This window comes from Cervus canadensis, chromosome 17 (genome assembly GCF_019320065.1).
Source record: "Cervus canadensis isolate Bull #8, Minnesota chromosome 17, ASM1932006v1, whole genome shotgun sequence".
Taxonomy (NCBI): domain Eukaryota; kingdom Metazoa; phylum Chordata; class Mammalia; order Artiodactyla; family Cervidae; genus Cervus; species Cervus canadensis.
In genome coordinates this window covers 43,349,918-43,422,006 of record NC_057402.1, presented here as the reverse complement: position 1 = coordinate 43,422,006, position 72,089 = coordinate 43,349,918, and the positions used below count along the sequence as shown (strand labels likewise).

The 72,089-nt window shown below is 44.3% G+C and overlaps 1 protein-coding gene across 3 annotated transcripts; it reads left to right on the top strand.

Moving 5' to 3' along the window:
• The first annotated feature begins 20,019 nt into the window (after positions 1-20,019).
• BNC1 (basonuclin 1) lies at positions 20,020-49,946 on the top strand. 3 transcript variants are annotated; one of them, XM_043434553.1, is made up of 5 exons: positions 20,020-20,124; positions 37,774-37,873; positions 38,922-39,157; positions 41,530-43,394; positions 47,819-49,946. In XM_043434553.1, the coding sequence occupies exons 1-5, from the start codon at positions 20,116-20,118 to the stop codon at positions 48,498-48,500; spliced, it is 2,892 nt and encodes a 963-aa protein (XP_043290488.1). In that variant the 5' UTR covers positions 20,020-20,115; the 3' UTR covers positions 48,501-49,946. The 3 variants fall into 3 exon arrangements, with proteins under 3 accessions (XP_043290488.1, XP_043290487.1, XP_043290489.1); XM_043434552.1 differs by lacking the exon at positions 20,020-20,124 and adding an exon at positions 21,149-21,357; XM_043434554.1 differs by lacking the exons at positions 20,020-20,124; positions 37,774-37,873 and adding an exon at positions 37,887-38,126.
• The last annotated feature ends 22,143 nt before the right edge of the window (positions 49,947-72,089 follow it).

Here is a 72,089-nt window from a genome sequence, read left to right as displayed (position 1 = left end):
GACGCAGCACAAGCAAACATAAAATTATTTTTTAAAATAATTTAAAAAGTACCCCCATGGGAAATGGGGAACCAAAGCCAGGATCACTGCAGAACCACACAGATCCAAACACTGAGCAGTGACATGGCTTTTCTCAGGTCCTGGATGCTACGTAGAGTTTCTCTCATCTCCTTAAGAATGTGGCTACTTCACTGTTTATAATAGCCAGGACATGGAAGCAACCTAGATGCCCATCAGCAGATAAATGGATAAGGAAGCTGTGGTACATATACACCATGGAATATTACTCAGCCGTTAAAAAGAATTCATTTGAATCAGTCCTAATGAGATGGATGAAACTGGAGCCCATTATACAGAGTGAAGTAAGCCAGAAAGATAAAGAACATTATAGCATACTAATACATATATATGGAATTTAGAAAGATGGTAATGATAACCCTATATGCAAAACAGAAAAAGAGACACAGAAATACAGAACAGACTTTTGAACTCTGTGGGAGAAGGTGAGGGTGGGATGTTTCAAAAGAACAGCATGTATACTATCTATGGTGAAACAGATCACCAGCCCAGGTGGGATGCATGAGACAAGTGCTCGGGCCTAGTGCACTGGGAAGACCCAGAGGAATCGGGTGGAGAGGGAGGTGGGAGGGGGGATCGGGATGGGGAATACGTGTAAATCTATGGCTGATTCATATCAATGTATGACAAAACCCACTGAAATGTTGTGAAGTAATTAGCCTCCAACTAATAAAAAAAAAAAAAAAAAGAATGTGGCTACTTTAAGAACCACAGGTCCAGGTGATAGCCTTAGTTTGTTTTTTACAGGCTTCGTTAATGAGTGAGGGAGTCCCACCTTAATCTCAATTTTACACCGTGATACTATATCTGGTCCCCACTCTTAAATCAACAATGAGGGGTTGCTTTAGTTGTGTCCAACTCTTTGCGACCCCATGGACTGTAGCCCACCAGGCTCCTCTCTCCATGGGATTCTCCAGGCAAGAATACTGGAGTGGGTTGCCATCCCCTTCTCCAGGTGATTTTTCAGACCCAGGGATCAAACCTGCGTTTCTTATGTCTCCTGCCTTAGCAGGTGGGTTCTTTACCACCAGCACCACCTGGGAAGCCTAAATAAACAAGGATTAGATGAATTCAATCCAGATGAAATGACAATAAAAAAGCTACCTGAAAATGATTTTAAGATGACTGTTTCAGGATCTTCAAAGAGGTAAATGAATGAGTAACATGCATAAAAGAAGAAAAAAATAAAGAATAAAAAATTATGAAATAAAATAAGTAGAAATGAAACAAGAACAGGGGAATATGAAAACATACTAAATCTTAAAATTGAAAAATGTATTTATTAATATAAAATATATTCTTCTATATTGAACACAAAAAGAAAAGTAGAATATTGAGAGATAATACAGGAAATTTACTCAAAGTGAGCATAGAGAGATAAATAACAAAGATCGGGGGCTTCCCAGTGGCCCAGTGGCTAAGACCCCACACTCCTAATGCCAGGAACCTGGGTTCAATCCCTGGTCAGGGAACCAGATCCCACATGCCACAACTAAAGATCCTGCACACCACAATGAAGATCAAAGATCCTGTGTGCTGCAACTATGACCTGGCACAGCCAAATAAATGAATAAATAATAGATGAACTATGGATGGAGGTTCGTTACATTGTGCAGGAGACAAGGGATCAAGACCATCCCCAAGAAAAAGAAATGCGAAAAAGCAAAATGGCTGTCTGAGGAGGCCTTACAAATAGCTGTGAAAAGAAGAGAAGCAAAAAGCAAAGGAGAAAAGGAAAGATACACCCATTTGAATGCAGAGTTCCAAAGAATAGCAAGGAGAGATAAAAAGCCTTCCTCAGCGATCAATGCAAAGAAATAGAGGAAAACAACAGAATGGGAAAGACTAGAGATCTCTTCAAGAAAATTAGAGATACCAAGGGATGACTTCATGCAAAGATGGGCACAATAAAAGACAGAAATGGTATGGACCTAACAAAACCAGAAGATATTAAGAAGGGCTGGTAAGAATATGCAGAAGAACTATACAAAAAAGATCTTCATGACTCATATAACCACAGGGGTATGATCACTCACCTAGAGCCAGACATCCTGGAATGTGAAGTCAAGTGGCCTTTGGAAGCATCACTATGAACAAAGCTAGTGGAGGTGATGGAATTCCAGTTGAGCTATTTCAAACCTTAAAAGATGATGCTGTGAAAGTGCTGCACTCAATATGCCAGCAAATTTGGAAAACTCACCAGTGGCCACAGAACTGGAAAAGGTCAGTTTTCATCCCAGTCCCAAAGAAAGGCAATGCCAAAAAATGCTCAAACTACCGCACAATTGCACTCATCTCACACGCTAGTAAAGTAATGCCCAAAATTCTCCAAGCCTGGCTTCAGCAATACATGAACCACAAACTTTCAGATGTTCAAGCTGGATTTAGAAAAGGCAGAGGAACCAGAGATCAAATTGCCAACATCCACTGGATCATCGAAAAAGCAAGAGAGTTCCAGAAAAACATCTATTTCTGCTTTATTGACTATGCCAAAGCCTTTGACTGTGTGGATCACAATAAACTGTGGAAAATTCTGAAATAGACAGGAATACCAGACCACCTGACCTGCCTCTTGAGAAACCTGTATGCAGGTCAAGAAGCAACAGTTAAAACTGGACATGGAACAACAGACTGGTTCCAAATAGGAAAAGGAGTACGTCAAGGCTGTATATTGTCACCCTGCTTATTTAACTTATATGCAGAGTACATCATGAGAAACACTGGGCTGGAAGAAGCACAAGCTGGAATCAAGATTGCCGGGCGAAATATCAATAACCTCAGATATGCAGATGACACCACCCTGATGGCAGAAAGTGAAGAACTAAGGAGCCTCTTGATGAAAGTGAAAGAGGAGAGTGAAAAAGTTGGCTTAAAACTCAACATTCAGAAAACTAAGATCATGGCATCTGGTCCCATCGCCTCATGGGAAATAGATGGGGAGACAGTGGAAACAGTGTCAGACTTTATTTTTTGGGGCTCCAAAATCACTGCAGATGGTGACTTCAGCCATGAAATTAAAAGACGCTTACTCCTTGGAAGGACATTATGACCAACCTAGACAGCATATTAAAAAGCAGAGACATTACTTTGTCAACAAATGTCCGTCTAGTCAAGGCTATGGTTTTTCCAGTAGTTATGTATGGATGTGACAGTTGGACTATAAGGAAAGCTGAGCACCTAAGAATTGATGCTTTTGAAATGTGGTGTTGGAGAAGACTCTTGAGAGTCCCTTGGACTGCAAGGAGATCAGTCCTGGGTGTTCATTGGAAGGACTGATGTTGAAGCTGAAACTCCAATACTTTGGCCACCTGATGCAAAGAGGTGACTCATTTGAAAAGACCCTGATGCTGGGAAAGATTGAGGGCAAGAGGAGAAGGGGACGACAGAAGATGAGATGGTTGGATGGCATCACCGACTCAATGGACATGAATTTGGGTAAACTCCGGGAGTTGGTGATGGACAGGGAGGCCTGACTTGCTGTGGTTCATGGGGTTGCAAAGAGTCGGACATGACTGAGCGACTCAACTGAACTGAACTATAGAGCAGTTTAGAAACCCAGGTAGAAACCAGTTCAGAAACCCAGGATAGGGAGGTTCCAACACATATTTAATAGGAGTCTGGATTAAGAGAATGAAGACAGCAATAGTTAAAGATATACTGGCTGAGAATTTTTCCTCTTATAGAAATACACATCAATTATTGAGCAGGATAACTCAAATCATGCCTTGGCACATGTTCATGAAACTGAAAAAAGAAGAAGGATAAGAAGAAAAAAATTAAAGCTATGTAAGTGGCAAGATAGGTTTCCTGCTACAGAATGATGTTAGATCAACAGTGAACTACACAACAACAATATCAGAAGCCAGAAGACTTCTTATGGAATTTTTTTAAAAAAAGAATCAGCTCAGAATTCTTCACACAGCCAAATGACCATTTATGAGTCAGAGCAAAATAGTCTTTTTCAGATTTACAGTCTAAGAGCATGTGCCATTCACAATGCTCACTGAAAAGACTACCAAAGGGCTTACTTCAATAAGAAGAAAAGTAAACCCAAAGGGGATGGACGGTGGTATGAACAAAAACAGCCCAAAATCGGGGAAAAAATGAATTGCAGATTAACTGCTGACCATAACTTTGGGCCAGAAGTTACCTGAGATGTATAAGATAAAGAGGAAATGTTGAAACATGAGCCAAAATAAAGAAATAATTCACCACCATTCATAAGAAAGAACTTGGTCTGCTCTAGATTCTCTTTGTTCAGCCATTCAGCAAAGGAGGAATGAGTGACCTGTATTTAATGATTGATTTATACACCAGTCTTATTCCAAGAAAGATTTAGGTTAGCTAACCTACAGCTATTCCTGGTCTATCCTTCATTTTCAGATCCAGGAACTTCCTAAGGGAGTCATTGGCAGCCTTTTGATTGAACCTTTGGCACTAGTCCCAGGGAGGGCTCTCCATGTTAAAATGAATCACGGGATGCAGTATTTTTTAAGCAATCCAGTTCCTCAAGTCTTTTAGACAAGCACACCAAAGACTTTTTAGAAAAACTCAAAGGGAAATGGTACATGGGACTTATAAAAAAAATTCTACAGCACTAAAGAATATGTAAGACCCCAAGGGAAAATCTTCCTCAAGCAGGTAAACTTGAAGATAAAGCTGCTTCATATTTCCAATAACATAAAAGAATTTATTATGTCCATCAATGAGCAATGTCAGTAGCAAAAGAATGCAACAAAAGTATACCCATAACAGCAGAAATTGGTTCTTCATTAAAAGTAATAAAAGTAGAATGAAAAATACAGAGAAGCTACTCATTCAAATAGATGATAATGTCAAGAATGATACATCAAACACAGAATAAATCAATATAAAATATTTTATATGAAACAAAAGAAGACAACAGATATTAAAAACAGGACACAGACCTGACAGCCAAATTGTGAATAAAACATTCCTGACAAAGAAGGAACAGCTGGTTAAGAATTAATTATCAAAGCTCTCAGAATTTGGAGGGAAAAAAGCTTGATATAGGAAATCAAGAGGACCCACCAGAGGTGGGTCCAGTGGCCCAGTGGCTAAGACTCCACCCTCCCAATGCAGGGGGCCCAAGTTCAATCCCTGGTCAGGGAACTAGATCTCATGTGCCACAGCCAAGAATTTGCATGCTGCAACTATTAATAAAAATCCCACTTGCCACAACTAAAAGATCCCATGTGCCAGAACAAAGACCTGGTGCAGCCAAATAAATAAATATAAAAAAGAGAGAAAGGAGAAACATTATATAGTCCACTATTATGTAGATGTGACACCCAGGGATTTCATTCCTAGCCACAAGTTTTCATAAAAAAGAAAAGAAAAAACATTCTGAAAAAAAAAAAAAAAACAACATTCTGAGATTTGCAGAGACTTAAAAACATTAGTAAGCTCAGTGCTGGTCAGGGAACTAAGATCCCACATGCCTCAGAGCAACTAAGCCTGAGCTCTGTAACTAGTGAGCCCAAGTGCCACAACAAGAGAATCCTCATGCTGCAATGAAAGGTCCCACAAGACACAACCAAGATCCCATGTGCCACAGCTAAGACCTGACAAAGCCAGCTTAAAAATAATGATATGTCAATGTATGGCAAAAACCACCACAATATTGTAAAGTAACTAGCCTCCAATTAAAACAAATAAAATAGTAATAATAACTGATAGAGATATTGGAACAAAAGAAACAAAAACACTTTGAAAGAATAAAAAGAGGAAGTTTTATATTGTGGGAGACAGTTTCTAAGGGGTTTCCCACAGAGCCCTTTCTCCCAGCGTTCAGGTCCTGGTGAAATCTCCTACCCAGTGTGAGCTGGACCTAGGGAAACTCTTCTGGCAAAGGACAGCAGAAGGAACGGGATATACTTCCGAGATTAGGTTACAAAACGACTCTGGTTTCCACCTGGCTCACCATTTCTTGTCCTAGCCTGCTTTCTCTAAAGGAAGTACTGCCACGTTGTTGTGAACTGCTCTATAGATGTGACAAGAAACTGATAACTCTGGCAAACAGCCAGCCAGGCCTGGTGCCTGCCAAGAGTCACATGAGTGAGCTTGGAACTAGATCTTTTGAGGGTGCCAACAGCCCCATGGGTGAGTGAGAGACAAATGCTGCCCCAGAGAAACCTTGGGATGACTGCAACCCCAGCTGACACCTTGACTCAATCTTACTATAGATCTTGGGCCATAGGTCTTAGCTAAGCCACATTCTACAAGATAATAAATGTCTGTTCTTTTAAGTCACTACATTTTGGGATAATTTGTTACACAGCAATATATAACTATCATACCTATTGTCTGATTATATTTTAGAAGAATGGGAAGAGGAAGAGAAAGAAGAGGAAAGCGCAGAAGAGCATAATATTTCTTTTTGCCAAAGGGAGTCAAGAAATACCAGCTTTGATTCAGTACAGAACAAAAAAATGTATAAAATGTTTAAAGAAAATTATTACTAGGTTTAACAATATGGTTGTTGGCTTCCAAATAGTCAAAGTAAAAAGAACATACTTTGTGTGTTGAAATAGCATGAAAAATAGCAAAGAAACACTGAGAAATCATGTAATGAAATCCCTTAAGTCAGAGCAAGTATAGCAATTAGACCAGGAACCATTTTAGAAAACAAGGAATCTCACGTTGGGTTAAAAAAGAAAACTCAAAAATATTTATTTATTTGGTAAAGAAATATATTTATTGAGCCCCTGCCGGGATACCTAATGAATAAGCCTGACTCAGTCTGACATTAAATACAAACAAGCAATTATGACACACGATAGTAAGTGCAATGGTGAAGGAAAAATAGGACACAAGAAAAGTTGGTTGATGTAACTTTTTCTCCCTTAGTATTTTTAAACCCTTTTATTTTAGGCTATCCACAAATCAGCACCACTTTCCAAACAGCCTTCCAAGATTCCCAAGACATAGCCCTAAAATATACACAAACAAACACAAATTATATTCGCTATAGTCTTTGATCAAAGTGTAGTAAAGTAATAAAGCATACAGTTTAAGAACAAAACAGAAGGCATTAATGAACTGGAAAGCTTTAAATAACAGCTGGCTCAATGAAAAATACTGATAATATAGTAAGAGATGATCCAGAAAAATAACTGGATATATTACATAAGAAAATATGGCAAATGTGGCTAATGATACATTCAGAATTGAAATCATAGCACAAAAATTTTTTGAAAGGAATTTAGCATTCAATTTAAAGTTCTAGATATAGAGCACTAAAGAAATCCTAAGAAAAATTAGATTAAGAAAATAATGACGATAAAAGAAACTGATGAAGGAACAAATGAAATAGACAATATAGTGAAAAATCTGATTAAGAGGAAAAAAAGAAAAAATTAGAATTGAGAAAATTTACATAATAATAACTATAATATTTTTAATTGTTATATAATGCACACAATTATGTGTTACTTAATTTAAAACAGCATTAGATTTAATTTAAAATAGCACTAGATGGACATTTCTGCCTAAAAATAAATAAAATAAGGTAGAAGAAACAGAAAGCTTGAAGAGTAATAAAGGAAAATGAATAGAAAAAAACTATTAAAAAAAAAACCTCCAGCCCAACCAGCAGGTTTCAGTTCAGTTCAGTTCAGTCACTCAGTCATGTATGACTCTTTGCGACCCCAGGAACTGCAGCACGCCAGGCCTCCCTGTCCATCACCAACTCCCAGAGTCCACCCAAACCCATGTCCGTTGAGTCGGTGATGCCATCCAACCATCTCATCCTCTGTCGTCCCCTTCTCCTCCTGCCCTCAGTCTTTCTCAGCATCAGGGTCTTTTCAAATGAGTCAGCTCTTCACATCAGGTAGCCAAAGTACTGGAGTTTCAGCTTCAACATCAGTCCTTCCAATGAACACCCAGGACTGAGCTCCCTTAGGATGGACTGGTTGAATCTCCTTGCAGTCCAAGGGACTCTCAAGAGTCTTCTCCAACACCACATTTCAAAAGCATCAGTTCTTCTGCACTCAGCTTTCTTTATAGTCCAACTCTCACATCCATACATGACCACTGGAAAAACCATAGCCTTGACTAGACGGACCTTTGTTGACAAAGTAGTGTCCCTGCTTTTTAATATGCTGTCTAGGTTGGTCATAATTTCCTTCCAAGGAGTAAGTGTCTTTTAATTTCATGGCTGCAGTCACCATCTGCAGTGATTTTGGAGCCCAGAAAAATAAGGTCAGCCACTGTTTCCACTGTTTCCCCATCTATTTGCCATGAAGTTTCCCCATCTATCTGCCCATCTGTTTGCCCATCTATTTGCCATCTATTTGACCAGCAGGTTTGAATGCTGTCAAATCTTAGAGAAACATAATTTCCATGTTAAAAAAAGAAATAACTTTTCCATAGCATTGGGGAAAATGGGAACCTACCAATTGATGTTATAAAACAAAAATGTCCATGGACTCCAAATTTCTTTGACTTACATACACACAATTACCGGCCAATTTCCCTTATAAATAGAGATATGAAAACCTAAAATGGAACAGAATTCCAAAGGATATTGATGCTATAATTCAGTCTCTCAACAATCATTCACTGAACATCTATTACTGGGCAAAGATGATACACCAAGCATTTTATGCTAAACCCTGGGAGATACTAAATTAGTAAGATATGGCCTTTGTCATCAAGGAGCAGAATCTAATAGATGGGGAGGGCATGTAAGAGAACAATTTAAATGTGTTACATGCAAAGAAAACCTATAGCAAGGAATAGGGACATCTAGCCCAGCCTGGAAAAGGAAAACAGAGAACTTTCAGCAAAGACTTCTTGGAGAACCATGAGCTTAAACTAAGCCTAAAGAGTGGGATTTAGCCAATAGGGAGGTGGGGGCAGCAATGTTCCACCTCAGCTGATGAGGTTATTCCAGGCAAAAGAGACAGGAGTGGAAGGAATTCCCTGGTGGTTCAGTGGTTAAGAATCCACCTTCCAATACAGGGACATGGGTTCAATCCCAGGGAACTAACATCCCACATGCTGCCAGGCAACTAAGTCTGCATGACACAACTAGAGAGCCTGTGTGTCGCAACCAAGACCCGACACAGACAGATAAATAAGTATCTTTTTAAAAAGAGAGAGATAGGAGCAGAGACATGGAGGCAAGCTTGCTTAGAAAAAAACTACTATACACAATAGTGACCTACAGGCTTAGGACGGTGTATACTGTTTACACTGTAAGTGCAGGGTCTAAACCAAAGGAGGCAGAGTGTGAAGTACAAACAACAGATGATGGAGGACAGACCCTGAGGAACATCCAAAGTGCAGGTGGAGAAAGAGGAACCCACGAAGCTCATGGAAAATATATGGTGAGAGAGGAACGAGGAGAACCAAGAGCATGAGATGCTGTGGAACTCAGGGAAGTTGTGGTCCACAGAGACTAATACAGCAGAGGACAGTGTGAACAGTGGATGGGAACAAGGAAGTGAGCAACAAGTGTAGACTACCTGAAAAGCTAGGACAAGAAGAGGAAAGAGTGGAGAAGGTGTGAGATTCAAAGGAATGTTCTGGTTTTTTTGTTGTACAGGGTTGTTTCAGACATAATTCTAAAAGTTATGACTTAAAGATATATCATTTCTCAGGATCCTATCAATTGCTCTAGTAGCTCTTCTGCTGGTCAGCTCTCCTGTGGTCAGTCTTGGACTATATTTAACTGATGGGTCATGTGCTTGGGCTAGTTGGGACACCAGGTTTCTCTGTCCACGTGATCACAGATCCTCTCTCCCAAACTGGTCAGTCATGCTACAGGGCCTCTTCCACATGGCCATTCTCTCTAGCAGAACAGTGTAGGCTTCCTTATAACATGGTGGCTGGGCTCCAAAAGGGAATGCAGTAAGTCTCCTACATACAAACTTTCAACTTGTGAACTTGGAAAGTTGAGAACATGCCCTATCACGTGAATTAGCTCACGTGTCAGGCGTCCGTTGTCACACGCATGCGTCCTCTACAAGCGTCTGTGCTTGTGTGTACTTGACTGTTGAGCAGTACAGTATCTTTATTTCAAGCCCAGGATTTCCAGAAGCAAGTGGAAAAGCAACAGTGATGCAGCAGGTACTGCTAAAAAGCGCCAGCTGTTGTTCTGTACTGCTGTACTTTTCAAGGTGCTGTGCTGTAAGATTAAAAATGTTCTCTTTATTTTTTGTTTGTTATGTATTTTCTGTGTGAAAAGTATTATAAACCTATTATTATAATACAGTACTATACAGTAGATTGTGTTAGTTGGGTACTTAGGCTAACTTAATTGGACTTAATGAACAAATTGGACTTATGAACATACTCTTGGGATGGAGCTTGTTGGTATGTAGGGAACTTACTGTAAACTAAGAGAGATAAGCTCAGTATTGCCAACCCTCTACTTGTATCACATCTGCCAATGACCCTTTACCCAAAGCAAATTACATGGTCAAACCTAGAGTCCACATGGGAGGGACTATGGAGCGTGTGAACACTGGGAGACTTGGAAGGAGGAGTCTATTGATACAACAGTTCACTGTAACAGTTAACTGTTTTCTCCCCCTAAAATGGGAGAGTTTAAAATGTTTATAGGCTGGGACCAACAGAACTAATTGAAAGGGTGTATCTTTCAATTAGTATTCAGTGTCTGAAGATACAACAAAGAGAAAGTATTACTAGTAAGTCTCAGTAGGGAAGGGAAGACGAACACCATCCTCTGAGACTGGAGGAGAAGATATTTAACACAGGTGTTTAGGACTTCCCTGGCAGCTCAGTGGTTAGGACTTCACACTTCCACTTAAGGGGGCACGGGTTCGATCCCTGGTTGGGGAACTAATATCCCGCATGTTCCATGGTATGGCCTGATAAAAAGAGAGAGAGAAGAAATAATTAAAAAATAAAAAAAGTAAAACAGGTGTTTAAATGTATTTTGGTTAAATCACTGAGGGGAATAAAAAGGGGAGTTTTCCACGAAAATGTGGCACTAGGGTAGAGACACCAACCCCACCATCATTCTGCTTTTCCATCAACACTCAGTCTGTATGCTGAAGCTGAGGAGGCTGATTAAGGTATTGATCCAGGTTTAGAATTTGGTTGTTGGATGCTGCAAAAGGATAGTGGTGCCAGGGAATTATGGGCTATGGGAGATGATAATCTGAGTAATAGAAATGGGGTTCTTACTCCATAGGTAAAAGACAGAGGCCAGGAAGAGACTAATAGGGAAGACAGAGGAGTCAGGAAACCAGATATCTTTATAGGCCAAAATACACAGATGGCAGAAAGGGAAGAGATGTGGAAGCCCGGGGAGGTCCAAGAATCGTAGGGCCAGATTACTAGATAGGCAGACCACATGAACACTGAAATCCAGGAATTAATGAACATCCAGGTGGGGTGGAAAATTCTAGCCAACACCCAGGGTCATCAGTGAATGACAGGTCATGACCAGGAAGTGACAGTTCTGTGGAGGGGCTGCTCACGAGGACAGAGACCGGGCCTGTTGTGGCCTCAGGCACTGGCAATGTCTGACACATACAAGGTACTCAGTATCAAAAATTATTTTGTGAGAAGAAGAAATAGCATATGACATCACTTATATGAGGAATCTAAAAAGAAACGCTACAAATGAACTTACAAAACAGATACAGGCTCACAGACTTAGAGAAGGAACTTATGCTTGCCAGAGGGAAGGACTAGGGGAAGGGACAGTTAAGGAGCTTGGGATGGACATGTCCACACTGCTATATTTAAAATGGATAACCTACAAGGACCTACTGTATAACACAGGGAACTCTGCTCAATGCTATGTGGCAGCCTGAATGGGCGGGGAATTTGGGAGAGGATAGATACATGCATATGTATGGCTGAGTCCTTTCACTGTTCACCTGAAACTATCACACATTGTTGATCAGCTATACTCCAATGTAAAATAAAAAGTTTTTAAAAAATAATTATCTGTGCAACAAACAAATGACTTTACTCCACCTCCATCACTTAACACATGTAGAAAACCCAGGCTCCGAAAGCTATACAGCTAGTGTTCAGCTAGCCAGTGCTTACCACTTCCTTGCAAAACCACACTAAATATGGATTTCCTTCTCAACCTCCCAGAGGCAGTTCATGATTTTATTATTTTATTCTCTCAGAACTATTTAAGTGGCATTTGTCATTCCCTGGGTGCTGGGATGGAATATCCTGAAGCTGAATGAATAAAGGGAGTGGTTGAAAATCTTCCTTGAGGCCTAGAGGGACTTACTCACTTATTGGAAATAATACATCACATGCATTTTCAAGGCACATTTGGTCCTGTAACCATATCCTCACCAGTCTGCCAACATTTTATTGTCCTCTCTTCTTCAGATACTGTGGTCCTACCTTCTTCATTAAGACTCAGAAAATCAGGAAATCACATACACACACTATGGCTGTCCATCCACAGTCATCATAGATTTTTTTTTTCCATAGATTCTATAGGCTTTAAGAAATGAATTGGTCTCCAGTTGAGTAGGTCTGGGCTGTGAAAGTCTTCCTGACTCTTATCTTTAAATATTAATAGAAATGAAAACATCCCCCCAAAGGCTATTGACCACTGTGGAATCCAACTGAAGAAAGAGGGTGGTGACACACTCCTCCTTCCCACTGGACCAAGATTTCAAAGCTTCAAATGTGTGGTAAATCTAACCAAAGATAAAGATTTGCAGGTGTTTTTTGCATAAAAGCAAGAAGGGCAGATGTATCCGAAACGTGCTTCTAACCAAATGGGACATCTGCAATCCATTAGGGGTGTCCTGAAGAGAGAAAGTGAGAGGAGAGGTCTGGGCAGAAAGCCTGCTCAGCAGAAACATGAGCATGAGGACGTGTGTGGACCCTTCTGCCAGGATCTGAGGACGGTGAGGTTCTAAGACAGGTCACCTTTTCAGGGGTAAATTTACATCTCTGCCCAATAACCTGGTTACTCTTTTTTTTTTTGGTTCCCTTCTATCACGTTATCTTTGAAATGTCAGTGCCTTCTCTTTACTCAAGTACACCTACATGTTTTAGTATTTAAGACTTGGCAGCCACCTCAGATAAAGACAGCATTCCCCTCTGTGAGTCTGCAGACCTTCCTTTCTCAGCACTTGCGGAGAGTGATGGGTGTCCTGACTCGGCTTCTTACACTCCCACAGAACAAAGCAGAATTGTCACCACGGCATTACTGGCAGGTTACTCACTGGCTGTTATGTGCTCTGTTTCAGACTCCCAAGAAAACCACTAGCTTTGATTAGAAGGTGTGTAACAAAGGCTGTTGCGAAATACCCATGGCTGTGAAAATGATTCGGAGGTGTGTGACTCCTAGAACGGACGTTACGAAGGTCACTCGATTTTAATATATAGGCTCTATGCCCAGGGCTGGCTTCTGGTCTCCCTTTGAAGTCTCAGACTGAGCTTCAGTGACTGGGTCCAAGTTGAGCATAACATGTACCTAGGGTGCTCCTTCTGTAAGTTCCTTCATGAGCGAACAGGTCTGTTTCCTGTATAATGTCTCTTACTGACTTGCCTTTGGATAAACCATTAGTGCTGGGGCATTTTGTTAATTACTAAACTCCTGGTGACAGACAAAACTGGCTTGTTAAAACTTGTGTGGTAATTTGAGGATTTCAAGCCACACCTCTGAGAAATGTTGGTATCAAAACTGATTTGGTGTTGAGACAAGGTGTTAGAGGCCACAGTTTGACAAAATGGATCCCCAAGTGCAGTTGGCAATTACATTTTTAGAAGTCTTCAATTATGCCATTTTATAAGAAGGTACTTTTAAGAAGCTACAAGTCAAGAATGTGTTTTTAAATCCCTTCATATACACATTTATAGGTTAGCCCTTATTTAAGAAGCACCAGAAGAGCCCTGTTCTAGATACAGTAAGAATCAACAACAGTCCCTAACTTTTGAATCTCAAAGCCAAGAAGAAAAATCTCTTCAAAAATTAAAGTATGTGGTCAGTGCATTTCTGGAAAATATTTTACTTAGGATCAAGGAGATAAGCATGACCAGAAAAACCGACGTGCTTTCATTAGAAGGATCTTCTCACCTGCCCAGGATTTGTGGATTTAAGGTCTGTGTTTGGAGATTCTCCTAATCTTTTATCATCTGAGAGTGAAAGATTGAATAAAGACTGTTATAACAGAGGGCACTTGGTATTTCATTTATCCTTTATCCCAGAATAATCTTCCAGTAAAATTGAATATAAGTTTCTACACCAGAAGAGAAGCTTTCTATTTCTATTTCTATAAGGAGGAAAAACTCAAATTGGCTTACATGATAAAACTGGCTTAACTGTTCACAAATCTAAAAGGCTGAAGCTTTCATGCATGGTTTGATCAAAGCTTCAGCTACAGGTAACATCAGGGATTAAATGACTCCTTCATGACAATGGGGAAAGAATTTGGCTTCCCATAACCATCAAGCAAAAATTCTGAGCTTTGAGCTGATTGGACTATGATAGAACCAATCCCTCTGACCAGGAAAATACCTTGGTGTTGATTGGGGCTTCCCTGGTGGCTCAGATGGTAAAGAATCTGCCTGCAATGCAGGAGACCTGGGTTTGATCTTGGTGTCAGGAAGATCCCCTGGAGAAGGGAATGGCAACCCACTCCAGTATTCTTTGGGAGGATTCCACGGAGAGTGGAGCCCTCCACAGAATCACAAAGTCGGACACAACTTGGCGACTAACACTTTCACTTTCTTTCACCTGAACCAATCACCTGTGGGGTTCAGGTTGGGTCCCTACCTAGGAGAAACAGCTGCTACATGCTTTAGAAGGAATGAAATGGAGATTGAGGAGGCAATCACAACATAGCATCTGCTGCAATCCTTTTTCACACATAGACTCTGGATGATAATTTTTTTTTGGCTGTGCCAGGTCTCTAGTTGCAGCACGTGGGAACTTCGTTGGGGCATACAGGCTCTAGTTCCCCGATCAGGGATCGAACCTGGGCCCCCTGCATTGGGAGCTCGGAGTCTTAAACACTGGACCACCAGGGAAGCCCCTAGTTAATCTTTATTCAGTATCAGAGATGAGGGCTATAAAAAGGAATCTATTTCCTCTAAATTTGATATGAAAAATTTAAAGATGGTTTTTACTGCTTCAAAAACTTAAAATGCATAACTCTAAGTTTTTTTCTCCAACAGCTCTCTTTCCCCTTAAGAATACTCCCAAAGAAATATTTTTAGCTTGATATCAGTGGGTAATTGAGAATGATTTAAAATCCATCCTATGGTCCATCTTCCCTAACCCTTTCTTCCCAATTTCCAAAAGCAATATGACCTAATCTTGAATTCTCAGTTATAGGAACCCAAATATTTTCTCCTTTGACTTGAAGTAAATTTGCAGAAGATGCCATATTCCAAGGTATAATGAACTTAACAAGTTTTCTTTTGACACATGTTCACTTGTTTCCCTTTCCTGATAAAACCCACTCCAAATCCATCAGCTTGATATGCAAAGGGCCAATCTAAGGGATTTCTAACAACTAAGTATTTTTTCTAAACTTTACTTAGAAACAGAGCTCCTTGAGTTCAGAGTTGGAACTGAAAGTACTACATAAAATTGTACAGTGAGGGATCCACTTGTAATATTTTCTTTCCACTGCCTTGGTGAAGAGAGAATGAGCTGTTCAGAAGGCAGGGCTTCTTATGACTGTCGCCAATTGTTCAAAGGCCGTGGAGGACAGATTAAGTGAGAAGCTAACTTCACATATCCCAGACATATCAAAACAACAGTAGTAGCCAAACTCACAAAATTTTCTCCGAGTCTTACACTTGCAAGACCATCATAAGCATTTGACCTGTCTATGTCAGAAATGAGTATTCTTTCCCAATTGTTGAGAGTGCCAATGATGCTCACACACCGCAGCACTGGCAGACGCAATCAGGGAAGCAGCTGAGAATCGGGCCTGGGTTTGTTTGCAGTTGGGAATTTACGACAGAATTTATCACTCTTCTTCTGACATCCCCTCCATGAGATTTAGCAGTCTTGGCTACCAAACCCACAACACAAGACCCAGCGCATTCCCCTCTGTGGAGCAGGACCTTCAGGTGTTGTGGTTCCCTTAGTCCCTGACCTCGTGTGAGAGGTGGAGAAACAGGAACAGGTCTCTGCCACCAAAACCCCGTGCCACCTCTGGGACAGCCTCATCTCCTTCCTCTCCATAGGGAGCAGCCCAGAGGCTGGAGGGAAAAAGTTGCAACACTTGGGCCAGGCCTGCAGCAGGCCGGCCTGCCCCTCAGCAGGCAGCTGGGGGTGGTGGGGTGAGGGGGTGCAGTTTGGCCTGAACCCTGCTTAGTCAGGTTCCACTGCTGAGCTGAGCTCCAGATGTGCCCAGACCTGCCGCCACCAGGTGTCTGTGTCTGGCTTGGGAGGTGACCGAGCCAATATGACTCTTGCCTCCTCGTGTTTCCCGACACCATCCTCTGAGGAACGTGGAGGACTCAGGTGAGGCCACCTCAGAAGGCTTCTGACAGAGCCATGGCTCTCTGCCCACCCTGCATGTCAGAAGCCTTTCCCTGTCAAGCCCCTTTGGCCTCACAGTCCTCCTGCCAACCGCCCAAGGGCAGTTCCTCCTCCAGCCACAGGTAAGATCAGAAGAGAGGGGGGCAGCCACCCACACACCATGCTGGAATACACTGTTCCCACCAGTGGTGCCCAAAACTCCACAGAGCTAAAGCTAGAGATTTTTTCCTTTTTATTACAAGGACCCTATGGTTTAAAATACCCTTTTTTAATTAAAAAAAAAAAATTTTTTTTTCAAGTTCATTTGTTCCCACTGGAGAAAAACTTCTTGTGAGAATCAGTTTTTCAGTAAGAGGCAATTCTATATTTCATAGAACTATTATCAACTAGATGGAGTCTCATCAGTGTATAAACACTGTAAAAGTTTACCAGCCCAGAGACTTCCCTGGTGGTCCAGTGGTTTGGAATTTGCCTTCCAATGAGGAAGTGTGCAGGTTCGATCCTTGGCTGAGGAGCTGGGATCTCATATGCCTCATGGCCAGAAAGCCAAAACACAGAGCAAGGGCAGTGCTGTAACAAACTCAATAAAGACTTTGGGAATAGGCCACATCAAAAAAAATCTTAAAAAAAAAAAATCAAAGTTTATCAGCCCATTAGTGAGCTCTGAATCCAGCACAAAAAGGTTGCTACTAAACTCCAGGTGGCTTTTGAGCATTCCATTTAAAGCTTAGGCAGGCATTGAGCCATTCTGCATCAGGAATGATACTCACCCTACAAATGTTTACTGCACATCTACTATATAGTACAAACCCAGGCCCCAAGAAGACATCACTATATATAGCAGAGGGTGCACATGAACAGCACATAGGCCAGATTCACCCCAAAAACATACTTTGCTTGACTCACACAGTATTTATCAAAAATTTTAATGAGTTGCCAACTTTTAAATATCAGGATATTTCCAGCTTCTCTTGAAAACTCAGGAAAGCTCACATTCCCAGCTGATGACAAGCAGAATAAAAACTGATCACCTCACACAGGCCCTGGCTCTCAGCGCAGACAACCCCTACCTGTCCTGCCTACCCCAGCTCAAGCTGCCCCTCCTCTCAGGATACACCAACAGTTCTCAGGGTGGGCCATCAGAGCATACCCTCCCAGGAAAGGCCTCACTCAGGGACAGGGCAACCCAGCCAAGCCTTTCACTTAAGAAGAGCAGCTCTGGGCTTCCCTGGTGGCTCAACAGTAAACAATCTGCTTGCCAATACAGGAGACATGGGGTTCGATCCCTAATCCAGGAAGATCTCACATGCCGTGGAGCAGCTAAGCCCATGTGCCACAATAAGAGAAGCCACCTCCGTGAGAAGCAAGGGCACGGGCATAGCAACTAGAGAGTAGCCCCCACTCAACGCAACTAGAGAAAAGCCCATGCAGCAACAAAGACCCAGCACAGTCATAATAAATAAAAATATTTTTTAAAGGAATTACTTTAAAAAAAAAAAGGGAGAGAGAGAAAGCAGCTTTATGCCTCCATAAGAACAGGTCACGGGGTTTTTCTTAATTTACGCCTTCTCAACTTTTACCCTTTTTAATAAAGTTTTTTTTTTAATCCCTGGTATCAGTGAAGATATTATTTTTTATGCTCACTACAACAAGAAACTGGACACAAAAGAGAAATGGCCAGGCTGAAGCAAAGAAGCACACAGAGGCAAAAAGGGAGAACTGTGAGAACGGGGTAGGCCCTTGGGGTACACCATTCACCAGCTGAAGAAGCTGAGGCCTGGAGACAGGAAACTCATGCCCATTACTGACCAGTAGAAGAAGAGAAGCATGGTCTGGATGGTCCTTACCTAGCCAGTGCCACATCCTTTTCTTCATTTAGGGGTGGTTTCTCTGATCCAGTTTCTGCTTACATGTTTCCAAGGAGAAGCAGAGAAGTCCATCAAATCTAGAAATAAATAGGAGGGCTGATGTCAGAAGTCACACTTATCAGGCATATGGTTTTCGATGAACCTGCAGAAAATAAATCAGCAATTTTCATCTAGTCCTACTGATTCCCTATATGAGCCCAAATTGTTACATTTGGAGAAATGTATATGTGCATCCTCAGGTTTCCAGGAGGCACAGTGCTAAAGAATCCGCCTGCCAAAGCAGGAGATGCAGGTTTGATCCCTGGGTCAGGAAGATCCCCTGGAGGAGGGCATGGAAACCCAGTCCACTATTCTTGCTTGGGAAATGCCATGGACAGAGGAGCCTGCCGGGCTACAGTTCATGGGGTCGCAAGGAGTAGGACATACTTGAGCATGCATGCATGTATATGTGCATCCCAATGGTGCATGTTGGAATAGACAGCCTATTTTCACATTTTCAAATTGTGTATTGCCAAAACTCCTCCTTATCTGTAACTAGAGTTAAACAGGTTGATCCTGATTTTTGCTGCTAGTGAAAGGTTTTACTAAAATATAATTAAGTTGTAAATTAATTTTACAACACAAAGATACTGACTAAAATTGTCAATGAGACAGAATAAATGTATTTAACTGGGCCACTGTCTGGGTCTTTGACATTTCAGTGTATTTATAAAAAGCCTATACGGCCATTCAAGAATGCTGAAACCATGAACTTCTCTGGAAACGAATTTAAATTAATTACAAGATCAGTTTTATGAGCAGCAGAAAGGGAGGAGAATAGCGTTTACAGAACAGAAACTACCTTATTTAACTCTACCTATCTAACTAGGGACAGAACTTCATACCTACTTTTAAAGATGAGAACAGTGAGGCCAAGAAAGCTGTCCTCCTCAACCGGTTTCCAATTGTGGGAACCAGCTACACCCAAGCCATTCTAACTCCAAAACCTGGGCTTTGTCTGCTGAAGCCACTCATAACACAGAAGTCACAAAGATGAGTAATGACCAAAGAAGTCAAGACAAGGACGCATCACGACCAGGCTAGAGAATGTAATACGCACAATAAGAGACGCAGCTGCAAGTGCCTGGGGGTCAGAAGAGGACAAAAGCAGGCAGAGTGGAGGGCTAGTGGATCAGGGAAGGCTTCTGAGAAGCGGTGACATTTGCGAAAGGTCCTGAAGGATGCATTGCATTACAACAGGCAGAGAGGAGGAGAAAGGTTAAAATGCTGCGAGTGGGAAGGAGGAGGATATGAACGGAAGGTAAGCTGTTTAGGTTTGCAATTCACAAAGCAAAGCTTCATAATACAGTCATGTGAGAAAATGCATCTTGCCAACACCTTGCCAAGGCAGGGCAAAGAGAGACCATCACAGGCGGTCAGGCAACCTCGTACATGCACGGAAGGGCACCACGCTGCAGACCCAGGACACGGCCAGGACGCAAGATGTGTGTGTCCAGCCTGCCGGGCACAGGCAGCAGGAGCTCTCTGGACTCCATGAAGCCCAGATTCTCCTACTTTCCTCCACAGGCACCACAGCTGCTCCTTTCTCTCCTTTCCCACTCAGAGGTCTGTGAGGTTCAGAGCCAGGAACCTCTGTCTGAATGACTGCAACTCCCTTCTTTTCCCTTCCATCTCATATCTTTTTTCACAATGTGCAAGGTTTGTTTGTTTGTTTGTTTCCTTTTTCCCCTTCAAAGATCTTCACTAGCAGCAAGGTAGGTGGGATAAACTGGGGGAGAAGAAGGCAGGATCCTCACTAAGTCCAGCCTTCAGAGAATTCTTTTATGGACCTGAAAAGGGAGAGAAGGCAAGACTCTCCTGCAGAGTCTGCGTCTGCCCCAGCGTGGGGCAGAAGAAAAGCTGGGTCCTGTTTCAGCAGCCGTGGGCCATATCTGTCTGCTCCTAGGGGTGAAGGACGCTGTATCCCCAGGACAGAAGGCCAGGTCCCCCCGCAGGCCGCCTCCCCTTCTCCTCATGGGGGCCGAGTTCCTTCTAGGTTTCCCAGGACATTTCATTTTGTCCTTAACACCCCATAAGGTAGGTGAAAACTTAATCCCATTCTACAACGGAAGCAACTGAGGGTCAGAGAGCAGTCACTCGTCCTCGGGACGCGGTAAAGCGGGAACAGACTCTGTAACTCACACTACAGAAAGGAAGCGGGACTGCCCCGTTAGCCGTTGTAATAAACCTTCCTGGCGCCCTCCTTTCTCCACATCCTGGGATACGTCCCCCACCCCCACCACCACTTCCTCTGGAAATAAAGTTTTTGGTGATGAGGGTGGCACAGCCCTCTTCTTGGCCGCAGTGGGACCCCGAGTGCGCCCCGGGGCGGGCAGGGCGGCAGGATCATCGCCCGCGATGGGAGCCAGAGAGAGAACTTCAGAGCGTTTCGCCCTTCCCCGGGAGAGGCAAACACCGACACGTCCGTGTCTTTCCCGACAAGTGCCTTCAAGCCCGGCGGGGGCAGACACCTCCGCGCCGGCCGCCGGCGAGGTCTCCGCTGTCTGCGGGGGCCACGGCCTCGCCTCAGCTGCATCGATTTAGCGCGTTCGTGGGCCGCTCCGGCGGGAGGCGGCTTCCCAGCGGCGCAGCAGCAGCGCCTGAGCTGCGGGCGACTCGGCGGCCCGGCGGGAGGGGGAGGGGAGAGGGGGAGGGGCGCCCCTCGGGGCGCAGGGGGCGGGCGTGCGGGCACACGCGGTGCGCGGCGGGCGGGGGCGGCCACCGCGCCGCGCGGCCGGGGCGCCCGGGGAGCCGCCCACTTCGCCGCGGCGGGCCCCGACGGCCGGAGCTTGGATGAGGCGGCGCCCGCCGAGCTGGGGCGGACGCGGGGCGACCCGGGACGGGGACACGCGCCGGTAGCCCCGGCACTGCAGCGGCCGCAGGATGGCCGAGGTAAGCACGGCGCCCTCCGCGGACGCGGGGCCCTCTCAGCGCGCGGGGTGGGGCGGCCGGGAACGCCACTCGGATCCGGGGCCGCTCGGTTCTCGGGGGCGCGCCCCGGGCCACCTCCCCGAAGGCCACCTGCGCGGCAGGGGCGGCGGCGGTGGCGCGGCCCTTCCCCGGGGCCGGGCGTGAGGGAGCGTTTCCGCGGCGGGGAGAGCCCGTGGGGGCGCCCGGACCCGTCTCCGCCCGACGCCCCGGAGCCGCCCGACGCGCTCCGGGTGTGCGACCGGGGTCGGCGGGCGAGGGCGGTTCCCCTGTGTGCCCGGGGCCGCGTCGAAGCGTCGAAAGTGCGGGGTCGGGAGGGACCTGGCGGCCGCGTCCTCCCTGCGCGCGTTTTCGCGCCCCCTCAGCACCTCCACTGTTCGGTCCAGGACGTTGGGACTAACTGTTTCAACCGCTCTTACCGCAGAATTAATTACACAGCTGCTATTTTAAAGTGACCGTTTTTCACCTGGATTTTGTTTCTGGAGAACTGAGCGTGCCTTCGAGTCCCTCAGAGAATTGCGGAGCCGGGCGAGGGGCAGTGACGGGTGCTCCTGTCGGGAGGGGGTGGTTGGATGGGGGTGGGAGTCTATTGTACAAAACTACAAATGGAGAAGCGGTCGGGTCGGGCGGCTTCCCGGGACAGCAGAGAGTCGAGGGTTCAGGATCAGGTTTTTATAAACGTTCCAGCTGACCAGCCGGGTGCGCGGAACGGTTCAGAGCGAGATGTGGCCGCAGCCCCGGGAATCGGGGTCGGGCTCAAGTGTTTCCACGTCAGAGTCTAACAGACGAGGCTCTGGCCCTTGCGGGGGGACGGACTACCTGAGGGTGACCGGGCCGGACCAGGCTGCGGAGCCGGCGGAGGTGTCGAATCCCAGGCCGCCCTCGGCTTCCCGGCCCGGAGATGCCGCGACCGCCCGCCTCCCGCGCTACCAAGCAGGGTCCTGGCCCGCGGGGCGGTGGACCGGGGCCCCCCGCGGGCGGAGGAGGGGGCGGCGGCCACTCCGTGGTCCCCGCTGCTCCTCGGGCCAGACCCCGAGCCCTAGCGGCCGCCCGGCTTTGCATAAACTCCTAAGGATTTGTCAGCCAGATGTGACAAGATTGTCGAGAGCGGCTAGTGAAGGAGGAGATCTGATATTAATCAGCGCATAGCTCGGAGCCAAACTTTCTCAAATGCGGTGTAGAAACATGTTCTTCTCATTTTAGGCATCTCTTTGTGGCGGCGGGGCTGCCACCGGTCTGACTTTGACAGTTAAATGGAATGCCAACTAGCAGCCTTAATTGTATGAGTAAAGTTGTGTGTTGTTGGGGGGAGGATCAGACACGCTAAGTTTCAGTAATGTCCCCTCGTTTTATGGCTGTGCTCACCGCAGCCCTCTGAAGACAGGGCGTTTAAATGGGGCCAGACGCCTGGTCGCAGCCAGGCCTCTGCTGTTAACACTTAAGGGGCCTAAAAGAGGCCCCGCTGGTGTCCTGGGAATCCCTGTCGGGGTGTGTATGCGTGTGTATGCGTGTGTGTGTGTGTGTAGGGGAAAATATGTGTTCCTACAGCTTTGGACTCATAGAGCAGATTTAGCAACCATTTTTTAAAAAGCATATTCTTCTTATCAAAGCAACAAAGATTTTGGCTTGACAGTAAGTGAATTGAAAAATAGCATTTAGCAGGTCATTTCTTTTTCTGATGTCCTTCTGTTCCTTATTGTTTTAATTTGCTGTTGGATTTCATAGCATCTTTTCATAAGATTTCTTGGACTCTTAATTGCAAATATGTGCTTATATGTTTTGTTCGGTGATAAATATGATGGCTTCTCTGTTGTCCCCAGATCTCTTCATGTATTTATTAATATTTCATTTAAATTGAATTTGTCAAAATAAAACTTTTGTGCATCATGTAAAAGAACATTACTTCAAATGTTACGGATTGTCCAGGATTTGATTTTTGCTTTAAATAGGTATGGAAAGATAGCCACCTCTTTTGCTAAAATAAATTTTGATAAATAGCTTTATCGTTTGTGGCATACCTAAAAGAATAAGATGTGTCATCATTTGATTTCTCATCTTGTAAGTTTGCTGACTTTAATTTCACCAAGGAAGTTGGTTGAGCATGTTCTGTTGTAGCTAAAAGCTGAGAAGTGGTGGAATCTTCACTTAGCACAAGTACTGCTCATATTTTGGGAACTCCTGTTCAGACATCTGCATAATTTAATTTGGAATATCATCTGTGTCCATTGTTGTATTCCCTTCAGAATAGTAAGGATTTAGCAGCATGCTTCTCCTTCAATCAGAGAGTATAATGAGTTTGAAGTGGTGATTTGGCTGTTGATATCTACAGGAATGTGGAATGATGATCTGTCTGTTCTGGTTATAATTCACACTAGACATATTAACCCAAATGGAGTTATTGCAGTAGAAGCATAAAGTTTGCACAGAGGGTTACCTTTATATTATTTTAATTTTTCACACCTCTCCCATGCAGCAGTTAGGCCTGTGTCCCAAGCCCATGCCAGCATTCTCTACCTCAGCTTGGAAAGAAGTATGAACCAACCTATTGGGTGAGAAGAGCCATATCGGTTTCCCTGTGGAACAAATCATAATTGTCATTTAAGCATACACTTAGTATTTATGAACGCCTAGGGATAAGTATGAATGAGAAGACATTTGAAAAGTTCAGTTTGCCAGTACAGTTAAACCACAGTGTACAGGGTGAGGGGTATAGGTGTCTTTTAGCTTTTGTGTATGGCTTTAGAAGTTATTTTGACAGTGGCCATTAAAGAGTTGCCCTGAAGGTTCCACAAGGTAAATTACTTGCAGGAGGAGCGTGCTTTACCCGGGGGTGAATTTTCACCTCTACAGATGTCATTTAAAATGAGTTACTTTTGTCAGAAACAGTCCTGTTTTAAAAGAACGAGAAATACCACAGCTAAGGTGAAATCTCAGTGCTGAGCAGCACATCTTTTTGATATCTGAGATCAAGATTTAGAGAGTCAATAGATTTTCTAAATTACTATTCTGAGCAGTCTATAGATTTTGAAATTTTATTTATTTAGATATTTTATTTTTGATGACTTTTCTGGGAGATGTTAAAGATAACTGAATCTGCACAGAAGAGGCATCTGGAAAGGGTTTTTTGGTGTTGTTTTTTTTTTCTTTTACATTGGTTTCCACCTGAAAAATCTTATTTGCTCTTGTCATTCTTTGAAGCCCTTTTTCCTAATTCTGGAAATTCCAAGATTACCGTGCAGCCCCATTTCCCTACTCTGACACATGCCTATTTTATCCAGAAAGGGTGGGTCTAAACAGAACAGACCTGGTTCGCCAGGGTCCAACTTGGGGTCTCCTCAAACTTCGCATGAATAAGCAAACCAGCTGTTGCTATTCCAGTCCACACGTGGACTCATGATTATAAACCAGCCTAACGTATCACAGGAGGATTCTGCCTTGCTGGGTGGGGGCTGATAATTTCAGTTAGCTAATGTGAGAGAATAGAGAGAAAGACAAATAAAATGTTGTGAAGGCCAGGCCAAACAGCCTATGTGGAAGAAAATGGTTGTCTCAAGTAAACTTAATCCAGGCAGCTAACTTTTTTCACAGAGTTACATTAGTTTGTCTACTCTTACAGATTCTTTGTGTGATCCTTCAGTAGGTGCTAGCGAACATCAAAGTTGTTTTCAACTCTGCGTCAACTTTCAGAAGCATTGTTCTCCTTCTGTAGCCCTCTGATTATTTCTTTCATTACTCCTTATGAGAATAAAATTTTTATACAGACAACTCTGTTTCACAATAACACCATGCTGAATGTTAAGACAGTGGTCAGGATGGCATACGTAAATCTGATCTTTTTAAAAACTTCGTTTGGAAAATCTTGGGTTTTTTTTTTTTTTTTACTATATTTAGTCTTTAAAATCTAGTTCTCACTAAGTCCCTGAAAGGTTTGCAAAATTTTACTTAGCAGTGTTCATAATTTCATCATTATTTTGCATCAGCAGAAAGGGTGAACTTGCTTTGTTTGTGTAGTTAGAATTATCCTGAAGTGTAAATGTGTTTTTGTTTGTTGGTTTTGGTTTTTATTTCTTTTTCCCTAGGTTGTGATGGTTGTGTCCAGAAGTTCCCTACATGAATAACGTTCTTCCATTTTTTTTTTTGTCAAAGGTTTCTGAAGATTACAACTGAGGTCTCTCAAACATAAAGGAGAAAAAATGTATCTATCATTTATATAACTGTATAGTTTTTTTGTTGCTGTTGTTGTGGTTTTTTAAAAGAAGAAATATTTGGTTTGGCTTCTATGGTCTTATTTGCATATTTTTCTGCTTTTTATATTTTCTGTTTTTAGAACTAATAATTTTAAGGGAAAAAAAGGCACAGCTGTTAAATTAGTTTGGCACAGAGTTTATACTTTGATTTATAGAGATCAAAAGAACAAGTATTTTCCCCATCTCCCTCTTTGAACTGAGTAGCAAGAGAACACTCCAAGTGTGTCACGCATGCTTTCTACTCACAGGTAGACCTGGCCTAACATCTGTTCCCTGAGTTCTACCTCCCACCTGCCCTTTTCTCTGCCAGACCCCTCTCCACCCTCTCAGTCTTCTTTGACCAGCCTCTGTTTTCATCCCATCCTTGCAGTGAGAAGCCAGATTCTGTCAGTTTTCCTTCAGTGTCGTTTTTATATTGCAGATGCCACCTTTCCGGTTTCTGAGGCTTCTCACATCCCTCTTTCAACCATGCTCACAGTAAACGCTTGTCTTCCCATTGTTAAGAACGTGATGATTCCATGAACCTAAGAGAGAGACTCATGGCTGCCCATCTGGACAGCCCACCCACACCCCGACCCTGTTTTGCCTTTCTAAGTCGGCTCTCATTGCCCATGACAGAAATCAGCCTCTTGGGCCTGACGCACGTATTCAGGGTGAGCCTTCTTTTTGCCTAGGACTGTGGTGTTTCTTGCATACACTGCTGAGAGCATGAAGACTCCTCTGGCCTCTACGTAACATTGCTCCCTCCCTCTACATCATCTTACTCAAAACTAAAATTTGCGGGAGAGGTGGAATCTTGATTTATCATTTTTTTCACTTTTTGTTGTTCAGAATTTTAAGCAAAATTAGATTAGTTTAAGAATGCTTGGTGATACGTGCTTGGAGATTCCACAGTGATCAACTTTGAGCCAATCCCATTTCGTCTGTTTCTCCTACCCATTTCCCTCATCGTCATCAACACTGAATTCCTTTGAAGTAAATTCTGAACATTCATACTATTTCATTCATAAATATTTTAATATGTAGCTCTAAAATAAAAAGCTCTTTTTAAAGAAATGCAATATACTGACTGTATAGCACCTAAAAATTAACAATAACTTTGGAATGTTGTTAAATTTCTGAGTATTCAGATTTCTTCAATTGTTTCTTGAAGTTTATATTATCATTGACTTGTTCAAATCAGGATTCAAATAAGGCCCATAAACTGTTTCTGTTAATCTACAAATTTATGTTTTCCTTTTTTCGTTGCAATTTACCTGTTGAAAAAGCTGGGTCATTTGTCATATGGAGTACTCCCCGGCCTGGATTTGGGGTTTTGTTTTCTTGTTATATCACACAAGGATGTCACACAATCCTTGTGGTATCTTTGTGAGGAATGTTTAAGCATTCCTCCGTCTGCTGTACCAAAAGGCTTGATCTAATTCAGATTTGAACTTTTGGGGCAAGAACACCCATATGTAGTAGTGTGTATCCTCCAATGCTGAGGCAAGTGACCTGGTTGGTGTCTTTTCATTGAGTTGCAGAATGCTAGTATTCTAATTCTTCGTTTATTTATTCACTGGAATACTCTAAAAAGAGTCTTTGCCTCATCAACCATTTGCTTGCCCTGCAGTACATTTTGTATAAAAAAGGATGCATGCTTGATCCTTTACCTTTTTTTTTCTTTTTTTATCATTTTTTTGGTTCCGTAGCATCCTCGAAAGATGGCCAGTGAGTTTTACATTTGTTTTTACTATCTTTTGAATTTCCTGCGTTCTAGTAATACTGAATGACTTACACTAATTTTTAGCAAATCATATTCTCTGTTCAGCAGTTCTTGGCCAACCAGGATGCATGGTTTTCCTTTGCCAATGAAGCCATGTACTTGCTCCCCTAGAGCAGACACTGGGAGTTCCTCCTCCTGTCTCCCTGAGGCTCCCCACAGTTACCTATTACCTGTACATGGTAGATGCGTTAAAAACAAATAATGACAACCCCCCCCCGACAAAAAAAAAAAAACACAACAATTCATTAAGATTTTGGTTGCATTTTGTCAAACTACTATGGAAGACGATGGCGCGATGCACTTCTGGTCCATGGAGGGTTCTCCAGGTGGACTTCAGTGTGGTGCTGCCAGCAGCAGATAAACTGCCTCCCACAAAAGGACCACATGGGTTTCTTCTCCCTTCACCCCAGTTGTCCTGGGACACCTGGCAAACAATGATACTACTTTCAGAATCCTAGTTGTAACTGTGGGTTTGCATGTGTTAGAAAAACTTAATGGAAAGTGGATGAAGTTAGAGGGAAATGGCAGGAGGGAAAGTAGGGAACAACAACAACAAAAGCCAATTCTAGTAAGAGAAGGTAGAAGTACAAAATGTGTGTAAGAGGCCAAGAGCAGTGGGGTAGAGATCTCCCACCCTTGAATCAAGCATTTTTCCAAACCAGGAAGGCTAGATCTGTAGCCAGGAGAGAATAGAAATACATTGTCACTGTAAATGAAAAGAAAGAAGTCCTCTCCGCAAAAGTAAGGGTGGTCCAGCCACTTTAGAAGATGTTTTATATTATAGATTGGCAGTTTTTGATATACAGTGTAGATTTCCAGGACTCAAAACATATGAAAAGCAATTGTCTATATTCAGCATTTAAAAATACAGTTTGTAACAACCTGAATCACTTTTCGTCCAAAGCTTGGTGAGTTTTAAAAAGTGATCTGTGATTTAGCAGACCATATCCTTTGATTTCAAGTTGGGAAGTTATGATTCTTAGAACTGAGAATCTGGCCCAGCCTGAGAATCTCACACTCAAAGAGAGGACCATAAACTAAACTTGGCCTCAGTGATCTCTACTATTAATAGCAGTTTTTTTACATAATTTTTATGTTGCCTTCTCCATAGTCAATAGGAAGTTGTTGTTCAGTCACTAAGTCGTGTCCAACTCTTTGTGACCCCATGGACTGCAGCATGCCAGGCCTCCATGTCCTCACCATCTCCAGGAGTTCGCCCAAGTTCATGTGAATTGGTGATGCCATCCAACCATCTCATCTTCTGCCACCCTCTTCTTTTGCCTTCAGTCTTTCCCAGCATCAGGGTCTTTTCTAGTGAGTCAGCTCTTCGCATCAGGTGGCCAAAGTATTGGATCTGCAGCTTCAGCATCAGTCCTTCCAATGGCTGTAGGATTGACTGGTTTGATCTCCTTGCTGTCCAAGGGACTCTCAAGAGTCAATAGGAAGATCAGTGTGTAAGTTAGGAATGGCACTTGGCTGCTAGTGAAAAAGCTCCTAAATAATAGTTGCCATCCTTTCTGTTCAGCCATCCTTAGGGCCTGATTTCAAGGTTGGACTCATGTTTGCATCTATGAGGTCCAGGCATCATGCTCTTGTTCCAAGAGGAAAGAAGGAAGAACGGCAAAAAAAAAAAAAAAGTCCCTCAGCTGAGTCTGCTCCCATCAGTAAGGAGCTTTCTGTAAACCTCTACCCAACAATTTATACTTACACACGTCAGTCAGTCCTTAGTGATCTGGCCACCAAAACTGTTAGTCACTCTGTCATGAACAACTAACTGGACTTTGGAACCCCATGGACTGTAGCCTGCCAGGCTCCTCTGTCCAGGGAATCCTCCAGGCAAGAATACTGGAATGGGCTGCCATTACCTTCTCCAGGGATCAAATCTGGGTCTCATGCATTACAGGCAGATTCTTTACCAAGGCAGATCAGGCAAAGGATATTGGATGTGTGTCTGTAATTAATACGCATGGTGCAGCTCTCTCATTGGTTATTCCTTATTCTTTTAATACTAGTTGGAAAGCTTATGGAATAGCAGACCCAACGCTAGCCACGAGGTTTGGAGTTTCACTTGTCTTGTTGCCTCTTTCAGGGATGATTCATTATGGGACAACTTTTTGGGAGGTCTTTATCATAAGTATTTTTAGTAGCTCTGTCTGTGCAGAGTCAGATCACCAGAGCCCAGAGGACCTAAGATCTGTTATAGGCCTGGGAGCAACAGCAGTTTTGCTATGCTCTTTGGTCTTTTCAGCTCTCTATCTGTATATCCTCATTAATGTGGCTGATCAGCCTCAGAGGTTGGCAGGAGCAGATATCCAGCCTGCTTTATAGTCAAAGATTCCAAGACATGGAGCTGAAGGCTGTATGGCTCAACAGGAAGCAAGATATAGACTGAGGTCAGTTGTAGATTGCAGTGTCTCTCAGAGAAAGATGCTCAGTATGAATGAGAAGGAATTCAAGAAAGAGTTCAGTTTCCCCAGCTATGCATCCAGAGGTGTCACTTTAGCAGGCAAACCATATTATTAATAGTTTCATACTTTTTTCAAAGACTCACTGTTAGACTCAGGACAAAATCCATACTCCTTGGCCTGCCCCAAGAGATCCTGTGCAGAGTGGTTTCTGTCACCTTTCTGACCGTCTCTTTCTACCATGGACCTTATAACTCTGCTCCAGCTTCCCTGGCCCCTTTCTGTTCCCTGAACACCTCCAGCCTCTTTTCATGCCCCAGAGCCTTTGCACTTGCTCTGCCCTCTGCCTTCAGTCTCCAGTTCTTCACTGGCCCCTTGCCATCCCTTGGAACTCAGTTCAAGTGTCTTCTCCTCAAAAGCCTTCAATGATGACCCTGTTTGAAAGGCATTACGCCGCCTCCCCATGCCACCCAGGAAAATTGCTAGCAAAGCTTTCTGCATGTGTCTTTAATAGCACCTGCCTTATTCTGAAAAGGTATTTGTTTACTTGTTTATTCTGTCTCCCTCCTCCTTGAGGGCAAGGACTTAACCATTCTCATTCAACACTTTAGCCTCCAGAGTTTAGAAAGCCTGGCTCATAAACAGTAAATATTTATTCAGTGAATGGGGTTTCTTTACCATTGCGAAACTTTAGTATCCTTATAGTTGCCATTGAGATTAAATGAAACCATAAATACAAATGCAGTTTAATACCAAATATTGGTATTCCAAGATATAATCTGCCTTCAATATCCAAATTTGAGACCACTTTCAAGTAGCCTGTAAGTTCCTCAGCTTCCTCATCTATAGAATGGGATGGTAGTAAGAAATGAGATAGCTTATAAGGTACTGCTTACTGCAGTCCATCACACATGATAAATAATCACCATCACAAACTATGTGACCTTGTGCAGATTACAAATCTTCCATAAATTTAAGTTTCCTGAGAATAATTCCCACCCCACAGTGAGGCAGTGTAGACTGAATGAGATCACCTATTCCATACAAATGCCACTGTGTGGACAGACAGATGCTGGAAGAGTAGCTCGTCTCACCATTGGACTCAGAACTGTCCAGTAGGATTTTGTGTGATGATGGAAATGTTCTTGTCTCTGCTGTCCTGTACAGTAGCCACTGGCCACCTGTGGCTCCTGAGCACTTGAAATGTGACTACAGTGACTAGAAAACTGAATTTTTATTTTAATTAATTTTTAAATAGCCACATGTGGCTGCTACTGTTAAGTCACTTCAGTCGTGTCCAACTCTGTGCGACCCCATCCCTGGGATTCTCCAGGCAAGAACACTGGAGTGGGTTGCCATTTCCTTCTCCAGTGCATAAAAGTGAAAAGTGAAAGTGAAGTCGCTCAGTCATGTCCGACTCTTCTAGACCCCGTGGACTGCAGCCTACCAGGCTCCTCCGTCCAAGGGATTTTCCAGGCAAGAGTACTGGAGTGGGGTGCCATTGCCTTCTCCGCCACATGTGGCTAGTGGCTACTATTAAGGCAGATTAACTTGACGCTACAAAGCCGTCTGGCTGGTATGCAATTCAGTTCTGTTCCTGAGCCAGATTACAAATGACTCCCCTCAGATGGTCAGTATCATGAGTCTGGAAACCCCAAAAGTCCTCTGTGATTTTTTTCCCCTGACCCATTCCATCTGGTCCCCCAAGAGTATCCCCCTGAATTTATCTTCAGTGATATGAAAATGTTTGCATGCACTAGAGATGAAAATAGCTTTGAAGTGGGTAGTTTCTATTCTCAAGCTCAATAATTCAAATCCCATCAAAGGCCCGCACTGTCCGGCAGTGGATATCTGTGCGTGCACCCCACCATGTGCCCATTCTGGCTGCTGCTAGGAACTGCAGTCAGCCTTTCTAACAAGAGGCCCATGGCAGCGTCTAGCCATGCTCAAGGTAGATCACAGGTATCCAGGAGAGGAAGTGGGGCCCTCAAATCTACCTAATAGCTAGGTCATAACTTTCCAGACTTACAGCCCAAGACTGCAAATAACTAAAGCAGCCATCCCGTGCTAGGTGTGTCAGTAATTTCTGGGTGGATGAATGAGCAAATAACAGTGACAAAAAAGCAAGCCAGAATTTTGAATGTTGATTTGTAGCACATCAAAGTGACTAATAACAATTCAGAAATAGTCTGATTAAAATGAGTGCGTAAAAAGCATAATCATGCCTTGATGAATTCAGAATGTGGTAAACATCTGCTTTATGTTTCTGAAGAATGGAACAAGTATCAGAATTCTAAAAGAAAGGATGTAAGTTTTAAGAGTTTTCCATTTTGATTTACATGAGTACTTTTCGTCCTGTAATTTGAATTTTTGGTTTGATTTCACTCTAGGAGTTCTAATTTGTCTTTAGATAATAGTGCTATAATTCTACTACATCATGGAATTCTGAAATGGGTGGAAAAACCCAAGGACTTTAATATTGGAAGTTTTCTTAGATGCTGTAATCAGCTTTTTTTAGTTCATAAATAATTCCTCTGAGATGTATTTCCATCGATATTTAATGAGCTTTATTAAACCTTATTCAAATAAGTTCATATAGAACTACATGATTTTTTTTTTTATAAAGCAGCATTCACACACTGGAATTATAGATAAAGCTGCTTAAAATTCAGGCCCCAAACTAGAAGCTTCTGTATCTGAATAGTCAGGTTAGATCAGGGAGTCTCAGCTGGGGGCATTTGGCAATGTCTGGAGACTTTTTGGTTTTCACAACTGGGGAAGAGGGGAGGTGTTACTGTGGGTAGATGCCAAGGGTGCTTCTTAGTATTCCTACAATGTGCAGGACAGCCCGCCATCACAGAGAATTACCCAGCTCAGAATGTCTGTGATGCTGGGGAAACCCTGAGTTAGGTGTCAGGAGATGCAGAAAAAATTACTTTCAACCTTAAGCTATGAAATGTGTTTGGAATTGTTCCTTCTATAGTTTTGATGTGCTGGGTCCAAAGTAGTGAGCTTTTCAAGCACTCTTTAGGGAGTAGAGGAGGCGTGTGCTCAAGGACATCTTTCTCTGATTCAGATAGGTCCTGTTTTTTAAAATGTGAATTCACTTTGTATAGTTCAATTACCTTGTTTTTAAAGAGTGAATGCATCTTGAGGGACATTATCCAAAATAAGAACTTTTCTTCTTTTAAAAATTTCCTTGAAGACAGTCATATTTGTAGAATGTAGGTGGTGAAATATTTCAGAAGTTTAGTGCTTAGTGTGAGATCTGTGAAAAAAAAAGAATATAGATGATTGGTTCACCTGTGAGCTGATGTTCAGAGAGTTGCAGAAGTTTAGAAGCTGGACGACATATGAATGCCACAAACTAACCTAATGATGCTCTTCTAAATTTTGACAGTGTGTAATAGAAATTAAACCATCACTCATCTTTATCCTTTAACCTCCAGCCAAGATAACTGTATAATTATGTGTATATGAGTCTAGATGTGTGTGTTTATGTATGTAATACATTTTTCTATGTATATACACAAGTAGAAACTCTATAATGAAAAAATAATATAGTGTCTTTCATTAGAGCAGTATTTCTCAATCTTTTTCATTTTTCACTCCCACATACATCTAAGGAGACTTTAGAAATTTTTTTCCTAACTGTGCCTCCCCCAATGAGATTTTAGTGTCACACCATATACTGTATATCTGTTTATGTATGTATGTGTGTGCTTTATACATAAAAAGAATAGACCAGTTCTCACCTTTTGGGGGTGGTGTACTCCAGATGAGAATGTATGCATGATTAGAGTGAGAGACTGTTCTGATCACCTGGAGTTCTTTGTGTTATAGTCTGTGACTTAGTACAGAGCGAAGCCCTTTGCCTCTAGATCTCCTATTTTTTCATAACTTCTTGACGGGACTAGGTAACAGCGTCGCTACCTGCTGCACACCTCATTTATCAGCAGCCTTATTCTTTCACCTGAAAATCTCTGTCTAGTTCTTCTGTTCAGGCCCGTTGTAATCCAAAAGAAACCATAGATAACATTCAAATCATGCCATTTTAACCTGTATTTAAGTAAGGTCACTGATTTTTTTAAAAAGACCTTATTTTTTTTTTTTAGTACACTTTTAGATTCACAGAAGATTTGAAAGGAGAGTGTTGCACTGTCCAAAAACCTTGTTTGTGTTTTTTGGTAACTTCTTACCAAAAAATGGAAGCAAATTTTTTGGCCAACGCAATACAAAGATTTCCCATATAACCCCTACATCCACATAGGCATACCCTGCCCTATTTTCAACATCCCTCACTGGATGATAACAATTGATGAACCAGCATTAACACATCATAATCACCCAAAATCCATGGTTTAACCTCCAGAGTTCTTTCTTGTTGTTGTATATCCTGCGGGTTTGAAAAACATATACAACGTTGTGTATCTTATCATTATATCATCGTACAAAACATTTTCAATGCCCTCTTATGTTTTACCTATTCATTCCCCAACACCTGTCAAGCCCCTGGCAACCACTGGTCTTTTTTCTGTCTCGTTCAGTGCAGTTCAGTCGCTCAGTCATGTCCGACTTTTTGCAACCCCATGGACTGCAGCACACCAGGTCTCCCTGTCCATCACCAACTCCTGGAGTTTACCCAAACCCATGTCCTTTGAATCGGTGCTGCCATCCAATCATATCATCCTCTGTCGTCCCCTTCTCCTCCTGCCTTCAATCTTTCCTAGCATCAGGGTCTTTTCAAATGAGTCAGCTCTTCGCATCAGGTGGCCACAGTATTGGAGTTTCAGCTTCAACATCAGTCCTTCCAATGAACACTCAGGACTAATCTCCTTTAGGATGGACTGGTTGAATCTCCTTGCAGTCCAACGGACTCTCAAGAGTCTTCCCCAACACCACATTTCAAAAGCATAAATTCTTCGGTGCTCAGCTTTCTTTATAATCCAACTCTCACATCCATACATGACTACTGGAAAAGCCATAGCCTTGACTAGACAGACCTTTGTTGGCAAAGTAATGTCTCTGCTTTTTAATATGCTGTCTAGGTTGGTCATAACTTTTCTTCCAAGGAGTAAGCGTCTTTTAATTTCATGGCTGAAGTCACCATCTGCAGTGGTTTTGAAGCCCCCCAAAATAAAGTAGTCAGCCACTGTTTCCACTGTTTCCCATCTATTTGCCATGAAGTGATGGGACCAGATGCGTGATCTTAGTTTTCTGAATGCTGAGCTTTAATCCAGGCTTTTCTGACTCCATAGTTCTGCCTTTTCCAGAATGTTATATAGTTGGAATCATACAGTATGTAGTCTTTTCAGATTGGCTTCTTTCAGTTAGTAATGTACATTTACTTTTCATCCATGCCTTTTCATGGCTTGATAGTTCATGTCTTAATGCTGAATAATATTCTGTTGTTTGGGCATACCACAGTTTATTTATCTATTTGCCTGCTAAAGGACATCTTGGTTGCTTCTAAATCTTAGAAATTATGAATAAAGCTGCTATAAACATCCATGTGCAGTTTTTGTGTGATAAGTTTTCAACGCTTTTTAAATACCAAGGAATGCAGTTTACTAGATTGTGTGGTAAGAGTGTGTTTAGTTTTGTAAGAAACCACCAAACTGAGTTTCAAAGTTGCTTTATGTTTTGCGTTGTCATCAGCAATGAATGAGATTTCTGTTGCTCCACATCCTCACAATCACTTGATACTGTCAGTGTTATGGATCTCAGCCATTCTAATAGTGTAGTGGGCTGATTTTTAAAAGTTATATTTTTATCAAAATATAATTCACATACCATAAAATTCAACTGAGTGGTTTCACTGTATTCATTGAGTTGTGCAACATCACTGCTATCTAAGAACTTTAGAACATTCCATTACCTCAAAAAGAAACTGATCAAAATTGAAAACATCTGTGTTTGAAAGGATATCATGCAGAAAGTGAAAGGATAATCCAAGGATTGGAGAAAATATTTGCCACTCATATATCTGGTAAGGGACTTGTACATATCTGGTAAGGGACTTATACCTAGCATATATAAAGAACTCTTATGACTCGATACTAAAAATACAACCCAATTTAAAAATGGGCAAAAGATCTGAATAGACACACAGAAGGCCACTGAGCACTTGGTGGGAAAATAAACCTTTAAAAACAGTTTGGGGGGTTCTCAGAAAGTTAAACATAGTTACTATATGATCCCTCAGTTCCACTCCTAGGAATATATCCCAAAGACATGAAAGCATATGTCTATCATAAACTTGTTCACAGGGTTTCTTCGGGGGATGATGGAAATGTTCCAAAATTGTATTGTGATGATGGTTGTTCAACTCTGAATATTCTAAAAATCATTTGTTTACTTTAAATGGGTGTTGTATGATATGTGAACTATTAATATAGTCTCAACTTAAAGCTGTCTTTAAAAACAATGAGAACAATAAAAGAACACCCCTTTCCCATTAGCTCCTCATCCTACCTGCTCCCCACAACCCCAGTAACCACTAGTCTGCTTCAGGGCTCTATGGATTAGCCTGTTCTTGACGTTTCACATAACTGGAATCGTTCAGCCTGTGACCTTTTGTCCTTGGTTTCTTTCATTATCATAAATGTTTTCAAAGTTCACACATATTCTAGCAGGTATCAATACTTCATTCTTTCCTATTGCCTAGTGATATCCCACTGTATGGCCATACCACATTTTGTATATCTGTTCATCGATCAGTATATATGGGGGTTGTTTGCACTGTGAGGATAGTAAATAATGCTGATTTTAAAGTTCAGGTACAAGTTTTATGTGGACATAGGTTTTCAGTTCTCTTGGGCTTAAACCTAGAAGTGGAATCAGTTGGTGGTAAGGTAACTGTGTGTGTGAGGATCGGTCAGACTATTTTCCAAAGTGGCTGCACCATTTTACATTCCCACCGACGACTGATTTTTAAGTGAAAACTAGTTGATATGCTCCTTAATGTGTCCTCGGCCAGATTCTCCCCTTCTCTGTCTACACACAAGGCCACACAGTCCCTTAATTGTCACATGGAGGTTAAACCCCCAGTCGTAGGGCTTTCTCATGCCTGCAAACACCCAGGCACCCCCCAACTGTCCGAGCTCTCTTGAATCATACGATTCCGCCCAGCGCCTCCTCCCAGAAATCTCACTGACAGAGCTCCAGTGAGAGCTTTTTCTCTTTAATAATAGATTACATTCCTCAGGCCTCTTATCCCCTTTTGAGAAATCCATCTTAAAAATATATGTGAACCTCTGTTCTTAATCCTAGAACTTTGTTGACACACACATCTGTATCTTCTGTTTCAGTCGTATGTTTGCACACTCCACACCCCCACGCCACACCCACCACCTTAACCTGCACCTGGGCATTGACGCAGGGCTTGTCCAGCCTGCGTCTGGCTGTCAGTCACACAGTCCAGTCAGCAGAGTCAGGGAATGATCCTTAGTGTGGTCAGCCATTACATGTCCTCAGATCTGTCTTGATATTCAGCATCTGCCCTGTTTGGGGGAGGGAGTAACGAAGTACACATGTGCATTTCTCTCAGTTCAGATCATTCTCCTATTTACTTGTTTCAGGGCAGCCCCATTATCCCTTTCTGGGTTGCTGTTCTGGTCAACTTATAGATTTAGTGAGAATGTGACTCTTCTACACCCTTTTCATGCCATTTCCATAATAAGCAGGATATCTCCTTCGTGCCTGTAATCCTTTCTTATAAAGAGTTCTAGGGTTGTAACCCATCCTTGCATGTGGAATATCTGTGTAGTGTGTTTGCTGTCTCCAGGGCCAGGGTGAGCCGCTCCTCTTTCCAGGGGACAGTAGCATGTCTGGGCCTGGCATGGAGGGGGCACAGGTCATTCAGCCAGTGCTGCTCAGTGGAGGAACGCATTCTGTTCTGTAGATGCTGTGTGTGTTCCACACATCGCTAACATGTCCGGTGTCCCCATGTTCTCTCCTGTAGGCTATCGGCTGTACTCTGAACTGCAGCTGCCAAAGCTTCAAACCAGGGAAGATCAACCACCGTCAGTGTGAGCAGTGCAGACATGGATGGGTGGCGCATGGTAACCATTTCCCCGCCTTGGCCTGTAGTGTTTCCTCTAAATAACGCAGTTACTCAGGAACTGGTTTAATATCCACGAATGACAGCTAACATCTGAAGTTACTGCTGTGTGCCAGGAAACAGACTAAGAGCTTTATATGTGTTATCTCTTTGGATCTTAACTCTGAAAAGTGTTTATCCACTGCCTTCTGAAGATGTAGAAAGTGGTGCTTCAGGGCTGTTCTGCAATGAAAGAAATAGTCTGTGCATATACAGTAAGTAGCCTCTAGCCCAGGGTTGCTAGATGAAAAAGCAGAATGCTCAGGTGAATTTGAATTTCAGTTAAACTGTAATTTTTTTTAGCCTAAGTATATCCCAATTAATATTTTTGGTTTAAGTATATCCCACTTATTTGTTGTTTATCTGAAATCTATATTCACATTTAACAGGAACTTCCTGTTTTTTTATTTGCTAAACCTGACAACCCAGCACTACACCAGCCACATGTGGCTATGAGCCCTTGAAATGTGACTAGCACAACGGGCGAGCTGAATTTTTAGTTTTATTTTTTTAATGTTAATTAATGTAAATCTAAATTTGAACAGCTGTGTTTGACTGGTGACTGTTGCGTTGGACAGCGTGGACTCAATTGCCGAGCCTGACAACTGGAGGGTGGCAGACGGGGGCTCCCACCCCAGTCTGAGGGCTTCCAAGTCCAGGTTCTCCCCCAGGACCTGTGCTTCCTGGTTTTCCATCCTCTTGATTACACACCTGCCGCCTTCATTTTTACCAGTTCCACAGGTGTGGTCCTTACCTGTGGCTGTTTACTCCTTAGGCACGCCACAGGAAAAGTGGAAAAGAGGCCTCTCAGGGTGCTCCATTTTATCTTAGAGGTTCCTGTGAATAACGTGGAGCCAAATAGCCATTAAGATTATTAATTGTTTGCATATTTGTGGCTTTTCCATTGGCACAAATAACTGAGAGTTCGCCCTTCGCCTACTTCCCAAGCAGTGTTTTTCTCTTAAAGGTAGAATCTTGAAAAACAACATTTTTTCAATTCCCTTTTTCAGCTCTGAGTAAGCTGAGGATCCCCGCCGTGTACCCCACAAGCCAGGTGGAGATCGTCCAGTCCAACGTGGTGTTCGACATCAGCAGCCTCATGCTGTATGGGACCCAGGCCATCCCTGTCCGCCTGAAGATCCTTCTGGACCGGCTCTTCAGTGTGCTGAAGCAAGACGAAGTCCTCCAGATCCTGCACGCCTTGGACTGGACCCTCCAGGATTACATCCGAGGATATGTGCTGCAGGTACGGGGATGTGGGTGCCACTCCCTGAGAGCCGGACAGGTGTAATGCAGTGCCACCAGTGCTCCAGCTGCTGGTAGTCATCCCTCCCTTTCATCGTCATTCCTCTTGGCCTCAGCCTATCTCACATTCTGGGAGAAATCCATTGCTTTCCTTGTGGCACAGTGGTAAAGAACCTGCCTGCCAATGCAGGAGATGTAAGTTTGATCCCTGGGTTGGGAAGATCTCCTGGAGGAGGGCATGGCAACCCACTCCAATATTCTTGCCTGGGAAATCCCGTGGACAGAGCAGCCTGGCGGGTTATAGTCCATGGGGTTGCGAAGAGTCAGACATGACTGGGCACACAGACACTGGTATCTGTTAGACTTCAGGGAGTGAGAGCATTACATGTTCTCTGATTTGGGTTTCACTTGCCAGCTTGCACAGTCAACATTGCACACTCACTCATACAGTCAACCGTTGGCCCCATCCTTGGTGCTGCCTCCATTTCTTTTATTATCCATACGACATCATTGGTTTCCAATTTTACTGAGGGTGTGGAGTTGAGGAACTTACATTGCAGAAAGGCACAGCAGACAGTTCCAATTTTATCCCATGCCTTCCTGTCCTTTAAAGCCCTCTGCCATCTGCCCTCTGCCATCCACATACTGTTGATCTTCCTTCCCAGGCCCCGATGACTTGTGATAGTTCTGTGGGCATGCTCTCACTTATTGTTTCTCCTACCAGTTCTCTTCCAGCCTTCTTGCCTCATTTCTGCATCGCTCCGTCATCCTGTGCCTTTCATCCCTTCTCTCATCTCTCTCCTTTGCAGAGTAGTTTCACCTCTCTTTGTGTTCTAGGGGTCTACCTTATGCTTCCTATCCAGAGAGGCTATCAAGGTATTTTCTCAGGCAAAGAACATGTTTCCTGGATTTCTCTGACATAGGAAATAGCTACAGCATTTTCTTCCTTGTCACTATGCTAGAAAATGTCAGCTGACTTTGATAAAAATTTCAATGAGATGGGCAGGTGAATGTATTTCCAAGACTCACATACATTCAGTGTAACTCAGCTAGGCCATAAACTTGAAACAAGCACAAATAACAACCATTTACTGACTTAGTCCCTCTTCCAGTCATCTCACAAGGTAGGTCGATTATCCCCATTTTCCAGGTGAGAAAACAGAGGCTGAGTGCTTCCGGATCTTGCTGAAGTCCCTCAGGTTGCATGCAGCAGACTTGAAATGTGAATCCACTCTCTGACTCTGACAACACCTGCAGGCTTCCTCTGGAACCCTGTTGGCTCACCTCGAGTGTGGGACCCCTCAAAGGCCAGAAACCACCTTTTATGTAGAGCAGCATTATGCTTTTACATTATGACATAGATCAATATTTAATGATCCTAATAATCTTGCTTTCTAGTGTTAGGATTAAAAATATGGAATCAATTACCTTGAACCTCCAGCGCATGAAAAATTTATGATGTTACATTCCTCATCATCTTCAAAACTCTTACATGCACTGTGAAAAATCTCAGTAGGCCATCAAATACATGTTCTGTGATAAAATATTTATTGTAGTTTTGGGAAAAGTTAGGTCTTGCTAGAGTTTGAAAAATCTCCAACACTCCAGTGTAATTACCGCTCTGCTTTGTGAACACAGGCAATAGATCAATACAGGTTCATTTGTATTTTGATGTTAGTTGCTTGGGAAAGATAATTCAACCTGCAGCAAATAAATACTTGAGCTATATCTAGGCCTGATTTCCCATCTATACTGTTTAGATAAAGAAGTTACTGTTGCTCAAATGATACGTATTTTAATTTTAGTGGGAGAAAATTATGCCTAATCAAAGACTACCAATTGGTTTGAAATAGGATGGAAAATAATCACCAAACTTCCCTTAGACTTGAGTGATATAATTTTATTTCTGTCTTCTGGACCACCACTAACATTTGTACAGTTTATTTTTCCACAGAGAGTTTCTTTCCTAGGAGAGTGGGGTGAGTGAGGGCTGAACTCATCGAGCCCAGTGCTCCCAGGGGTGTCTTTTTCTAATATATACAAAAGTGTCCCGTGATGCTGGTGGAGGCCCTAACCACATGGCATGACTCCTTTCTTAGAGAAGAGGGTTGTGGTGGTTGCTATTTAGTCGTTCAGTCACATCTGAATGTTTTGCAACCCCATGGTCTGTAGCCCACCTGACTCCTCCGTCCGTGGGATTTCCCAGGCAAGAATACTGGAGTAGATTGCCATTTCCTACGCCAGGGGATCTTCCTGACCCAGGGATCAAACGCACATCTCCTGCATTGCAGGCAGATTCTTTACCGCTGAGCCACCTGGGAAGGGTAAGGAACAGTAAATTAATTGTCCTTCTAAATTCTGGTTTGGGTTTAGGATGCCTCGGGAAAAGTGCTGGATCACTGGAGCATCATGACCAGTGAGGAGGAGGTGGCCACCTTACAGCAGTTCCTTCGCTTTGGAGAGACCAAGTCCATAGTTGAGCTCATGGCAATTCAGGAGAAAGAAGAGCAGTCGGTTGTCATCCCACCTTCCACGGCCAATGTCGACATCAGGGCTTTCATTGAGAGCTGCAGCCACCGGAGTGCCAGCCTCCCTGCTCCCATGGACAAAGGAAACCCCAGCAGCGTCCACCCCTTCGAGAACCTCATTAACAACATGACCTTCATGCTGCCTTTCCAGTTCTTCAACCCCTTGCCCCCAGCACTGATAGGGTCACTGCCCGACCCCTATGTGCTGGAGCAGAGTCAAGACCAAAGCCAGGACCCCAAACAGGAAGTCCATGGAGCCTTCCCTGACAGCAGCTTCCTCACTTCCAGTTCCACCCCATTTCAGGTTGAAAAAGATCCGTGTCTCAGCTGTCCCGATGCTGTCACCAAAAAGGAAGACAGCACCCACTTCAGCGACTCCAGCTCGTACAGCATCATCACGAAGCTCGAGAGGACACAGCTGTCCCCCGAGGCCAAAGTGAAGCCCGAGAGGAGCAGCCTCGGCACAAAGAAGGGCCGGGTGTTCTGCACGGCGTGTGAGAAGACCTTCTATGACAAGGGCACGCTGAAGATCCACTACAACGCCGTGCACCTGAAGATCAAGCACAAGTGCACCATCGAAGGCTGCAACATGGTGTTCAGCTCCCTGAGGAGCCGCAACCGCCACAGTGCCAACCCCAACCCCCGGCTGCACATGCCCATGAACAGAAACAACAGGGACAAAGACCTGAGGGGCGGCCTGACCCTGGCTGCCTCAGAGAGCGCCAAGCGCCCAGGCCTCGGGGTAACTCTTCCAGACTGCCGGCCTCTCCCCGGCTACGCTGGGGCCCTGGAAGACCCCCAGAGCCAGCCAACCTTCCCGAGCCTCAGCCACAACGGGGTGCTCTTCCCCAACCTGAAGACTGTCCAGCCAGTCCTGCCTTTCTACCGCAGCCCAGCCACTCCGGCCGAGCTGGCCAACACCCCCGGGATGCTGCCCTCCCTCCCTCTGCTGTCCTCGTCCATCCCAGAACAGCTGGCTTCCAATGAAACACCGTTCGACACCCTGCCCAAGAAGAAATCCCGCAAGTCCAGTATGCCCATCAAAATAGAGAAGGAGGCCGTGGAGACAGCAGACGAGAAGAGGCAGCCTCTGAGCTCTGATGAAGACATGCCCCTGCAGGTGGTCAGTGAAGACGAGCTGGAGACCTGCAGCCCCCAGTCAGACGGAGCCCCAGAGGAGCCACACACACCAGCAGGAAGCTCCGAGAGGCCTCGTGTTGAGGAAGAGAGGCCCTGCTATCTCGGGCCAGGAATTGAGTCCAGTGGAGCCATCCGCCAGACTCCTGAGCAGGCCACGCACAACTCGGAGAGGGAGACTGGGCAGAAGTCAGTGTTGAACACTGTGCCACGGGACGCGGAGGAGGATGGCCGTGAACCTCACCTCACCACCAGGGTGGAGCCCTGTGTGCCTTTTCCCGACTATATCAAACTGCAGCAGCACCTGCTGGCCGGGGGGCTCTTTGGTGCCTTGTCCACCCAAGGAATGGCTTTCCCTTGTTTCGAAGATTCCAAAGAGCCGGAGCACTTGGGTCAGCCAGCATCAGTGAGGTCGAAGGAGGAGAACCGCTTCCAGTGTGACATCTGCAAGAAGACCTTTAAAAACGCTTGCGGCGTGAAGATGCATCAGAAAAACATGCACGCCCGGGAAATGCACACGTGCACAGTGGAGGGCTGCAAGGCCACTTTCCCCTCCCGCAGGAGCAGGGACAGGTAAGACACCTGGTGGCGATCTTTGCTTCCAGGGCAGTGGGTCTTAACCTTTAATAAGCACTTGAGTCACCTGGAGGGTCATTAAAGCAGACTTCGGAGCCCCACCCCTACTCTTTCTGTCACAGCAGGTCTGGGACCGGATGTGAGGGTTTGCATTGCTAAGTTCCCAGGGGACACTGAGCTATTCCAGGGGCCACGGACTGAGGAAGAGTGTCCTATAGATCCAGGTCCCTGCGTTTTCGACTCCAGAGTTTAAACTCATTTAGTTATAAGACCTGACATGAAATGATGTGAGGCTATCTGATCTTTTAGAGTCTCCCTTTGTGTGGGGTTTTGTATATTTCAGTACAGAAATGTTAATGGATTTCTTATGGGGACATTACCGTGATATTACAGTGAATGCATCACTCTGCCTTTCTAAAGCCTGAGGAATTTTGGATTCAGAAACACATCTGGTCCCAGTGGTTTGGGATATCAGGAACCATGAACTAGTTCACGCATTAGAGGAGCAAAGGAGGCAGGGAGCTTTTCACGTTAGGATCATAGCTTCCCAAAACTTGTCTGACTTTCATTTCAAACTGATCTCCACAGAATGAAGCATTTTCTCTGATTTCTAATTAACCACTCTATTTGAAAAGAAGAATAACTGCCTGATTGAAGATGTCTGAAATATTGAGTTATTAAAGAGTAAAGGCAATTAACAGGTTATTTCCATGTCTGTGACATGTAGTTGAAAGAGGAGAGGTCTTGTCGATGCTGGGTTTTCATGACCCCACAACACAGAATCAGACTGCTCTCCAACTGCCGGGGGATAGAGTACCCCTCATCACTGTGGTCACACAGCACTGGCATTCCTCTTATTTTTCTTGATGAACTTGGGTCGCAGAACCATGCTTCAGGTCGCCTTCCTCCCCAGCCTTTAAAGGGAAGAAGAAGCTTACCGAAAAATGATACCAGGAGGCTTTAGGGAAAGAACCAACCCTCTGATGAGACCAGCCCTCAGCTGCAGCATTAGAGATGCTAAATGGTTCACAGAACATTAAAATGTTAACATTTGTCCAAACAAGCTTTATTTCAAGCAGCTCAACACCCCCATTGCCTTAGTCCAAATTGTAGCCCCTAATTTATTAACAGGGCGAAAAGGTATAGACTCCCACACACATTCCTGGACAGGACTCCTAAAAACACACTCATTGACTCAAGCAGAGAGGATAGGGCAGGGGTGATATTTGTTAAAATTCCTGTTTCCGTTTCTGGATGTTGCACCCAACCTCCAGGACACCTAATTAGTGAGCTGGTCCTCCTCCTCCAGCCTCAGAGAGAAGAATTTGTTCATGAATAAGCTGTTGTTACAAAGAAGGGATAGTCCTGTCATTCAGATTATCCTTGTTATTTATGATACTGTTCTGACCTACATCATCTGCCAAGTTAGAAGGCATATTGAATTTAAGATACTATTCGTATTTATTCTTCATGTATTTAATATTTTCCTGTTTTTGGATCTGTCTGAGATGCGCGCCTCCTCCCCACACCACAGGAAAGCATCTCGCATGCTAAATGTAAACCACTAATTCTAGTAATCTAGAATTGGTACTGCATTTTCCCTGGGATCTGTGACTAAAACAATACCATCTTGAACAGGACTTGGCTAGCAGTCCCAGATCCACCACCATTTTTCTGAGTCAGAGATGAGAATTGTGTTGCTGTGAGGACAGCTGCCTTCCTGTCTTCAAGCCACAGCTACTGCCCACAGCACTTCCTAGGACCCATTAAGGGGACTGCCACAGCACTGTGGGTACTTAGCCTGTGAGTGTTTAATCACCTCTGTGTTAGGTGCTCTGGACACAGGCCCTGCCCACAAAGGCCCGTGGGGAAGCAGCAGTGCACGGGCGATTACAACTGACTGTGGTGGCTCTAGAACGCGGGGGATACAGACTGTAATGGGCATGGGAGGGCATCTCACCAAACTCCTCGAAAAGTTAGGGTTGGTTTCCTAGAAACCATCTTCACATGGCATTACATCTAAACCAACCACTTGCGAAAGTTTTGATGTCACAACCCCTTTACAAATTCTTAAAACCTCAAGAACTTGTGTCTGGGTGTATATCTATCAATATTTACTGTATTAAAAATTAAAACTGAAAAAAATTAATATGTACATCACATCACTTAATAAATTAGTTTATTACAATTTTATGAAAAATTACATTTTCCGGACAAAGAACTTTAGTGAGAAGTGGCTTTGTTTTACATTTTGCTAATATCTTTAGTAGACAACAACTGGATTCTTCATTCAGTCTGTTGAAATATCACGTGTCATGTGGCCTCTGGAATACCACTCCAGGCGGCGCTAGTGGTAAAGAACCCCAGTGCAGGAGACTTAAGAGTCATGGGGTTCGATCCCTGGGTGGGGAAGATCCCCTGGAGTAGGAGCATGGCAGCCCGCTCCAGTATTCTTGCCTGAAGAATCCTATGGACGGAGGAGCCTGGTGGACTACAGTCCATGGGGTTGAAAAGAGTCAGACCCGACTGAAGTGACTTAGCACACACACATGCACACCAGTGAGGGAATGAGGCTGAAAGGGAAAATCATGTCTTAGTATAGTTATGAGACGAGTCTGGCTTGAGGGACATCCTGAAAAGATCTCAGGGAGCACTCGGGGTACCCGATCACACTTTGAAACCCACTGGTATCAGCTAATCTACATAGTCAGGAGCAGGGGAGGGGAGAGTTGGAGTGGGAGGTTGAGGTTTAAGTGAAGAAATGCAGACCTGGGCAGGAGGCACAGTGTTAGCAAAGTCCTGGAAGCAGAAAGCCCAGCACGTGGTCCCGGGGTTTTGCAGATGTGGTTGTCACTGAACTTAGGGGACATGGCACCTTGGAAAGTGCATCTAGCCCTCAGAATGGTTAAGGAGGAGAGAGGGCTGCCCACATGTTAGTGTTTGGTGTTCGTAGAATCCTCAGCAGCTGAGCACAGGACCCAGAGGTTCCCTCTGTTACATCAGGGACTTTTCTGCACGGGGTTCCAGTAAACGTGTTTGTCTGACCCTTTTTTGACTACTTGTATATCCTGGAATCTATATGTCAATCTAGTGTCTGGTTTTCTGCTGAGACATACCTGCCCCTTCAACCCAGGATGCTGACATAATCACAGGGCAGAGTTGCAGTGGAGAAGAGCTGCTTGCAAAGTGGGTGATCTGGGAGCATAATTCTGATTATGTCCCCCAAAAAGAAAGTATACAAGGATTAAAAAGAAGTTGAGTAACAAATTTCATGCACTTTGTGTAACATCCCCTCTCTGCCCCCCCCACCAAAGACATCTTTGGAGATTTAGAATAGAAAATCTGATTTCTTGTTATTTTGGTGAGGATATTTTTCACAGTTTGACCCTGGTACGCATCCTGATCTGTATTGGTGGAGGTATGTTCCCTGCTCAGAATAATTCTGCAATCACCTTTGAGATTATGCCCTGTAGTAAGGGGTATTTTTGCTCTTCAGAAGTTAGGGGATCTCTGAGCAAGGCCAGCATTGATTGACAAGTTACATCCAAATGATATATTATGAGTAAAAGGCATGTGTCATAATGGATACTCATTATCTGCCCTTCAGGACTAACCATTGGGTGGGTGATTGGCAGTGTGCTCACAGTGCTGCACTTGCAAAATTCCTGTCTGGTATATAGTGAAATGTTGCAAATACGAACTAAATTTCACACACACGCACACTCACACACACATTTACCACTTCTAGCCTCTCACCTGTAGAACTTCCATGTGGTGATGTTTCGTTCAGATGCTCTAGTCCACGATGCAAACCACGTAGGAAATCTTAATATTTTATGGTAGCCACATTAAAAAAGTGAAAAGAAACAAGTAAATTTAGTAATGTATTTCCTATCATTCAGTCTATTCAAAATATTATTTCAGTATATGACACTGGCCACCTTTCAGGCACTCAGTAGCTACTTATGAGTAGCCATTCTTTGGGACAGTACAGCTCTGGAAGAGCCTGTCTCCTGGTTTCATTGAAATAAAGTCCTGCTTAGTTCCTTACTGTTTGTGACCAGTTTTCTTCTGGGATCTCCTGGTTCCAGTGTCCCAGCTGAATGGGCCTAACTGAAGCAGTCTAGCCATTCTCTAAAGATGAGGTGCGGGAACTTACATGTCAGTCAGACTGTGCAAGCTGAAGAGAACTACACATTCTGTCAACTCCCCTGGTCAGATGCTGGCTTGGGACAAGCAGTGGACGGCAGTGGGCAGTGTCCACCACACAGGCACTGCATCCTGAGCCCCTTAGCATCACTTCCCTCACGCCACAAGCTTTCCCGGTATCTGCCTAGTGTCTCTACTCAGACTGAAGACTGTCTTTAAAACAACAAAGATGACAGCCCTACCCATTGCTAACCACCTTTTCACTCTTGTAGACACAGTTCAAACCTAAATCTCCACCAGAAAGTATTGCCCCAAGAAGCTCTGGAGAGCGGCGAAGACCCCTTCCGGGCAGCTTACCTCCTGAAAGACACAGCCCAGGAGGCCTACCAGGAGGCAGCTTTCACACCGCAAGCCTCCCAGACATCTGTCATCTTCAAGGGGATGAGCCGGATGGGCAGTCTGGTGTACCCGCTAGCCCAGGTCCACAGTGCCGGCCTACAGAGCTACACCTCTGGTCTGCCCAGCGAGGGCACCGTCTTGGATCTGAGCACTACCTCGAGCGTGAAGTCGGAGAGCAGCAGCCACTCCTCTTGGGACTCAGACGGGGCCAGCGAGGAGGGCGCTGTGCTCACAGAGGACTGCGACGGCAACTGTGATGGGCCAGGCCTGGTGCCCGGGGAGGACTACCCACTCTGCGTCCTGATGGGGAAGGCTGACCAGAGCCTTGCCAGCTTGCCTTCCGGGCTGCCCCTGACGTGTCACCTCTGTCAGAAGACATACAGCAATAAAGGGACCTTCCGGGCCCACTACAAGACCGTGCACCTCCGCCAGCTGCACAAATGCAAGGTCCCCGGCTGCAACACCATGTTCTCATCTGTCCGCAGTCGGAACAGACACAGCCAGAACCCCAATCTGCACAGAAGCCTCACCTCCTCTCCTAGTCACCTGCGGTAACAAGACAGTGGACCACTTGGCTTGAATAAGCACTGGTCGAAATTCAGGAATAAGGTAGTCCAAAGGATAGTTTCTCACTCTGTTTAATACCATTGGGGGCAAGCAAGGCAAAGAGTGTGTGGGTTGACTTCATAGTCTTCAAGAGCAGGATGAGCAGAAGAGAGGCCTTGTGAGAAGCTGTCATAGGGGCAGCGTTTCCTGTTATCTTTCTCAGCCCAAGAGGTTTTTCACTGACATAGCAAACATTTGCAGCAATGCGGTTTTCCCAGATTTGTTTACACATCACCTGGGAGAATGCCAGGTCTGTCTCTTGACCACAGGGGCCCAGGACCCGGAGGGGAGCTGGAAGGAAGGTTGTAGTATTAAGGGTCAATGAAGCGTCCTGCGGACACAGACTGTCACCACAGGTGACACCAGGAGCCAGTCCCAAAGATCACATTTTTGAGTTCCTGCCTTAATGAGTCTGAAATCCAAACTGGAGTTTGGGAAAATGACTGAGACTCTCCCTCTGATTGGAGGAGGGATTGGAGGATTGCTTTCTTCCCCCTATAGGTCTCATGTGTTACTCTAGGGAGTTCTCAGAGAAAGTGGGTTGGCCTCTTAACATGTAGGAACACGGATGTTCCCTGGGATGTTAGTTCTTGCTCCATAACACACATTCAAGAAGCTAGCGGGGAGTACTTCATGCACTTAAAAATAGTGGTCTTCAATTTAATTTAAAATAAGTTTGATAGTATTTAATTTGTGTTTATGTTATGTGAGTATTTGGGGTGAGTGCAGACATGTCACCGTGTGACCTTTGAGTCTCTGCTCAGAAGCAGAGCGAGTGACAGCCTAAAATTCGAAAACACTGCCTGTTTTCGCTTGGTGAACTCCAGTATCTGTTCATTTAGAGCCCCCGTGGAACGAATGCAGGTGTGATGCTGGCAGGACCATTTGTATATAATCAGCCAAAGCATTTAGAGAATGTGGTTCTGACAGCTGTTGTGTATTTTCAGTATCACTGGATCCCTCAGTCTTCACCCTCTTACAGATGTGTAAGATTAGGATGAACTTTCGAATTTACATGGTAGAAAGAAAAGTAGGACATTATTGCCATACTGTATGTCTTAATATTTAACTTATTCTGAAATATATTCTGTACCATTATACATATTTCCTGTTGTAGAAAAGAAACTTAACAGGTCCTGTGAAAGGAGACCATCTCCTGAAATTTGGCATTTGCCCTAAAAGCCCATGGTTGCAAAAAAGAAATTGATTTTGTATTAAACTTTCAAGTTAATCACTTTTTAAACTCATGGTTGGTTTCAGTAATGAGAATCGGGGAGTCAAAAGAGATACTATTCCTCTGGCCCAAAGGTGAAAAAAAGCCAATAATGTGTTAATGATTATTTCAACTTTTTTTTAAAAATAAATGTGACAACTTAAACCTTGTCTCTGCTTAAAGTGAGATGTATCTTTCAAATGTTTTGTTACACAGCTGTTCCATATTCCAGTGTCCCCAAGATGGAAAAATTTGTATACAAATGAGTTTTCTATGATTTAATAAAAATATATGGCACACTTTTTGTTGAAAAAGGCAAACATTTGTCAGAGCAGTTTTGTCACACATCCTGCCTGTCATATGAGTGCATGCAGTCATCATACACACACACGCTGTGAATCTGACAGATCCCACCACCCAGGGGAGGTCTAGTGGACAGGAATCAGTAACTACTGTGACTGAAGTGACTTAGCACGCACACGCACGCCACAGCCACACAGGAACTGCAGCGGTTCATGAGTTCCAAAGAAATTAAGTGGTTACTTCCCTGGGAGAAGGGGCTTGGTATCAAATATCAAGGAAAATACTGGAATTTTTAAAAATACTGTGCTGTCAAAGATAAGTCTTATGACCAATGCTCAAAATACAATTAAAGAGCTAAGCCTCTTCTTTCTTAAATATGCAGTTTTTTTAAAATTTTTGTTATCTTTCAACTTCCTCACGTCTTTTTTCTACCTTTCCATTATATGTTGGTGGTGATTTAGTCACTAAGTCATGTCTGACTCTCTGCAACTCCATGGACTATAGCCCGCCAGGCTCCTCTATCCATGGGATTTCCCAGGCAAGAATACTGGAGTGGGTTGCCATTCCCTTCTCCAGGGGATCTTCCCGACCTGGGGATTGAACCCAGGTCTCCTGCATTGCAAGTGGATTCTTTACCGACTGAGCCACCCAGGGAAGCCCCTCACCAGAGGGAATTTTTTTTTTTAATTTATTTATTTGTTTGACTGTGCTGGGTCTTAGTTGCAGGACTCGGAATCTTCTATCTTCATTACAGCATGCAAGCTTTTTTTTAAGATTCCTTTTTTTTTTTTTTTGATGTGGCCCATTGTCAAAGCCTTTATTGAATTCATTACAATATTGCTTCTCTTTCATGTTTTGGTGAGTTTGCTTTTTTTGGTTTTGGCCCCAAGTCATGTTGGATCTTAGCTCCCTGACTAGGGATCGAATCCTGACCCCCTGCACTGGAAGGCAGAGTCCTAATCACTGGACTGCAAGGGAAGTCCCTACATGCAAACTCTTGAGTTGGAACATGGAAACTCTTGGCTGCAGGCTGTGGGATCTAGTTTCCCAACCAGGGATCAAACCGGGGGCCCACTGCTTTGGGAGCATGAAGTCTTCAGCAATGGACCACCAGGAAAGTCCTTCAGCCTTTCTGATTTTACCCCTGTGTGCCTGGGGGTGGCTATGTTAGTCTGGGTCCTCCAAGAAGCAAATGCCAGTAGATATAAATGTACACAGTAGATCTAGACAACACAGATTATATTAAGAGACACTTGAGAGAAAATAGGAAGGGAGCTGGAAAAAGCTGGAGGAGCCGGCAAACAATGCAGGTCTGACCCCATTTGAAGGAGGGAAGGTTGGGTGAAAGTATGTGAGCCTGCCTTGAACCTGAGGAAGATTCAGCCAGGCCTTTGGCAAGTCCTTGAGCACAGATGAACCTTCTGAGCAGTCTCCCACCTCCCAAGGTGCATTCCCTGGAAATCGGGTCCCTGCCGTACTCCGTCATTGGCTGCGAGCAGCCCGTGGGAAATGCAGCAATGGACATAGATCCCAGTGGCTGGAGCCCTTGGCCAGCCCTTCCCTTTCTAAAGCTCCTGGGGCTGTTCGAGGTAGATTCAAACCTTTATTCTTCTCTGAACTCAAGTGTTCATTTTCTTTTTGAAGACTGATGCTCCCACCTCATCCCTCCAGCTGCCTCAAGGATGTCACTCCGTCACTCCTCTCTCCCATTGATTATCAAATTCATCTTTCTAAGGGTTCTGTCTCTCTAGCCTGCAACATTTGCAAATCTCTCTCATCTTAATGATTAAAAGAAAGAAAAAATTACTCTCTGTCCCCCCTTCCCCAATCCCTTCTGGTGACTCTTCTTTCTTCCTCCTTGTGCAGCCAAGAACTTTAGTAGATTTTTTAAAATATTTATTTATTTTGGCTGTGCTGGATCTTAGCTATGGCATATGGGATCTTCAATCTTTGTTGTGTCATGTGGTTTCTTTGAAGCATGCAAAGAATGCAAACTTTGCGGCTTGCAAACTCTGAGTTGCAGCATAAGGGATCTAGTTCCTTGACCAGGGATTGAACCCAGGCCCTCTGCATTGGGAACACGGAAATCTTAGCCACTGGACTGCCAGGAAAGTCCCATTATAGTGGATTTTGCTGCTCTCCTATCACTGCACACTTGTTGCTCCCAGTGACTCCCAGATGGTCGTGTTCATAGGACACATCTGGTTCCTTGCTGTACCCTGGTCTGTCCCTCACTCTCCTGCTTAGTTGGCTCCTTCATCCCCATGACTCAGACTACTTGCTCTCTGTAGGCTGATGCCTCCTTAATCAGCACCCCTAGCAGGATCCCTCTAGAGCTGCCCTCTTGACTGTTGGTTACCATGGAATAATCCACAGCATCTCCAGCTCAACTTGTCCTCCACTCAGTTGTCGTTTCCCCACCAACCATTTTCTTTCCATTTCCTCAAATTGAGGGAGTGGTGCCATTACCTGACCAAACCAAACAAACCCTGGGGGCTGTCATGAGTGTGGTTATGAGCATAGCTCTTTAGTTCTGACTGACCTTGGCCAGGTAACAGCTTCCCTGGGTCTCAGTTTCCTCATCTGTATAATGGGTACAAAAATAATCTGCCTCAGTGGCTCGTGATGAGACTCAAATGACATGGTCACACAAAGCACTTAGCACAGTGCCTGGCACATACTCATCTAACGTTAGCCATAAGCATCGTCTTCATCAATAACATCATTCCTATTTTAGACTTATCTTTACATCTCACTCTCAACAGCAGCACTCAGTCACCAAATCTCAACACATATACCTACAAAAAACACTTACACTAAATGGGAAGGAAATCCAGAAAAGAGGGGAGGTATGTAAGCAGATATCTGATCCCCTGTGCTGCAGAGCAGAAACTAACACAACATGGTAAGGCGACTATATTCCAATATGGAACTTTCCTGGTGGTCCAGTGGTTTAGGATCTGCCTTCCAGCAACCTAAATGTCCATCAACAGATGAATGGATGAAGAAGCTGTGGTACACATATACACCATGGAATGTTACTCAGCCATAACAAGGAATACATTTGAGTCAGTTCTAATGAGGTGGATGAACCTAGAGCCTATTATACAGAGTGAAGTACATAAGAAAGAGAAAAACAATAATTATTAATGCATATATATGGAATCTACAAAGATGGTACTAATGAACCTATTTGCAGGGCAGCAATGGAGACACAGACATAGAGAACAGACTTGGAGACATGGTGGGGAAAGGAGAGGATGAGAGGAATGGAAGAGGAGCATGAAAACCTAGATGTTACCATATGTAAAATAGGAAAGCAGTGGGCATTTGCTGGGAGCAAATGCAAGGAGCTCAAACTCGGTGCTCTGTGACAACCTCAAGGAGTGGGATGGAATGGGAGGTGGGAGGGAGGTTTAAGAGGGAGGGGACATGTGTATACCTATGGCTGATTCATGTCGATGGATATTGTAAAGCAATTATCCTCCAATTAAAAGTAAATAAACTTTAAAGAATCCACCTTCCAACGCAGTGGACACAGGTTCAGTCCCTGGTGCGGGAACTAAGATTCCACATGCCTCAGGGAAACTAAACCTGCGCACCTCAACTACTGAGCCCTTGCACCACAACAAAGACCCGGCACAGCCAAAATTTTTTCTAAAAAATGCTCTCACATCCTCCCTGTTTTTCCTGTTCACCATCAATGTCAGTTCATCAAGGAGATCCTCCACTCCCTTCTCTGAGAGTCTTTCAGCAGCCTCCTCCTTTTATTTCTCTCTCAAGCCCATCCTCCAGACAGCAGTCCAACGTCTGATGGTGTGACCCCCTCCAGGTGCTTCCCCTGGAGCCTGGCCTTGGCCAGGCAGACACCCCTGCAGTTGCTTCACCATCCCTGGGCTGGTCAGGTCCCGAACGCCCTGCAACTGCTGCTTTCTTTGCAGAAACTGCCTTCCCAGTCCCTGACCCACTAACCCTTGGTCCTCCTTGGAGACTGAGCTCAGGTGTCATCACTTTCAGAAAGCCCCTGGCAACCTCCTCTGCCTCCCTCTTGGTGTTGAGTGAAGAGAGCCGGTTCTAAGCACCCATGGGTAGTCAGGTTTACTCACTGACTTGCCTTCCCCTGCCCCCATATCCTCACTGGGCAGTTCTGCTGTCAACATTCACCCCTCACCAAGGGCTTTATTTGTGGCCTCTGGCTCTCAATCAGCAGAGAACTCCAAATGCAATAGACATAGTCCCTGCTTTTGTGGAATTTAAAGCTCAGCAAGGAAGACAGACTGTGGAAAATTCTTAAAGAGATGGGAATACCAGACCACCTTACCTGTCTCCTGAGAAACCTGTATGCAGGTCAGGAGCCACAGTTAGAACTATACATGGAACAACAGACTGGTTCAAAATTGGGAAAAAGTACATCAAGGCTGGAATATTCTCACCCTGCTTATTTAACATACATGCAGATTATATCATGCGAAATACTGGGCTGTGAATTCCAAGCTGGAATCAAGATTACTGGGAGAAATATCAAAACCCTCAGATATGCAGATGACACCACCCTTATGGGCTTCCATGGTGGCTGAGGTGGTAAAGCGTCTGCCTGCAATGCGGGAGACCCAGGTTCAATCCCTGGGTTGGGAAGATCCCCTGGAGAAGGAAACGGCAACCCACTCCAGTATTCTTGCCTGAAAAATTCCATGGACGGAGGAACCTGGTGGGCTACACAGTTCATGGGGTTGCAAAGAGTCAGACACGACTGAGCGACTTCACTTTCACTTTCCACCCTTATGACAGAAAGCAAAGACAGAATGCTACCTCTTGATGAAGGTGAAAAAGTAGAGTCAAAAAGCTGGCTTAAAATTCAACATTCAAAAAACTAAGATCATGGCATCCGGTCCCATCACTTCATGGCAAGTAGATGGGGAAACAGTGGAAACAGTGACAGACTTTTTTTCTTGGGTTCCAGAATCACTGTGGATGGTGACTGCAGCCATGAAATTAAAAGATGCTTGCTCCTTGGAAGAAAAGCTATGACAAACCAAGACAGCGTATTAGAAAACAGAGCCATCACTTAGCTGACAAAGGTTGGGATGGTTTTTCCAGTAGTCATGTATGGATGTGAGAGTTGGCCCATAAAGAAGGCTAAGTGCTAAAGAATTGATGCTTTTGAACTGTGGTGTTAGAGAAGACTCTTGAGAGTCCCCTGGACTGCAAGGAGATAAAATCAGTCAATCCTAAAGGAAATCAACCCTGAATGTTCATTGGAAGGACTGATGTTGAAGCTGAAACTCCAATACTTTGGCCACCTGGTATGAAGAGCTGACTCATTAGAAAAGACCCTGATGCTGAGAAAGATTGAAGGCAGGAGGAGAAGGAGACGACAGAAGATAAGATGGTTAGATAGCATCACCAACTCAATGGACATGAATTTGCGCAAACTCCAGGAGTTGGTGAAGGACAGGGAAGCCTGGAATGCTGCAGTCCTTGGGGTTGCAAAGAGTCAGACACGACTTAGCTGAACAACAACAAGGAAGACAGACAATAAACCAAAAAAAAAAAAAAAAATTATACAAGCAGAATTTCCAGAAGAGAGGTCTCTGTACAACTTCTCTCCCTAGCAGCCCTCCCTGCTGGGTCCATCTGACTGAGGGCATGGGGTCATGACCTCCCCGTGACCTCCCCTTCTAGAGGTTGGTGCTCTGTCTCCCCTCCTGGACATGTGGCTACATCAGTGTAACTTAACTGTCAATTTCCTGCACATCCCTAAACCTGCAGCTGTGTGGGTCACCCTTCTGTTTATATTCACATTAAAGAAGTCCCACACTTGAAGAGAACTCATCTCAGCAGTCACTTTCTCCATCAGCCTTTGAATGTAAAAACAGCATGAGCTTCCCAGATTCTGGAAGCAAACTCAAATCAATAGAACTTCAACTGACAGATGAAAACTAGCTTCTTTGCCCTTGGTCATAGGGATCTGATCATATCTACTCTTGCAATCAAGCTTCCAAAAACCATTTGCTCCTCTAGCAGAGGGTCAAAGACCACTGGGAGTCATAGAGAATGGACTTGTGGACACAGTAGGAGAAGAAGAGGATGGGATGAATTGAGAGAATAGCTTTTGACATATAAACACTGCCATGTATAAAATAGATAGCTAATGGGAAGCTGCTGTTGTAACACAGGGAGTTCAGCTCAGTGCTCTTTGGTGGTTTAGACAGTGGGATAGTGGGAAGCGGGGGGGGGATAAATGTATACTTACAGCTGATTCACGTTGTTGTGCAGCAGCAACCAATACAACATTGTAAAGCAATTGTCCTCCATTTAAAAAAGAACCCCCCAAAAAAAATAGACCATGGGGAGCGTAAATATGACCCATCTTAGGGCTTATTCTGAATGAACTAATTCCCCTCACATCCAGGTTTTCCGGACTTCTTCGACTCTATTAGGAAATTGTGTAGGTCACTGATTCTTTTTTTTTTTTCTTTAACTGAGATAAAATTAACATAACGTAAAATTTACCATTTTAGCTATTTTAAAGTGAACAATTCAGTGGCACTTAGTATATTTACAATATTTGCAACTGCAACCTCTATCTAGTTCCAAAACATTTTCATCACCCTAAAACACAACACTGTACCCATTAACAATCACTCTCCATCACCCCTCACACCAGCCCCTGGAAACCACTAATCTGCTTTCTACCTCTATGGATTTGCTCATTCTGGATATGTCATATAAAGGGAATGATACAATATAGTCATAAAATATAGTCTTTTGCATCCGGCTGTTTTCACTGACTGTAATGTTTTCAAAGTTCATACATGTTGTAATATAATGTCCTTCCTTCTCCTGGCTAAGTAATATTCCATTATATGAATATGCCATAACTATTTTAATTTGTTTTTCCATTCGTCAGTTGGTGGACAGATGGGTTGTTTCCACTTTGGGGCTACTTTGAACAATGCTACTATGAATATTCATATACAACTTTTTGTGTAAACTTTCATTTTCAGTTCACTTGGGTATGTACCTAGGAGTAGAATTGTTGGGTCACAACATCGAAACTATATGTTTAACTTTTTGAGGTATTATGGGGACTGTTTTCTAATATCATTGGTTCTTTTTTTAATTTTTACTCTTTGTTTACTGAATTAGGATCTAAGCAAAGGCCGTACACTGTGATTGGTTAACGTGTTTCTTTTTTTTTTGTTAGTGTTTCAAACTTTAAAAATTTTATTTATAAATGTAGTTTAGTATATGTACATATCATTTCACATATATGTTTTTATGGATTTCTTTGATAATTTTAAAATTCTATGAGAATTCTTAGTAGGTTTATTTTTATCTATCTCCAGTCATATTTCAATTAATACCACATTTTTAATACAAAATATTTTCCTTGGAGGGGCTTCCCAGGTGACTCAGCAGTAAAGAATCCACCTGCCAATGCAGATATGGGTTCAATCCCTGGGTCAGTAAGATCTCCTGGAGGAAGAAATGACAATCCACTCTGGTATTTTTGCCTGGAAAATGCCACGGACAGAGGAGCCTGGCGGGCTACAGTCCAAAGGGTTGCAAAGAGTGAGACGCGTGACCGACTCAGCATGCACGCATATTGCTTGGATTGTGTAGAGATTTTTTTTTTTTAATTTTATTGGAGGAGGGTTGATCTACAATGCTGTGTTAGTTGCAGTAACATGTTTCTTAAGTGTCATAGATTCATCCTCCATTTCTCTTTGTTTTTACATTATAACTGCTATAGATAAAGTCATGTGTGTGTGCTCCACCATGTCTGACTCTTGGCGACCCCACAAACTGTAGCCTGCCTGGTTCCTCTGTCCATGAGATTTTTCCCCACAAAAATACTGGAGTGAGTTGCCATTTCCTCCTCCAGGGAATCTTCCGGACCCAGGAATCAAACCTGTGTCTCCTATGTCTCCTGCATTGGCCGTCAGATTCATTACCACTGTGTCACCTGGGATTCCCATAGATAAAGCACTGATTCTTAAATGTAATTGCACATTGAAATCACCTGGGCATCTTTTAACAGTACCACTTCCTAGATCAGAAAGTGAACGTGTTAGTCACTCCATCATGTCTGACTCTTTGCGACCCCATGGACTGTAACCCGGCAGGTTCCTCTGTCCATGGGATTTCCCAGGCAAGAATACTGGAGTGGGTAACCATTCTCTTCTTCAGGGGATCTTCCCAACCCAGGGATCGAGCCCGGGTCTCCTGCATTACAGATTCTTTACTGTCTGAGCTACCAGGGAAGCCCATAAGAAAAATAAAATCATATATTAATGCACATTTATGGAATCTAGAAAAATGATACAGATGAACCTATTTGCAGGGCAGGAATAGAGACACAGACAGAGAGAACAGACTTGTGGACATGGTGGGGGAAGGAGAGGCTGGGACAAATGGAGAGAGTTGCATGGAAACATATATACTACCGTATGTAAAACAGGCAGCCCGTGGGAATTCGCTGTGTGACTCAGGGAACTCAAACCAGGGCTCTGTGACAACCTAGAGGGGTGGGATGGAGGTTCAAGAGGGAGGGGACATACGTATACTTATGGCTGATTCACATTTTTGTCTGGCAGAAACCAACACAACATTGAAAAGCAATTATTCTCCAATTAAAAATAATTGGTTTTTAACACCAATACAGTATACTAATGCATATATATGGAATTTAGAAAAATGGTAACAATGACCCTATATGCAAGACAGCAAAAGAGACACAGATGTAAAGAAGTCTTTTGGACTCTGTGGGAGAAGGCAAGGGTGGGATGATTTGAGAGGATAGCATTGAAACATGTGTATTATCATATGTGAAGCGGATTGCTGGTCCAGGTTCGATGCATGAGACAGGGTGCTCAGGGCTGGTGCACTGGGATGACCCTGGGGGATGGGATGGGGAGGGAGGTGGGAGGGGGGGTTCTGGATGGGGAACACCTGTGCACCCGTGGCTGATTCATGTCGATGGCAAAAACCACTACAATATTGTAAAGTAATTAGCCTCCAATTAAATAAATTAATTTTAAAAAATAATTGTTTTTTTAAAGTACCACTTCCTAGGTCCCATCCTCAGAGGTTCTGATGTAATCAATCTGCTTTTTGGCCTTTGCTAGGAGGATTCTGTGGAGAAGGCAATGGCACCCCACTCCAGTACTCTTGCCTGGAAAATCCCATGGACGGAGGAGCCTGGTGGGCTGCAGTCCATGGGGTTGCTTGGAATCGGACCCGACTGAGCGACTTCACTTTCACTTTTCACTTACATGCATTGGAGAAGGAAATGGCAACTCACTCCAGTGTTCTTGCCTGGAGAATCCCAGGGACGGGCGAGCCTGGTGGGCTGCCGTCTATGGGGTCGCACAGAGTCGGACACGACTGAAGCGACTTAGCAGCAGTAGCAATAGCAGGAGGATTCTGAGGCTTCCCAGATAATTCTCCTCAGCCCTGGTTGAGAACTTCCAGTATAAACAAAGAGGACTCAGAGATGACATCGTTAACTGATAACTCCTGAACCTGCCGTTAGAAGTCAGTGCTTTCAGATCTGCTTGATCATGAGAAGTTTCTGAGACACTTACTAAAAAATACTGATTCCCAGGCCCATTCTCTGGAGATGGCTTGGTTAGTGGGCCTGAGGGGGAGCCTGAGAATCTAAAGTTTCAACACACACATTTCAGGTCTCCCTCATGACCTGGCAGATTTTGGAAGCCGTATCACAAATCTTTGCTTCTCAAAGTGTGGGCCTCGACCAGCCACATCAGCATCAGCTGGAGCTTGTAAGAAATACAAATTCCCAGACTGCTAAACCAGAATGTGTATTTTAACAATTTCACAGGAATTGTAAGCACACACATATCTTAGAAGCACACTTAGACTTATAAATCTCAAGCAGGATCGCCCCTGGACAAGTGTTTCTCAAATGAGACATGCATTGTTGTTATTTAGTTGCTCAGTCGTGTCTGACTCTTTGCAACCTCATAAACTATAGCCTGCCAGGCTCCTCTATCCAAGAGATTTCTCAGGCAAGAATACTGGAGTGGGTAACCATTCCCTTCTCCAGAGGATCTTCCCGACCCAGGGATCAAACCCGTGTCTCCTGCATCACAGGCAGATTCTTTACCACTGAGCCACCAGGAAAGCCCCTTACGTGCATTATATCATTTCAAGGGCTCGCTGAATGAAGCATGAGTGGTTCTCTGAGCTTCTGATCTCACAGGTCTGAGACACAGCCAGAGAATCTGCAGTTAAATAGGTGATGCTGACGTACTTGGACAGGGGACCACGCTTTGAGAATCCTTTGTCTCCAGACTCGAGTTTCTCAGTCTGGGCACTCTTGACATTTGGGGCCAGAGAATTCTTTATTATCTGTAGGGGGCTGCCCTGTGCCCTGCAGGATGTCCACCTGCTTCTCTGGTGTCTGCCCACGAGGTGCCAGTGACACCTCCAAAATTCTGACGACTAAAGATTTCTCCAGGCATTTCCAAATGAACCCTGGTGGGAGTAGGTGACAAAATAGTCCCCAGGTGAGAGCCACTGATCCAGATCATTCCTAAAAGGGGACAGTCCTATGAGTCGTCCCATTCTTGGGGAGAATAGACTTGACCTCTGGCTCAGGCAGCCTCTCTCAGCCTCCCCTCCCACCCCCTGGGAGATCCTGGGAGGGGCATCTACAAAGGAGCCTGAGATGCCCTGGGGCAACATCTTTGACCCCTGATTTACTCATGAGGAAATGAGACACAGGTCCCAGCACCCTCAGGGTGCAAGAGAAACGTCTGGACACTTCCCTGCTGGTCCAGTGGTTGAGAGTTGGCCTTGCAACACAGGGGACGTGGGTTCAATGCCTGGACAGGGAGCTAGGATCCTCCATGCCCCAGAGCGACTAGCAGCTAAGCCCAAGTGCCTCAACTAGAGAGCCTGTGCACTGCCGCAAAGGATCTCGCATGACACAGGAGAAGCCTGCGAGCCACAACTAAGACCCAACACAGCCAAATAAATTAATTTAAAAAGGAAGAAAAATAGAGAAGTCTCTGAATCTCTGCCTGACAGTCAGTCCAGCCCCTGTCACCCTCCCTCATGACCCACAACTCCTTCTTTGCAAGGTCTACTCTTGGCTATTCATTAAAACCGTATTTTTCAAGAAACTTTTAAAGTGGCTTCACATGTACACCCATGGCTGATTCATGTCAATGTATGGCAAAAACCCCAATATTGTAAAGTAATTAGCCTCCCATTAAAATAAATTAATAAAAAATAAATAAAAACTAGTAGGCTTGCAAAAAAAAAAGTGGCTTCAGAAAAAGTGTATAAAGTACTGAATGTCTATTGGTCACCTGAGGCTTTTAAAGCTACAGCCTAGAACCTGTGATTGATTCTTAATTGGTCTTTATTGCAGAGGGCTGAGAATACTAAGAAAAAACAAACTTTTTTTCTTTTAAAGGAGCTGTTTTGGGTTTCCAATCTGATGCTCCCCCACCTTTCAGATTGTTGGTGAATAGTGCCCTCTGCTGGAATTTCTTGGTTTTGCACTTAGCATGGTCCTGTCTGATCTGGGAATGTGTTTGGACATCCCCCTCTTGCCCTCCAACATGCCAGTTCAGTTCAGTTGCTCAGTCATGTCTGACTCTTTGCAACCCCATGGACTGCAGCACGCCAGGCCTCCCTGTCCATCACCAACTCCCAGAGTTTACTCAAACTCAAGTCCATTGAGTCAGTGATGCCATCCAACCATCTCATCCTCTGTCCTTCTACTCATCCCTTTTTCCTCCTGCCTTCAATCTTTCCCAGCATCAGTGTCTTTTCAAATGAGTCAGTTCTTCACATCAGGTGGCCAAAGTATTGGAGTTTAAGCTTCAACATTAGTCCTTCCAATGAATATTCAGGATTAATTTCCTTTAGGTTGGACTGGTTGGATCTCCTTGCAGTCCAAGGGACTCTCAAGAGTCTTCTCCAACACCACAGCCCAAAAGCATCAATTCTCCTGCGCTCAGCTTTCTTTATGGTCCAACTCTCACATCCATACATGACTACTGGAAAAACCTTAACTTTGACTGGATGGACCTCTGTTGGCAAAGTAATGTCTCTGCTTTTTTTTTTTTTTTAATGTCTCTGCTTTTTAATATGCTGTCTAGGTTGGTCATAACTTTTCTTCCAGGGAGCAAGCGTCTTTTAATTTCATGGCTTCAGTCACCATCTGCAGTGATTTTGGAGCCCCAAAAAATAAAGTCTGCCACTGTTTCCACTGTTTCCCCATCTATATGCCTTGAAGTAATAAGACCAGGTTTAAGCTTCCCTGGTGGCTGATGGTAAAGCGTCTGCTTTAAGACCAGATGCTATAATCTTAGTTTTCTTAATATTGAGTTTTAAGTCAACTTTTTCACTCTCCTCTTTCACTTTCAACAAGAGCCTCTTTAGTTCTTCTTTGCTTTCTGCCATAAGGGTGGTGTCATCTGCGTATCTGAGGTTATTGATATTTCTCCTGGCAATCTTGATTCCAGCTTGTGCTTCATCCAGCCCAGAATTTCTCCTGATGTACTCTGCATATAAGTTGAATAAGCAGGGTGACAATATACAGCCTTGATGGACTTCTTTCCCCGTTTGGAACCTGTCTGTTATTCCATGTCCAATTCTACGTGTTGCTTCCTAAGCTGTATACCTCCAATGCCAAGGCCAGCTGAAAAGAAGACATGCTTCCTGAATGTTCTTAAACCCACTTCCTAGAGTTGAGTGCCTCCACCTCGGGCACTGGTCTCAGGGTAAAGCTTCACACAGGCTTCCTTCTGTCACTCCCCAGTTTGGCACATGCCTTCCTTAGAACCGAAAGTAAAACCAAGTGACTGAGACTCTGAGCTCTCAATCCAGGGGGCCCAGGTTTGATCCCTGGTCAGGGAACTGGATTCCACATGTTGCAACTAAGACCCAAATAAATAAATGATTTAAAATAAACAATTTTTTTTAAGGAAGGTGAAACCAGAGGCCCACCTGCTGTCCAGTCAGCCCACACATAGAGGAATGATGTGGTGGAAATGACGTTTGAGGCCTGCAGGCTCCTGGTTTCAACTTTCACCTCTGCCCCTCCCTGACTGTGGGGCCTTAAACATCTCTCACGCCTGAAGGCCTCATTTCTCTGTCTATCACATGGCAGTTTCATATTGTATTTCAGAGTGCTCTAGGAACTTCAGGGGGCCTCACAAGCCAAAGGGGGTATGAGGAGTAACCAGGTGGGCAACGACCACCAGAGAAGTTCATTGCCATTCTCTCTGTTCTCATATACTATATTTTAATATTTTGTTTTGTGTTCTGCTAAAAAAAATAATAATAATATATATGGTGTGTGTATGAGAGTATGTACTGTGTGCTCAATTGCTAAGTCACGTCTGACTCTTTGTGACCCCATGGTAAAGAATCTTCCTGCCAATGCAGGAGACACAGGTTTAATCCCTGGGTCAGAAAGATCCCCTAGGGAAGGAAATGACAACCCACTCCAGTATTCTTGCCTGGGAAATCCCGTGGACAGAGAAGCCTGGCAGGCTACAGTCTATGGGGTCATAAAAGAGTTGGACAGGCAGAAGAGTTGGACTAAACACACACACACACACACACACACACACACCTTCTTTGGGGCTTCCCAGGTGGCACTAGTGGTAGAGAACCTGCCTGCCAATGCAGGAGACATAAGAGATGGGAGTTCCATCCCTGGGTCAGGAAGATCCCCTGGAGGAGGGAACAGCAACCCACTCCACTATTCTTGCCTAGAGAATCCCATGGACAGAGGAGCCTGGCAGGCTACAGAGTCAGACACAACTGAAGGGACTTAGCACACATGCATACATCTTGTTTATCCACTTAGGTTGTTTCTTTGTCATGGCTACTGTGAAGAATGCTATAACACACATGGGAATGCGGATATCACCTCAAGGTAGTGATTTTATTTCTTTTGGACATACACCCAGAGCAGGGATTGCTAGATCGTATGGTAGTTCTATTATTAATTTTTTTATAATCAGTTCCAAAGAATCGTTGCCAAGACTAGCATCAAGGAGCTTCTCCCTTGTTTTCTTCTAGGAGTTTAACAATTTCAGGTGTTATTTTTAAGAATATAATCCATTTTGAGTCTTTTTTTTTAATAATATGAGTCTAATTTTTTTCCTTTGCATGTAGTTGTCCAGTTTTCCCACACCATTTATTGAAGAGACTCTTCTTTCCCCCACTGTATATTATTGGCGTTTGTCAAAAACTAGTTGACTGTATATGCATGGGTTTATTTCTGGGCTTTCTGTTCCACTGGTCTATGTGTCTATTTTTATGCCAGGACCATATGGTTTTGGTGATTATAGCTTTGTAACACAGTTTGAGTGAGGAAATATGATGCCTCTAGTTTTCTTCTTCTTGCTCAAGATTACTTTAGCTATTCTGGGCCTTTTATAGTTCCATATGAATTTTAGGATTGTTTTCCTATTTCTATGAAAAAATGTCATTGGAATTTTTATAGGAATGGTGTTAACTCTGTTGCCTACAGTTCAGACTCCACTTGGATCTCCCAGAGTATCTCAGTTAAGGACTGTGCTGGCTGCTGACAAGGATGGCTTGAGGTCAGGATCCAAGGTGGGACATGCCCATCCACCTTCCTGAGGGACAGAAGAGGAAAGCTGTTGCACAGTCCTTGGGTAAAAAAATAAACACAGTCAGGACAGCATGCCTTTCGGTAAAGAAAGTGGTCTCTCAGACCTAAAATCCAAGCCACCAGAGTACAGACATGAGAATATAATAAAGTAGTTGTTGTGGTTGTTGTTGTATAGTTGCTAAGTTGTGTCCAACTCTTTGCAACGCCATGGACTGTAGCTCGCCAGGCTCCTCTATCCATGGGATTTCCCAGGCAAGAATACTAGAATGGGTTGCCAGGGGATCTTCCTGACCCAAGGATTGAACCCACATTTCCTGCATTGCAGGTGGTTTCTTTACCACTGTACCACCTGGGAAGCCCATAATAAAGTGGTAGTGTTTCTTAAATACTGGGGGTTTTTCTGAATGTGGGTGCGGGATGCTGAAGGTAAATGAAAACACAGAAAAAGATACAAGTTAAAAAATCCCACCCTGCCAACATTCTTTCATCTTTTTCCTTTCTTTTGTTAAAAGAAAAATAATATCTGTTTAATTATTTACTTTTCATTTTTATCTAAGTAACATTTATTCTGGCTATTATGTTTATAGTCTCATAGATATTTATATTTATTTATTTCTAAGAGCTCCTTATTCCAAAGGAGTCATTCTTCTTGGGATGCGTGGTTTTCAACTGCCTGTGTTCTTTTCCCATTTTGCTTTTGCTATTGCCATGCACTTCTCTTTCTGATGACTTTTCACCTTTGAATGGGGCTGGTTAGTTGCTAAAGAATAGAGTGAGGATGAGTGGCTAAGAGGAGGGAGAAAATGGAGAGACATTCTGTATGTGCGTGCATGAAATGTTCTATAACATTAGTCTATAGCGAGGTGTGTTGTAGCACTTAGGAATGCTTTGAAGCATATATGAGATAATTCAAAAAATCAGTGTCAAACAGACAGAATTTATATCATATATCAAGAAATTCAAGCATAAGTAACTTCTGGGGTTTGTCTGGTGGCCTAGCCTGGCCAGGGCCAGCAGCAATGCAATTCTCTCTTGACCTTCCCTTAATTGTTCCTTCAGAGGGACAAAGAGGCTGCTCTGACTCCAGCCTCCACACCTGAACTGAAGGTAGGAGGAAGGGGTAGAAGAGTGGCACAAAATACATTTTTCTGTATCATCTAGAAAAACAAAAGTTTCCCCAGGAGCTCCTAGTAGATGTCTGCTTATGGATCATTGACCAGAACCATGTCATATAGCCATACTTAGCAGCAAGGGAAGCAGGGAAAGCAAATATTTAGTTCTCCTTTCTTGTATAGCCAGGCTTCCCTGGTGGCTCATAAAGAATCTGCCTGCAATGCTGGAGCAGGACCCAGGTTCAATCACTGGGTCCAAAAGATCCCCTGGAGAAGGGAGTGGCAACCCACTACAGTATCCTTGCCTGGAGAATTCCATGGACAGAGGAGCCTAGTGGGTTACAGTCCACAGGGTTGCAGAGAGTCAGACAGAACTGATCGACCTAACACTTCCACTTCCTCTATAGTCAGTAGTAAAGAATTCACCTGCCAGTGTGATGTGGGTTTGATCCCTGGATAGGGAATATCCCCTGGAGAAGGAAATGACAACCCACTCCAGTATTCTTTTTTTTTTTTTTTTTAATGGAGCAAAGGTTTTAATCAACATGGTGTGGGCATATAGACTGTCTTACAAGGTAGTTATTCTCAGCAAAGATAAAGATTAAAATTCCAGACTTAAAAAACACAAGGTGATTCCTATCAAAGAGGGAAGAGTTTCAAAGAGTTTCAAAGAGTTTCTCATTATCACCATAATGAGAAACTAACAAAGGAAATGCCTGGATTCCTCAGCCCCAGGAAAGGCTTGCCTCTCTTAATTCCTTAATATTCAGGAATTAATAAGGACCAAAGGATTCCTGACAGATCCAAAACAGCACACAGGAAGCCTCCTGTTAAATGCTTCCTGACAATTCCCCCTATTTTATTATATTTGTTGAAAAAAGGTCCTGACCAAATGATTTTGGTTAGTATTAACCAACCTTATGGAAAGGTGACGATAAACAACAAATATAATTATCAAGACAATCACCAAATTTACAGTTCCAGACCTGATGCTGTAGGTAATACTTTGAAACCATCCTTGTGGGTCTAGCCCAGATAATTTGCTCAGCTAAAGTTTCCAAATTAGTGGAAGAGGACAGATGTTTAGAAAAAGTTTCAAAGATTTTTTTTGCAGTAATTGTACATTCAGAGACATTATCATGTAAATGAAATTTGATTTGTTCCCAGTTGTAGGTACTATGATTGAAATGAACAGGAATAACACAAAATTGGCAATTAATACAAGTTACAGAACATAAAGTCTTATTAAATTGTAAATTTCCTATGGCCATAACAAAAGGAAGTGAGACACAGGCCTGTATAAAATATGACTGATTATAGCAAAAGAAATAGTTACCATGACCACGACTGGTCCCTGTGAAATGTCCAGTCCGAGTCCCAAGTTCTCTGGTGTTGGCAGCAAGTTTTTATGTTTTATATGTCTCATAGTTCAGGCCCAATTTGTTTATCGAGGACAATTCGAGGAGGAGGAGGAGGTGTCATTCCACTGTCAAGCCAGCCAAGAAGTCCTTTGTCATAGTAATGTTTCAACGTAGTGTTAGTAACCTTTTACATAATGTTTTTTGTTCTTTCCCTAACTCTTTCCCTAAAGTTTCAGTAGTAAACATGGTTCACAGACACAGAAATGGCAGCAAAGTCCGAAAGTCTTCTTTTGGAGGCAGGATGAAAACCCAAGTTTGTAGGCCGATGTTTATGCATAGTTTTCCTGGGCCCAGGTAATGGAAGGACTTCATAGCCTAAAGAAATGTTAATTAGTTTTCCCTCCTCCCCAGGGTGTGAGGGTTCCAGGGAGGGGGCATATAGGTGGAGTCATTGGTTGATATGATCGGTCTTTTCTCCGTCTATTTTATGACCTGTAATAAAGGGGGGTTGGGTAAGTAAGCCCAGTTAAGTCTGATTTGTTAATCCAGCTCAAGCAGGGGTTGTGCAGGTCAGCATACCGATAGGAAGGTTTTCAGGACTCTGAGACATTTCCAGCTTCAATAGGCCCTCCGGGGTCACTCCGTCCGAATCTTGCCACGTGTACCAGAGTCCCTGTTTCTGGGCACCACTTGTTGGTCCTTTAGTGGACCAGAACCTGGTGGTCTGGAGTCGATGATGAGAGAGTGAAAGAAGGAAAGAGGCTTGTGAGGCTGCCAGGGTTAATACCATGACGGGCGGCCTGGACTTAAGTTTTAGCTTCCCCCGAAATGGTAAGATTCCCTACCCCCATCAGGTAACCTGGAGCCAGCCAATCAATATGCGTCCAGTAAGAACAAAGGGAGAGCTGAAAAGCCCGCGAAAGTCTGTACCGATAGAATTACTTTGCAAACATGTAACCAATCCGCTTAAGCCAGCTACTAACCGCTTTTGCATATCTTATAAATCTGTGTAACAAGCTTGAGCTCGGCGCTTTCTGACCCTGCACCACTGTGATGTTTGTGGCAGAAGGCCCTGGCTCGAGACAGTAATAAACTTCCCTTTTTGTGAGTTGCATTGTCTTGGAAGCCTTCTCTCTCTTCCCGCTCGGGGATTCGGACATCGGGCATAACATTTGGGGGCTCGTCCGGGATCCCTTGACCGGGAGAAGGGAACGCTTACAGGACAAAGGGGAAGGATAAATAATAACACCGGTGCTCAGGAAGCAGGGAGGTATCTGGCACAGAAAGAAGGCTTTTTATAAAGGGGGAGCCACACGGCGTAAGGCCGGGGCCAGCGGACGCGCTGGGAGGCAGCCGACTCCGCGGGAAGTAAAGTTCCTCTCCCGACCCCGAGTCTGGTGAACAGCGGACGCCATTCGGTAAGGTGAATCTGCTACCGGGAGGCAAGAAAATTCAGGGGGCCCGAAAACCCAGCGCTGTGTCGTCGGCCGACGTTTGTTTGTCCGTGTGTTTGTCTTTGGCTCTCCGTGTTTTTGTGTGTGCCGGCATTGTCTCTAGTCTCGTTCTCTTCTGGTGCATCGTTCTTTCTCACTTCTGACTTATTCTCTCTCTCCCTTACCGTTTATTCTTTGACCATGGGGCAGGGAGAATCTACCCCACTTTCTCTCATGACTGACCATTTTTCAGATGTCAGGGCCAGGGCCCATGACTTGTCTTTGCTAGTCAAAAAAGGTAAATTAATAACTTTTTGTTCTGCAGAGTGGCCCGCCTTTCAGGTTGGATGGCCTCTGGAAGGCACCTTTCAACCGTCCATCATACAGGCTGTGAAGGAGAAGATTATGGCTCCTGATCCCTGGGGCCATCCGAGTCAAGTCCCCTATGTCATGGTCTGGCAGGATCTAGTGGAAAATCCGCCTAAATGGTTAAAACCTTTTGTTTACAAACTTCCTAGTTCCTCCAGTTCACAGGTCCTGGTGATGGAGACCCCCCCAGAGGAAACCAAAAAGAAAGAGGACCCAAAACCAGTCCTTCAGGAATCATCTTATCCAAACCTGATAGATCTAGAAATGGAGATAAGGCCTCCGCCATATGTGCCCTCCTTGCAATCCCCTCCGAGGAGAGAAGCTCCCACAGGTGAACCGAGAGGATTAAGAGGGCCAACGGGAACCGACCGTGAGGGAGGACCGGCATTGGGGACCCGGGGGAAAACTAAGGGAGATAGGGGTAAGCAAGACCCTGGGGACCCAGAGTTACCTTCATCCACTGTTCAGGCGCTCCCCGTCCGAGTGGGACCAACTAACCCGGACGGAGAGCGAACCTATCAGTACTGGCCCTTTTCCACGAGTGACCTGTACAATTGGAAGACCCAAAACCCTCCTTTCTCAGAGAAGCCCCAAGGCCTCATTGACCTCTTAGATTCCATTTTGTTCACTCATAATCCCACCTGGGATGATTGTCAGCAGCTGTTGCAGGTGCTCTTCACCACGGAAGAACGGGAGCGAATTCTGGCAGAGGCACGGAAACGGGTACCAGGGGTCGACGGGAGGCCAACCGCCCAGCCTCATCTTGTGGACGAGGGGTTTCCTCTGTTGCGGCCTAACTGGGATTTTGAGCGGGTGGAAGGTAGGGAGCGTCTCCGAGTGTACCGCCAGACTCTAATGGCTGGCCTGCGGGCTGCAGCAAGAAAGCCGACAAATCTGGCAAAGGTAAATTCAGTAAGGCAAGAGCCCACTGAAAGCCCGGCAGCCTTCCTAGAGAGGCTGATGGAAGCTTTCAGGCAATATACACCTATGGACCCCCAGGCTGAGGAGTCACGCGCTGCAGTTTTGTTAGCGTTTGTGAATCAGGCAGCCCCAGATATTAGGAAGAAATTACAAAAGGTAGAGGGGTTGGGAGAACAGACAATACAGGATTTACTGAAAGTAGCTGAAAAGGTATTTAATAATAGGGAGACCCCAGAAGAAAGGGAAGAGCGAATTCGGTGGGAGGAAAGGGAATTAGCGGAAAAGATCAGGAAAGAAGAGAGGGAACATAGGGCGAGGGAAAACCGGAAGAACCAGAAGGAACTAGCCCAGATTCTTTTTGCGGGGTTAAAGGCCGGAACGGAATTGAGGGAACCTCGAGACCCCCGGACGGGAGAAACCAAAAAGGCAGGCCCTAAAGAAGGATCAGTGCGCCTACTGCAAAGAACAGGGGCACTGGAAAAACGAGTGCCCTAAGAGGGACTCAAGGAGAGGAATGACCCAGAGAGAGAAAATCCCCCCCGGAACTCGAGTTCTATATGCGGGGGAAGACAGTGACTAGGGGAGTCGAGACTCGGCACCCCTCCCCGAGTCCTGGGTAACCATACATGTGGAGGGGAAACCCGTTGGCTTCATGGTAGATACTGGCGCCCAACACTCTGTTTTAAATAAAAAACTGGGACCAATGTCTAAGAAAACCAGCTTAGTGCAAGGAGCCACAGGGACAAAAAGATATTGTTGGACCACAGAACGGAAAGTAAATCTGGGGACCCACCAGGTGTCCCATTCGTTTTTGGTGATACCAGAATGCCCAGCCCCTCTACTTGGAAGAGACTTGTTGACTAAAGTTAATGCTCAGATCCATTTTGACCCCGGGGGAATGTCAGTCACGGATGGACTTGGACAACCGATACATGTCTTGTCCCTAGCCTTAAGGGATGAATACAGACTTTTTGCGCCTAAGTCCTCAGAGACCATAGCACTAGATGTACAACCGTGGGTCCATAAATATCCATTGGCCTGGGCAGAAACAGCAGGAATGGGACTAGCTAAACAGAGACATCCGGTCGTCATCGAGCTAAAGGCCGAGGCAATTCCTGTGAGGGTGAAACAGTACCCTATGAGCCAAGAAGCTCGGCGGGGGATCACTCCCCACATTCGACGGCTCATGGAGGCCGGAATTCTCAGGCGATGCCAATCCCCTTGGAACACCCTCTTACTGCCGGTGAAGAAGCTAGGGGGGACAGATTACAGACCTGTCCAAGACCTGCGAGAAGTCAACAAACGGGTGAGTGACATACACCCAACTGTCCCTAACCCGTATACCCTCCTGAGCAGTTTACTGCCTGAGTACACTTGGTACACTGTGCTGGACTTGAAGGATGCCTTTTTCAGCCTACCCCTGGCAGTCCAGAGCCAGGAGATATTTGCCTTTGAGTGGACTGAGGGGGAAGGCCAACCGGTGGTACAATTAACTTGGACCCGCCTCCCACAGGGGTTCAAGAACTCCCCTACCTTGTTTAATGAGGCTCTGAGTGAGGACCTCTACGAATATCGGGCTTGCCACCCAGAGGTCATTCTGCTACAATATGTAGATGACCTTATGTTGGCTGGAACCACAGAGGAAGCTTGCGGCCGTGCCACTGGGGACCTATTACAGACCCTAGGCATCTTGGGGTATCGCGCTAGCGCAAAGAAGGCACAAATAGCCCGGCAAGAGGTCATCTATTTGGGGTATGAGATCAGGCAGGGGCAAAGGTGGCTAACCCAGGCCATGAAAGAAACAATATTGCAGATACCAGAGCCCAAAAGCCCCCGCCAGGTGAGAGAGTTTCTGGGGACTGTTGGATATTGCAGACTGTGGATTACGGGGTTTGTTGAGAAGGCCCGGCCCTTATATGAGGGAAGTAAAGAGACCCCAAAGTGGACTTGGACTGAGCCAATGAAACAGGCTTTCCAGACACTCAGACGGGCCCTACTAGAAGCCCCAGCCCTTGCCCTGCCTAACCCAAATAAGCCATTCCAGCTGTTTGTAGATGAAAAGCAAGGAATAGGAAAGGGGGTCTTGACTCAACAATGGGGACCATGGAAGCGGCCGGTAGCATACCTTTCGAAGCGATTAGACCCGGTGGCCGCTGGGTGGCCCCCTTGCCTTCGCATCATTGCAGCTACAGCC

Excerpts from the sequence above, each read along its gene's own strand:
- BNC1 (XM_043434553.1), top strand. Across the intron at positions 39,158-41,529 it reads TCCGAGGATATGTGCTGCAG|GATGCCTCGGGAAAAGTGCT; the intron begins GTACGGGGATGT and ends GTTTGGGTTTAG. Across the intron at positions 43,395-47,818 it reads TCCCGCAGGAGCAGGGACAG|ACACAGTTCAAACCTAAATC; the intron begins GTAAGACACCTG and ends TCACTCTTGTAG.